Source organism: Dromaius novaehollandiae, chromosome 2 (assembly GCF_036370855.1).
Source record: "Dromaius novaehollandiae isolate bDroNov1 chromosome 2, bDroNov1.hap1, whole genome shotgun sequence".
Classification (NCBI taxonomy): Eukaryota; Metazoa; Chordata; class Aves; order Casuariiformes; family Dromaiidae; genus Dromaius; species Dromaius novaehollandiae.
In genome coordinates this window covers 70,635,819-70,707,907 of record NC_088099.1, presented here as the reverse complement: position 1 = coordinate 70,707,907, position 72,089 = coordinate 70,635,819, and the positions used below count along the sequence as shown (strand labels likewise).

Genomic DNA, 72,089 nt, shown 5'->3' with positions numbered 1-72,089 from the left:
TGTGGTCTATGCTTTCATAGGGCTAAGATTACTGTTTTCTACACCATTTAACTGCTTAAGAGTCAGGATCCAAACAGAATTTGAACACCCAAATGAGATTTAGAAGTCTAAACTCCTTAAATTTGAAATCTTAATGCTGAAACAATTTCCTCATCCATCACCTAGCCCTGGAGTCATACAAACTCTACAGATAACCTGTCTTACTTTAAAGTTCCCCATGCACCTAGGTCTGTGCCTCAACTGTAACCTGAACACAGTTGCCTTCCACAAAACTGGTCATTCCCAGCAGCTTTCTCAGGGCATGCTGCTTATGAGACTGGGCTCTGCAAAAAACATGGCAGCAGTGGCCAATTTTTCTTTTCCCGTGCTTTAAGGGGCTCTCACCCTGCTCCAAGACAAACAGAAGAGTCATCGGGGCCCCTTGTGAACGACCACTGATCTGACCAAGTTGGAGACTTGCCGGCTCCAACCCCCCTAAGGTTTTCACAGTGTTTTGGGGGCTCCTTGAGCCAGTATTTTCTGCTGGAATGTTGGCTGCTATTTGGTTTCCAGTTATTCCAGCTAGGCCTCCTTAGAGCTGGCAACAGCCAACTAAAATATATCTCAAAAATACTGATGTGCTTGTGCATCTGCTCTCTCCTCATGTGAAAGAATCTTTAAAGGAAGTACGGACACTTATTAGAAATACTCGGTAATAGTTCTATGACAGTAAATTGCAGCTTTAGTATTAGTAGTAAACAAAGGTAAAGTCAATATCTTAGATCAAAAGCCCTCTGCTTCCTCTAATTGCAAAGTTGCAGATCGCACATACTAAGGTTATTGTTGAAGGCTTGATCATTTTCTTTACTATCAGGGAATTTAATCTGAAACAGGGCTGATTCATGGTCAGCCCAAAACAGACAGGATGTTCCTTTCTCACTGGAAAATTTCATCTCAAATTATCACAATTTGCCAAATTTACAAGCAACTAGCAATAGGGTTCTGTGAACAGCATCACTTGATCACTTTAACAATGTGTCACCCAGGTTGATCATAAGTAAAACTATAGATTTGCTCTATGCAGAAAGGGAATACTTAGTTTAATCCCTCTAATAGTGTCTAGTAATCACTTAAAGAGATTGCCTACAGAAAAACCATAGCGCAGGAATATCGCCAATGACTAGCAGTAAAACTATGAAATTCATGTCAGCGAGAACAACCCTGGGAGCCTGTTCTCTGCATTTGCCTATGATGATGCATCAAATCTTCCATCTGAAATCCAGCAAATGTTATCACAACACCAATCTGTGGCTCCTGGAGTGAGACGAGGGGAATGAAGCATAAAGACAACACAAAATCCTTCCATGGAGATCAGAGAAGTCTGTTGGGTGTGTCTCCTCGGTTCTGTGGGAGAACTGTGCTGAGATTCCCAACTTAGCTGCAAAGCAACTGTCTCCAGAGCAAGAATCAGACTGGCAGTATCAGCATGGCACTTCACCTGAGCTCATTAGCCTCGTTGCATATATTCAGAGGCACAAAAGCAGAGTGGAGAATAACATGGGAACAAATGATAGCACTATTCTATAAATCAGTATGTCCTCATCTGGAAACTTACGTAAAGCACAATTTAACTCATCTAAACACTTCTGGTAGAGTTGCAGGAGGAAGGGGCGAGTGAAGGGCAATGAGAATGATTAGGGCATGAAAAAGTCCTTCAATGAAGCGGGATTGAAATGACTGGAATCATTAACCTTAGTAAAGAGATGAATAAGAAGGGACATAATAAAGGCACATCAAATTATTTACAAGGGATTATATTAGGAGGGTGTTACTGAAAAGTGAAGTACTTAAAAAGCAGTTCCACCATTGCTTACACAACCAGCTTTCAGCTCCTTGCTGTTTCTACCCTGGACTCTAAATGAGGCAAAATTAATTGGGGGGGGGGGCGGCGGCGGCAAAGAACATGAACATGCAGTTAAAAATCAGAAAGCTCATGCTGAAAAGAGCCAAAGGAAGCACCTGAGCACACAGAGATGACTGTGAGTTCTGTCCTAAATTTTGAATGCTGAAAATTACAACTACAGTATTATTCTTCTAACGTAATTCTTTAAAAAAAAAGAAAAGAAAAAAAGAAAGAGAGAGAGAGAGAGAGAGAGAGAGAGAGTGTGTTTTTTTAGGATTTTTTGTTTAATTGAACCAACAGCATTCTGCACAACTGTAGTAATGGAAGCCACCACCTCCAAACTGTGCTACAGCAACACTTCAGCATTTCCAGTCCAGGGGCAGCCACTGTGACTGCAGTTCTGGCTGTTGCAGCAGCAGCATCTGTTATTGCCTCAACAGTAGCACAGCCAGGAATCTTCGGTTGTTCATCAGTTTTTGACAGACTGTTTGGATATCCCTGAGAAAGATAAATGAAAAGCAATTTCAAAAGAAAGGCAATTTTACCACCATTTAACTTGGCAGTATATGAATGAAATTTCCTGGGACAATTAAAAAGGCACTTCTATAGCCTAAGGCATTTCCACTTGGAAAATATCAAAAGCTACTACTCACAATAGCGGTGTGAAATTTATTCAAAGAAACAGTCAAAAGCATCCTTTAAAAGGTCAAGAAATAGATATCCTAGAATATAGGACATTTATCTAGTCACTTTTTAATTGTGAAGGACTGTGGAAGATATATCCGGAGCTTCCGTTCTCTCTCTCACAACAAGGCAGTCAAGAATTTTAAAAAGGGACATTGTAAACCCCTGAAACAATCTTTAACCAAAAAATACATGACTGGAGTGTGGAACTCGCTGCTACAAGACTCTGAAGACTTTAAAATCTTGGCAATATTCCAGAAACCTTATAGAAATAAGAAGATCTAGAAGTACAACACTTAACCAAAAAAAAAGAAAAAAAAAGAAAAAAGAAAAAAAGAACAAGTATATTCAATGGAAAATAAAAATCTCATGCCGTGGTTTTAACATGGATTTGAGACATTATTTAAGACAAAATTGGGGGGAAGGGGGTGCTGATTATCCCTATACAGCACTTACCCATTTTCATGTCAGAGGCTTAGAGCCTTTGGTAGCTTTGAGGTGCTTTCTACCCGGGACTGAGAAGCAGAGATTAGCCTTTTTGTGTGCCATATCTGTGTTTGTAGGGGGAGGGAAAACAGCAAGAGAACAAGGCATTTAGCAAAAAAGTGCAAAATAGTTCCAAAATTAATGGAAAGTAGTGCGTTGGTAGAAGAGCCTTCTGGGCCTGCCTTCAAAGCAACTACTGAGCTGCCTGCCAAGGAATGAACGTGCACATCATCCTTTTACCTGGAAATAAGAGAATAACCCTCCCCCACTTTCACATTCTGCATGGCTACAGTGCCCCCAAACAGCACTTCCATTCACTCATTGCAGTTTTCCTGCTCCCATAGTCTGTTCAGAAGATACCTCCTTGGACGTGCATGCCTATAAGGGGCTATAGAAATGCATATTGTTTCCTTTCACCAAAACCAGGTAAATTTACATGGGGAAAAATAGCATATGAGCTTAGAACAAATACTGCTTTCAAAACAAGCTGAGACCAAAAAAGCATCAGAGAACATCTGCTCAGGCGTAGGTGTAAACTATTTCTTGTAAACACAGCTACATTGCATAAAGTAAGAGTTTTTAGTACAGATACAGCAATTATAAGAAATCTTCAGTGAACAGTCTGGCCCATCAAAGGAGTTATACAAGAAGCAGTGTTAACAGCACGTAATGAAAGGTGAATATGAAGCAACAGCATAAGCACATCAAGAGAGTATCAGAAGGGCAACACGTAAAGCTTTTCTTTTTTGTGAAGAATTAAGCAAAGATAAATTGTGACCACATATTTAATGAGATCAGTTTCAATAAGGAGGCAGATGCAAGCTAGAATATGGGAAGAACAGGTTATATGTTCTTTGGAAAGGAAATAGATACGGTCAAGTCACCATGGCCTGAGGAAATTAATCCTAGAGCACTTAAGGAACTGGCCAAAGGAATCTCCTAACTGTTATCAGTAATCCTGGGAATCCACAAAGGACCAGAGAGGACAAACAGAGAGTCTCTCTGCATTTTTTTTTCTCCTTATTTTTTTAAAAAAAGACAATGTAGGGAATAATATATGAACCATCCCTACTTTGATCCCTGAAAAGGTGATGAAAAAGTTATTAAATAACATGCTTGCAAGCACCTAGAATGAGGTAATTAAAAAAAAATCCACACTGTTTTGCCAAGACCTAATTATACTAACTTCATCCCTTAACAGTCTAATTTGCCTAGTAGATTAGGGGGAAGAGATAGGATATATACCACTGTTAATAAGGCCCTTGGCATTGTTACAGACGATATTCTCCAAAGCAAGCTATGGAAAGCAGCCATGAGATGGTAACAGACCTCCAGACAGTCACCATCTTTTTTGTCCCACTTAACACACTAGCAACCGAGTGATGGAGCTGACGTTTCTCAAATCTGATTCGGACTGCAAGAGCACTGTTCAGTTGTGTCCCTCCCCCTTAAGTCACAAAACATTGTCAAACGATACCACACAAGGCAGGTTAAGCTCTGCAGAATATAAGCTACAGTCAACTAATTTCCAAGCACTTAACCTATTTGGACCAGAAATAAGGACTTTTTTTTTCAACCCAAACAGAGGTTACATTTGTAATCTATTTCACCTCTAGTGCTCTCTCTGAACAAACGTGGGAGATTTTAACATGCTGCCTTGGCTGGGAAAAACGCAAGGCCTACAAGGCTGTCTTGCACCGTAAAGTCCACAAGTAATACTACTAGTGAGCAGACGTGCAACCAAAGCTTCTCACCAAGACCAGTGCACGTCCTTGTAGGCCAAAGGTATGTTAAGCCATTAACACATCTCCCAGCCCACAGGGTTTACAAATTAGCCAAATCTGAACGCATTTTTTGCACAAGTCACAAAAGCTCTCTCTCTTTCTGACAGCATAATTTTTAAAAAGCAAGGCATTTGTTAACAGTGGCAGAATTATTTTTTGGCAAGTCCACGGCCAGACTCTTTTTGTTCAAGCTTTCATTATTGATTTATTTATATCCTTGAAATAGATGATAAAATGCCAAGAAGGTGTGAACTCTCAAGAGGAACAGCTTCAAAGCAAATTCATAGAGAGGGTTTGGGGGGTTTTTTTATGTAATCAAGTTGCTTCATTGTGGTACAGTCTGAGGATGTTTTGCGTCTTAGAGAAGTGTGCAAGAGGAGAACACTAGTCTAACAGTCAAGCTCAGGATCAGATTTGAGTAATGCACAGTACCCCCTGCTCTGCCTCTAGCAGCTGCCTGCTGTTTTTCCCAGTCCCTTCTCTTAATAGGCAGACCACAAAATGCTAATAAATAGGTTTCATTTTCCTTGGCTAATAAAAAAACCCTGAAGCCAGAAAAGAGTTACTTAGCACATATTTGCGATTTGTCACCTTATAAGTGTTTTGCCTGGATTCACTTCCTTTTGTACAAAACTTCTGTAATGAATTTTGCTCCAAATATTGTTATATCAGTCTTACAGAGAGGGACTAAAAACTTTGATTTTCCCCAATTACAGAGTCCAAGACACCACAAGCACCCTTGAACTTGTTCCTTTCTCTGTATTTGCACATAACTGCAATTTACGCAAGAAGGGACTTTTTCTGGGCCACTTCTATTTACATAAAATGTTCATTTTGACTGTTCACATATCTTTCTTGGGAATAGAGTTTAAAAGATGTATGAAGAATGAATACAATTATCCTTCTAGGCACTTCTGAGGCGTTTTATTTTTAAACAGAGTCCCTAAGTTCTTCTATTTGTATCTGGTGTTGAATATTTCCCAAATCCTCCATGTAACATGTACAGATATTTTCTATACTATGAAAAAATTTGGGCAGACACTAATTCACTTGGTCTGAATATCAGATAGCCATAGCATATTTGACATGACGACACATCAGTATTAGCCCATGCTTACTGGCAATACTGAAATTCCATTGAACACTGCAAGCGCACAGTTTACAGTTACTGAAGAGCAAAAACTTAGTAGCGAATATTAGCATATACCACATTTTCATATGTGCCCACAAGCTACCTGGGAAAAAAAACAAAAAACAAAAAACCCCACAAACCTGATTTAGCCACTGATTGCATTATATTTTTTGACCAATATAAGACATTTTTTCCAAAGTATATTCTTTCCAAAAATTCCCAGCCTCTGAATCCCTTTCTTTTCCCGAAATATTCTCTTTTCTCTACTTTTTTCTCTATCCCAGTAAGGCCCATTGCCTCTAATTCTCCTTCACTTGTGCTTTCATGTCACCATTTGCTTATGTGAAGATTTATTTTTAAATACTAGAACTTTTAAGGCAGAACAGATTATAATGAGGTACAGATTATATGAATTAAAACAGTTTTTCTTTGTAACCGTTGTAAAGGGCCACAGATTGTTCCCAGAAGATGTATATTTCTGTAAGTTTTGTATATGCTCAAAGACATGTGCACACATTTTTTTTCTTGGCATTTTTTATTCAAAAGTAATAAAGCTGGACAGAAAATATTTCACAGGTGACCTACTACCAAGAAGAATTTGAATTATTTTTGGTCATTTTGAGTTATGAGGTCTCAAGATAAAAGAAAAAAACATTAAGAATAAGCCATTAAGTCACTTAACCAAACAATCCTAAAGGAGCTTACTGCTAAAGTGAACCACATTTCAGCATTTCTCTACCTGCTGTAATGAATGATACATGAAACGCTTCAGACAGTACCACAGGGCTGGGAGTGATGAGCTGACAATGTGCCTTTCCTTGACTTCACTGTCAAGCCACACAAAAAAAGTATTAAATCATTTTTATTCAGCTTTTTCCACCCCCCTTAATACATACGCATGCATACTTTTACTTGCATGAGATAAGGGTTTTTCACCCTTCCTTCACAATGAACAAACTACTGCACCACATTCACTTTGCAACTAAGTTAAGATTTACCAACCTGGAATAATATACATGTATCTGTAAAAAAATATTTTACAAATCTCCATATACAGAAACCCTCATTTTGTGAATAAGAGTAAATGAAGATAGTGCAGAAGTAAGAAGTAGAGATAAATAAAAACTGATCTAAGAACACAATTAGCTTATACTCACCTAATGACCAGTTAACATAGTTTTGTTTCATGCACTCCAGTGCCACCGTTTAATTGGTATCAAGTACTCAAAATGGAAAGTAAAAAGGGAAGATTACACTTTTCTTGACATAAGACCTTACTTAGAAAATTAGGGCAGGATCCAAAGGGACTTTATAATGCTCAACACTATAACATAAAAATTACATGCCCTATTCCAAGACCTGAAATCACAGTGCTAATCTGGGCATCTGTATTTCCTACACAGGAGACACACGCACATGCATGCACAAAAGATTTTATATTGAGAGTCCAAAAATCATCATCTATGCTTCTGCCTCAATCAAAACATTATCCAACTGGAATAACAGCCCAGTTATTAGCATACATGCCAGAGAACCAAAGGCCTGGCTCTGGGGCTCGTTACGTCATGACCGAGCTTGCACGACAGAGCAAAGTAATTGCACAGCCCTGTCCATCCTCCTGCCAACATTTTGCCATGATCCAGCAAACAGAGCAGAAACTCATGTACCCAGCAGGAAAACACCTACACACAAAGTAGCTTGACTCTTTTTGAAGATACTTTGACATTCATCTAGACATGAAATGATCTAGGACCCCAATTCAAGCTTCCTTAATTTTGTTTGTTTGTTTTTTAAAACAGCAGATGATCCCTAGACCAGGAAAATAAAAAAAAACAGAAATAGTCCAAGAGAACATAGCAATCTCTGGATGAGAGAGTAAAAGGAAATTAAATAGGCATTTCCTACAACCCTTCCCCCTCCGCCCCAAGACAATTCACAGAAAAGGTGATTTCTAGCAGGGTAGAGGTACAGAACCTTACCTAGTCTATCAAGGCCAAAAAAACAAGAAAGCTTCAGACTAATATATTCTTATACAGCATGTATTCCCACATCATTTGCACTTGACAGTGAACATCGGTTCCTCCTTCACTTAGTTTTACTCTGCTTACGGAGCTCCCAGACCCTTGCAAAGCCCTGGGGCATGCCAAATAAACTCTAGAGGGGAAAGAGAAACCATTACTTACTGCATGCGTACACACATACAGGTAACTGTATGAAGTGCCCCAAATGAAGGTAAGCAAGAAGACAGAAGCTGCAAAATACTATTTACCGAAATATAGGAAGTATTCAGATCATACATTTCACTAGATGTATATCAGCTTCCTTTCAGGTTCCAAACATATTGATTTGATCCAGTTACATGCAGAAGAAGAGAGGATGGTAGGCAAAATGAATGGATGAATGAAATGGAAATTCCCTAAAATCACTGATATGCTACCTACCAAGAAACTGTCATACGTTAGTAAGACAAACCATTTTAGAGACCCGGGAATTTGAGCACTAGGTATGAAGGTTAGTGTCCTTTTTGAAAGCAGAAGAAAACATTTCTTAGGTTACAACCAGATACATCATCGGAAGTCAGGTAATTCAAAATACTGACCTTGGATGACGCACAGGCCATTTCAAGACAGGAAGTTTCACGTGCTTCTTCCTCTTTGACTTGAGTGGGCCCAGCACAGCAGACCTGGTCTCTTGATTCTCACATATTATTTCCAAATATTTGTTTCTGTTCCAATAGCGATACTGCAGGTTGCAGAGTTCACAACAACGACTTCAAACGTGGAAGTGACTAAATTCACCAAATAAAGTTAACAACTTCAGCAGTCTTGAGAAGCCGACCATTGTTTTGTTGTTAAATAATAAGCAGAAATGCTACTAGAACCATTGGAAAAATCCTCTTAAAATATTGGGTAGGGACTGAAAAAAAAAATTCTTCTTAGTGAGATCTCCTCCCTGCCCCCCAATACTTCTGTGTCACAATTTATTTTTTGAGAATTCAGATGAAACTTGAGAACTGAAAAACTCTATCCCCCAAGTGGGAAAATGTGGATTTTCACCTGCATAAAGTTAAAAAAAAAAATTAATCCTTTTTGGGGGATTCTTCCACACACACAACAGTATTTTAAAAGAAAACAAAGGGAAAAAGGAACAACTATTTTTTCTTCTGAACTTTTCAGCACTTTTCAGACAGCTAAGAACTTTGGATAAAAGACTACTTTTTAAAGGAATAGCATATAAGAGTGATAAATGACTATGTAATATACTCAAAGTATACGATAAAACAATTGGAATAAAAGATCCAACATACAGCAGAAAACAGAGCATGAATAAAATAGTCAAATTTTAGTCAATAGTCAAATAGGACAAATTGGTCAAAACTATTAAAGAACGGAGAACACAAGGAGAAAACCAGAGGTTAAAAAAATAAGGCAGTGAGCAGAAATGTACTGGGGACATCAGGAAAAAGTTCACATCACTGCTGTATCTCTATCACCAGATGAAGTCAGAAATAGCTAGGTGGCAGATTTGAAAAAGTTGTTACACTGAGGAAAAATTCCTGTCAGCCGAGGATGTTTCTCATTAGTCAAGGGCTGACACCAATCAAAATTGTTATCCACAGTTCGGAAACAAATATAAAACCATGTCTGATTATAAAAGTATTTGCAGAATAGTGAAAAAGACGGAGATAGCACTGCTTAGGAAGTGACTGGAACCACTCAGCTGAACCCATCTAAGCTCAGTGTAATTTCATATAATCAGATGCAGGGTTGTACATTCAGGGAAAGAACTAGTATAGAGAAGAAATCTATAGGGCAGGAACTGCATGCTAAAAAGCAACGACTGAAGATTCAGGGGGCACAACAGACACCCAGGTGATGGGCCTTGCGGGCTCCCAGCGCTGTGCTATCTGAGAAGGTGAGTGTGATCCTTGTACATACAGGAGATTCTCTCTCTGCTATTTCATTTTTGCATGCAGTAGCAATGAGGCCACTGCTAAGTTATTATATTCAGTGTAGGTAATCATTTTAAGATGTTGAAAAATGGCTGAGAGTGTAAAGTACAAGAAAATAAAAATTCATTCTGTATATCTTACCAAAAGAAAACCAAGAGGTTATAGGATACAGTATATTAAAAGCTTCATTGAGGCAAAATTCCAGATGCTAATCATTCTTTCTTCTAACAGAGTAAGACACAATAAGAACCAGCAGCAAGATGCATTCAACAGCCATTCCATTTACCATCTTTAAATCTTAGCATATCAGCTCTCTTCCAGCTTTTCTGAAAACTTGCCTGTGTCCCAAGAGGTTAGGTTTGCCAATACCACTGACACTGAAAGCTCTTCAGCCAATTGTTTTCAAACTGTTTAGTACATGTTACGTAGTACCATAAGTTAAAACACCTAATTTATCTTGAGAAGATGTTTAATATCCTTTCCATTTATTTATGGAATAGAACATATTTCACCATAACATATTATAAATATATCATACGGACGCTTTCCAATCACAGGACATTAAGTATTTTACCTTTTTTGAATATTACTAGCATTTCTCTCTCTTTAATGTAGGCCACTCAACTACCAAGGATTTTTTGTTCCAAATATACTTTAAAAATCCTTATAATTACCCTTAGCATTTAGAATGATAGATTTTTTTCACTGACATGCACAGGTTCACCTAATAATATTTTAGGCTCCCCCAAAATGTCTCAATTTCAGGACTTCTAATTTATAGCAATTGGCATAAATGTCAGATTAAACAGTAAACAGTTTATTCTGTGACTGTTCATGAGGATGCTTTTATCCAACACATGCTTAGATGTTCTATGCTAGTTGCTCCGCCACAAAAAACAGGGAAAACTCGAGTTTTCACTGTAATGTAGAGTGGCATTTTAAAAGGGCAAGGAAAGCTCAGAAAACTGCAAACCTTTTCATTCCAGACTCAGATATAATATCAGGACCACTACCAGAGACATACTGACAAAATAAAATTACAGTAGAATTTGGAAGGTGGGACAAAAATCTGAATGCAAGCACATTTGATTTTCTTCCCCAAAAGTAACGAGGGTTCACAGATCTGTCATCTTAACTGAAAAAGTGAGATTAGATACCAAATTCTCTGTCTGTATCCCAAAGCTGAAATTTTTATTTTAGTTTCTATAGCTTTGTTAAGCACTGACCAGACAATGACAATTCCACACCATGATAAACATCAGGATTTGAGATTTGGTCTTTTACCACATTGCTACAAAGCCAGATTTTGTGAAACCACAGTGGAAGCCTCCATCCCTCAGACAACTGGAGTATTTGTGTGGGAAGAAGTTCGAGCCCTTTCTGTGCCTCCTTCAGAACAAGGGCTGGAACACGTTTCTAACATCACCGCTGTTCACTAGAACCAGCGTCTCTTTGGCCTGATACATATTTACTATAGATTGAGAAAGGACCACTGCAATGAACTAATTACCTTTATAACATAGCCCATAATCATCTCTAGGTTACATCCTTCTTTCAATTAAATCATGGTTTGGAAAATTATACCAGCCTTAAAAATAGAGTCAGCAACGCTGCAGAATCTACTGCAGTCCTTGATACATGACACTCACTGCAAAGCCTCCTTTTTCCTGGCCTAAATTTGCTGATTGTAGCTCCCAGCCACAAGATGTTATCATTTTTAGCTAAACGACAGAGCCCATTACCAAAGTTTTCTTCCCAGATTTGTACTGGTAGACCCTGATCAAGTCATCCCTTAACCTCATCTATGAGGGAGTGCAGAGATGAAGCTTGTTAAATTTTTGATTACACAACACATTTTCTAGTCTTCTAATTAGTGTCGTGGCTTTCTCTGAACCTTCTCTAATTTATCCACGTTAACTAATTAACTGTAGACCTCAAACTGGACACAGTGTTCAAGTGATAAACATGCTAACACCGAATTCAGAAGCATATGCCTCCTCAGGACATCTCTATTTATTCCTGCAAAGTTCACAAAATTTATTTAAGACAAAGAATTGACCTGAAAAATTATAGGTATCTGGTTATCTGTGAAAACCCCCTGTACAATGTAACAGTAAATGTTTCATGTTACCTGAAGCCATTAAGGTTACAGCTCACAAGTTAAAAAAGTAACTCAGGTTGTTACAGTCTTCCCTGCACAGAATATATCTTTTTCTACAAATACAGATTGCATTTTATTTGTTCTCTGCATTCCATTGTACCGAAACCTTCAGCTTTGTGCCAGCTTTGGGTAAGTGGCAGTCAGCAGCATCACTGCTTAATCCTCTTTCTTGAGGAAGAGGATTGACGCCTTGGTAAATACCAATCCTTCACCCTTTCAAATCCTCAGCAAATCAGCAGTAACTATCACGGGTTTCTTCTGGATGCTGCTAAGTTAAGTGCCATCAGGTTGAGAAAGCAAGCCACCAAGAGTGCAACAGAAATGTATCCTTTCAGTGAGAATTCTCATTTTACGCTGACATTTTGACGCCTAAGAATTAGCTACCCTTTAATACATGTAATACATGTAAATCATAGCTGCTTGATTTCACAAGACTTCTGCTTCTGAATCAAAATCTCAGGGAGTACTAGAGTCTATTCTTCACAGAAATCCAAGTATATTACATTAAAACTTTTAGCTTTATCAACTACTACTACTAATTTCATCAAAAACACACCAAGCCAGCTTGGCATGGTCTGGTTTTCCTGTAACTCATGTTGATTGGCACTAATTATACAACACTTCTTTAATTCATTATTAATTGGGTCCCTTATTATTTTGCCCAGAAGTGACATCAAGCTGACAGACACATAATTATCCAGGTCATGCCTTTTACCCTTTTTGAACGTTGGCACATTAGCCGGTTTTTGTCTTCTTTCTCCAGTATTTCAGAGCTTATCAAAAAATCAACATAAATGATCCAGGAAGCTCATTGGACAGCTCTGTTGAAACTAATTATCTGGACATGCCAATTTAAAAATGTCTAAATTTAGCAGCTACTAAAGAGCAACCCCTTGAGTGTCTAGTATTGGAAATTATTTTGTTGACTTCCTATGATACAATTACATAATATAACAGATACATCTTTCAATTCTTCTGTCTTTTTAGATCACTACTGACAATATTACCACATCCCTCCCGCAATAAACTAATTCTTCTGTTGGCATTCTTTCCAATCCTAAAATATTTCAATTGTTCTTATTTGCCTTATTGATGCTCATTATAGGTCTCCTGTTTCCCTTTTTATTTTCTTGATTTTCCTTCAGCCTTTCACAATATATGTACTGCTCATTTATAGCTCTTTTAGCTATCCTCTGAACAGGGGCATAAGTTTTTACTCAGCGTGTCCTCGATCAGTCCTGCCTCTAGAGCAATCAAGTAAAATTTCCTTACCAAAATTTTTTTTTTAATCTGACTAAATTCTCCCAAAAGAATCAGATTTAGGCAAGGATTTAGAGTTTGGCCTTTAAAATTAATCCTGATCCCACTTTTCCATACCGTTCAAGATTTTGTATATCTCTATCATAACTCCAGGAGACTAAAGAGTCCCATTCTACTCAGTCCTTTCCTGTACAAAAGCTGCCAATACCCTTATCTTTTTTCCCCCTTTTCTAAGCCTTTTCCCATTCTAATTCATCTTTTTTGAAATAGGAGGACCAGAACTGTACAGAAAATACAAGGTGGGGACAAACAATTAGTTTAAGCAAACTGTTTTCTGTTTCACTCTCAAATCCTTTCCTAATAATTCCTAATATAGATTTGCTTTTTTGACTGCTGAGCTTTGAGCTGATGTTTTTTATGGAAATACTAATAATATGGAAATACTGAGATATACATAATAATGTTGAGATATACCTAATAATAATATGGAAACACTGAGTCCTAAGGTCTCACTTTGGTGTGATTCAGCTCAAAGATGAATTTTATGTGTGAAGCTAAGACTGTGTTTACTTACATGCATCACAATGTTTATTTATGTCACATTTCCTTTGCTGTTTTTTTGTTTGTTTTCTGTTTTGTTTCGGTTTTTGCCCAGTTTTATGGTAATTCTTTATGGTAACTCCTTTGGTAATTCATCGCAGTCTAACTTCCTCTTTACCATCACAAATAAATTGATTAGGAAACTTTGCCACCTCACTATCCACCCTTTCCCCCGGTCACATAAAAATAAGCTGAACAGTATTTCATTGGCACAGCTTTATTACATGCAGACAAATCACTGCCATTTCTGCCTATGTTGCCATTAGCAATTGCTTTGATCTAGGAACCAGTCCTGTACGGATACATCTCAGCCATGTTGCTTGGGAACTTTCCCAAACTCCAAAGTCAGGTTGTGTGTCAAAGCCTTGCCTGGACCCCGTATCATTGCAAGACCCAGTTGTACCTTAGTCCCATTCTTTCTCCTGATTCTACACTTCTTTTCTTTGGTTACCAGAAGGTGATCTAGGAGCACACGCCAAGCAAAATAAATCCAAGAACATGTTCTGGCTTGACCTCTAGTCTTAATAACTGGAGAGCCACAAGTCTGGACATCACAACGCACCCTATCTGTACAGATAACGTCAGCAGTCTTTCTGCCAAGGGCTGCTGGGAGTAAAAACATCCAGCACAAATACTGTTCCTTCCTAAAAACTCAAGCGCCCTGCCTGCCTTTCTTCCCTAAAATATAAATAGGGCCAACTTCAACTCCCACCCAGGAATTTAGGAAAATTGTTACCTAATTTGAAAGTATCAGAGTTCATCAGATCTGACTCATAGGCACTTGAGTCCAAGAAACACCCCCTCACACACACACAAGTCCCTAGAAATTTATCTGTGCAGAAGAAACAAGGATCAAAATAAACTTAAAGTTTAGAAATCAATTAACACATCAATGATATTTGGCAAGAATCTTCTCCTAGGGGTATACAGGCAGTAGGTTCATTTCCGATCCTCATAGCTGTGAATGCCTAATATGACAGTATACACAAGCATTAGCCCCTGCATCCCTCCTCTGCACATCACTCGGCTTGTTTTTCAGGATTGGCACAAACAAGGCAACCTCAGAGCAGGTCCAGGTCTCACTCCAGATGTGCTGCTCCACAGGGGGCTTTTGCAGGAGGCTGCAGCCAATGAGATTACAGCTCTGGAGCCAATCAAGAGGACAACTGCTAGAAACTGTCTGCCACCCATGGCAACTTCAGCCCTTACAATGCCTCCTTGTAAATCTGTCCATGCCACCTTTCTTCCCCAAGGGGCTGTGGTGCACTGGACAGCAGTGGGATCACTGTCAAACACAATATGCTTTTTGAAGAAAACCTTTTTCTCTGTGATATACTTTCATTTTTGGTGTCCAGCTTCCCCAGCCCAAGTACTCCAGATTACAGTTATGTCAGATGGATCCCACTCCTCAATCACACTGCTGTACTGCCCTTGTGCCTTCATTACACAACAGGGATAACTTAAAGGCAAACTTATATTAACCAAAATATCCATCCTTGATACATACCTGATGTGCATCCCATATTTACTCATAGGTCGCCAAACACACACTTTTTTCAGTCTCACTGCCCGCTCAAAGCACTTATGAAACTCTTATAGTTGTTTACCAAAAAGCACCAAAAATGAGTTCCCTTTCCCTAATGTTTCAGGTCACAGAATTCAGGACAATGTTACTTAATAGAGTAAGATTTAGAACTACTATCATAATGTTGCCTCAAAGTTTCTTAATATAACCTAACCTTCTCCGCTAAAGATAAGAAAGAGGTGTTTAAAGGCTAGTAATCTCATTCTGTATCACAGTTTAGGGATCCACAACAGTCACTGGTACCCCAACTCATTTACAGATCCATTTTTAGTATTTCAATCACATTTCAGATTTCCTTTCACAGCTACCACCTGAGAAATAGGGGGTTTTTTTATTTGTAAAGTGGGAAAGCTTCCAGAAAGCACTCCACAGTCTAAAGATTAAAGTACTTGCCTAATTCTAATCAACTACTTAATCAGTTTTTTCTTCCTTCCCTTCATCAACAATTACTTCCTGGATATGAAGGACCACCCTACTCAACATTTTCTTGCAACTGACATTTTCTATAGAAGGCCAAGTTTTGAAGAACTTATATGGCCAGAAAAAAAAATCTTAAATGGCTTTAAGTTTAGGCTACATACTCAGAGAACACCACAGAAAGATTTAATTACTCTCAATCAACATAGGCTGATGGTGGAGAACACACCAAAGAATGCTGGCAGTGTAGACATCAGAGAACCAAACATTGCTATTGTTATTAGAGTATGTTGTATTTTATTCAATACTTGTGATAATACTATAGAAAAGGTTAAAGCATTAGTGGCAGGTCAGAGTGTACAAAAGAGAGACACTGTCTCCTGATTTTGAAGACCCTGCCACAAAAGCAACTATCAGAGCACATTTAGATGCCATATGATTGAAACAGGCTTTAAGAAGGTGCACTTGCATATTACGCCATAGGTAGACATGCTCATGCTTTGTGCTCTTGTGAGTAAAAAGATTTGGCTTGCAGATTCATTTTATTTTTATTAGTTAATAGAGAACTACTAAATGATATGGGGAAAAGGATAGATAATATATATATATGTTTTGGAAGTTTAAATACATTATGGTTTTCACCAAGCAAAGCCTTAACAAAGCAGTTATTAAAATCAGATAGCCTTTTTTTTTTTTTTTTTGGTGAAGACAGAGGACAAGACACAGTTGTTAAGACTAACTACACACGCACGTAGAATACTTCGTATTTCCACCATGACTGAGTATAACCTACAGGTTTTACTTCAGTAACTGGAGTAAGACTATGGTCCCAGCCTGGCACAAATGATTGTGAAAAACGGAGTAACTGATAGTATCTAAGCCTGAAAATTTTATTCCATATCACTTTCCAGTCTGAATTTGTTGACTGTAATGCTGCTTTGATACTTATGAGTTCTAGGAATGGATGTGTTCATACACCTATTTTCACATATCTTTGCTTGTGACAACCACAATAAGAGCTTCTGCTTTCCTCACTTCTTTTTCCTACAGATCAGCATCGGCTTTTCCACAGGTATGTGGATGGTGTGGCTCAAAGTCCTTTCAGGCAAAGCTTCAGATACACAGCCACCACAGTTAAGCATATGAGCTTAGCACACAGGAAACAGTAAGTAGCCATGTCTAGAGTTTTCCTATGAAGATCACCAAACAATGAAGTAGAGAAACCATCTTTGCTTCACCAGTGTCAACAGCTCTACATATCACAAGTACTTCAGAGAGAATATCCAAGAACAGCATTCCACAGCTGAGACGAGTGGGGTGGGATTTGACAGGGTCTTCAACAGATGCAGCACTAATTTAAATATTGTTAATTTATTATGAGCAGCAGTGATCCAAGCAGATGTATTATTTATAAGAAAATTAAAGGACCAAAGAAGATGACAACATGTGACTACTTACATGTTTCTGGCCTCTTTGCAGAGATAGTAACACTGTGAGAGAACAGTGTCAGCTAAGATGCTATGCAAACTGGTAGAAAGTCAAGACTCCTGAGTGAACAACTTTATGTTTAAAGATAGAAACTGCAAGTTCAAGTAATTATTTTGTACTATGATCATAACAGTCATCTAGCATGAATCAGATGCCGGTTCACAGAAACGTCAGTGCTCAGTAACCTAAACTGAATTTACAATGCATAACTCATACTACTTCTTAATCCTAGATCATTTCAAAGAATGAATTGAAGGCCAGCAGAAATGGAAAGGAGAAACCAGATGGAAGGAAGAAATAGGAGAACAGATAGAGAGGTTAGTCTCTCACAGAGAGTGGAATGAATGAAAAAAAGGAGGAGGAGTGTACATGCACATGAGCAATTGCAGCAACAGCCTCAAAACACACAGCTTCTACAGATAGTTCAGACCTTGCTTTAAGCCTGATTATTTTAGTTCAACTTCACCTATAAATTTACACAAGAAAATTAAGTAGCTATAAGCACACCTAATTTGGTTCAGTTTGATACAGTTAAATCAATTTAACTAAAGCAATATATACAGCAAGTTTAGAATCTTGCCCTGTTAAACTTCAGCCAAGCAGTAATTATTGCCTTAGACAAGGTACCATCATTACTGCTTAAAAAAGCACTTACTGACAACAGATTAAAGCTCCCTCTGGAGCAAAGACCAAAGCCGAGAACCTCCTCTTCCATACCCATGTCCTGATTGAGAGCCATGCTTATATTGTGATTACATAAGTGAAATTAAGCAAGAAGGTAGATGATGTCCTTCAACCAGCTTTATACAGGCTAGGTGGTGTTACACACAGGTGGATGCTCTAGTTGTCAGACTATCTGTATTAGAAGAGCAAAAGAGGTTACCTATAATGAATGATCCTTACTTTCCCGAGTCTTACAAGACTAATTCCAAAAGAGGTTTCAAGGCCATGAATCTCAAGATGAATCAGACATCTACACTTTAATTCTTTCTGCTGGAGAACAAATGCCTCTGTCCTCACTCTTCATGTGCATCAGCTTTGGTAGCTCCCCTGCTCACTGAGTCCCATTCTGAGTCACTGTATTTTTTTTGTATGGTATAGGAAGTGTAGCTAATTAATTCAGGGATGACAGTTTTGCTTCTGGGAAACACAACCGTAAGTACTGCAATGCTGACTATCACATCATCTTTCTTTCCGTTTTTGAATCTAGATATAGATACCAAGCAATGAACAAATTAACACTGTAGAACAATGTCAAAAGGCAAGCATCTAGTATAATCAATCCCCAGCAAACATTCACATCTAACTCAGCATTGAAAAGAATACAAATCCACCCTATTACAAACCAAAGTGATGCTGCAGACAAATGTCACTCCAAGCCCACAAGAAGTCTGCCAAAAAAACAGAGTAGCAGCATGAGACATTTGTTCCATGAAAACCATATTAAGTACAAAGCAGACATTTTGATACCATTCAGCCCATAAATACTTTACAAGCTAGGCTTTAGAAATGTATAGACTGGACTTTCCATAGTTAAGTTAAACACAATGGCTAACCTTGGGCTTTTAAATATATTGTTTATTTATAGTTAAATGTTAACATCTCAACAGAAATCAAGAAGCGTGCAGGGATGATCTTTCAGTGATGTTTCTGTTTAAACTGAAGTCCACAGTAGCCACATGTTCCGGTTTTTGTATCTTTGTCCTGCAAAAAAATAAGAGTACAAGAATGGCCGGTTTCATTTTATACTGAAGACAGCTTTTAAAAATTACAAAGTTTCCTTTATTTACGTGTGCCATCTTAAAAAGGCTCAATATAGCTGAAGCACAGAGCAGAATCTTACTTGAAACACTGGAAGCAAAGACAGTATGAGGTTCATGCTTGACTTGTCTATCATATGCAGTTTCCCTTTTTGCTTCTACCATCCTTTAACATAATTTCAAAATTGAACTAAATGATTTCTTTCCAGCTGTAAAGGACCCTCTTACCAAGCTAGACATCTTAAGTCAGTTCAGGTACATCTGTTTCAATGTTCTGAAAGGATCATTTCATAATTATTTTAATACAAAACAGGACTTGGCATTTTCAAGTTATATCCAGGCAGGATTTTCAGCCAGTAACATAAACTGACAGTTAGCTCCAGAAAGGAGGAAAATTCAGGAGGGTTCTGAGAGAAAATCCCAAAGAAAAGGTTTGGAGAATACTACTGTAGCAGATACTACAGTATAAAATTTTCTTCTTCTCTCCAAAGGGTAATTTTTCTTTTTTTTAAATTTAGAAGTGTGACTGACTGCAAGCCGTTGTCGTAGTCCATCTTAATATGACAAAAAGACAAGAAAGCTAGGTATGAGATCTATGAGATCTTCTATGATTTAGCAACATGACTATTCACAGTCATTAAATTAAGTGAACTTATGCTTTCCCTTCCTTAATACAGGATTAGAATTGAAAAAAATCAAGACTACCCCTTATCCAAGTCTGGACTTAAATCATTAGGACTAGCACAAAAAAGTAGATATAGTATTATTCTCTGTGTTTACAGACATTAGAATTCAAGAACCTTACCACAGACATCTTATAACTTGATCTTTAACACAAAAAGATCTTAAAAGTCACAAAAACTACAGCATTCCTCATGAAGTGCACAGCACAAGCCAAAGGAAACAACGTCAATTCAACAGATCAGCAGCGAGCCTTAAAAGTTAACTTCCAAGGACTAACGGATACAAGCTTCCTGAGTTTTACAAAGTAAACCCAGACTGTTTGACTTTGAAGAATATAAATTAAATCATTACAAAGTATTTACTTCTTTCAAAACAGAAGTGTTCGTGATGATAGTTTGGAGTTGCAACAACAGTGACACTAAAGGACACCACTTCTCCCCCACAATTCCTTTGCATATTAAGCAAATATCAAAGCTGAGGTGAGCAAGCAAAGATTTTAACTGTCATATGCACTCAGGGTCTACCTGAGAACAGAGAACAGAGCAGGCCACTGTTGATTCTATCAAAATCATCAGTAGCTACAATATTCTTACTCTCCATAAATGCACTGAAAACTGTATCATTACTGTCAGGATAAATCGGAAAATACTGAGACATTTATTCAACAATTCTCTGACCATGATGGAAGCTTTCAATCTTCAGAACTACCAAAGATTCCCAAAGACTGAAAGAGTTCCCTACACAAATGCACTTTAAAAAAAGAAAAAAAAAAAAGCAGAATTCAAAACCAAAACACATATTCCTAAGAAAATTTCAAATGTATCCTCAGTTTACATAGTGGCATTTAGATATTCAGAGTAAGCATCTCAAAACACAGCAAGCATATTATTTTTACTTACAAGGCACAGCTTTTTCTAACATATTATTTCCTAGTTCATTTCCTTTTCCCTAAAATCTGATTGACCTGTCAAACAAATCCAAATCAAGTGCAAAAAAAATCCTGGTAACTTCAGTGGAAGCCATCTAACTCTTCTGGGTAGAAATCTTCATACTGTATTATGCATCAAAAAGTATCTCAGGTGGTTAAACCTTTTTACTTCATTAAACTAACATGTCAAAAAGTAGATGATCTTGCAAATGAAAATTAGAAGGCAAAACTTTCTATATGAGGAACAAAGGTATTACCAAGTTTATGTATACTTTAGGATGTCCCAAAGCTCCACCACCACCATCACATGATATCACTCTGCTTTCAACTTCACTCACAGGCTGCTCTGCTATTAAATCAATTGCAAAATTCCTGTTCACCTGTAAGAGAAAAAGAAAGCTCTTGAGATATCTTCCCTGCTCAAACAGAAAGCAATTGCTGTTTACTGTCTCCCCAAGCAGTTCCAGTACAGCTGTATTAAGAAATTCCTGCGTATGTTTCTTCCCCTCCCCTCTGCAGTTGTAATCGCTCTTAGGGCTGTGCTATAAAGCAGATCAGTGAACCCATTGTGTTAAACTCTGCAAAAATATTCCCCCTGGCCTGAAAGACAGGCCACATTAGTGGTCAGGTTTACAACGTAACCTAAGCAGTTTCAGCAAAGAGGTGAGCAGGAACAAGCAACCTAGAAGAGAAGATATTTAATGAACACTGCCTCTGTATTGTACCTTAATGACTAGGTGATAAAATTGCAAAAGAATCCCTGCTGATAAACTCAAAATAATAGTGGGACAAGTAAGGTCAGGTAATTTAGAGCCTCTCAGCATGCACCTAATTCCATCACAGCACATAAATCTCAAAAAAACATAAATTTGGTGCATAACAACAGATAAAAAGGTAAATTGTTCAAAGACAGAAAAAAAGAAAACGAACCCATAAACATCATTATGCCAATCTATAAATCCATACTACACACACTTCCTGAACACCATGTCATTGACACTGGGACTTTTTACTAATGCTTGTCTATGTGGACTGACAAACATAACCCCTTCTGGACAGTACTAGGCCTGTTGTAGCGTAACTTGCATGTAAGCAGAACCCACTGACTCAGCCACAGTGTTTTCCTCACTCATTTATGTCATCTTCTTCCAGCTAGCTCAGAGCTAGCACCAAGCAATCATTTCTACACCACCACTCCCCACCATGTAAACATTCTCCAGGAAGGGCCAGCTAATTTCAAAGGCAGTTTTATATATACAAGAATATAAAATATTATACAAATCCAAAGAAGGCACTATCTGCTGCTCTATGCATACGGCTCATAAAGATGCCAGTACTCGACTGAAGACTAGACTCTTAGAAAAAAGTATAAGATAACTAAGTGTCCATTAAATGAATCCCTAAGGACTACAGTGGTTATTTTACATAGTTCTAATACACAATAACTTCAGATTCTTTCTCCAAGCCTCCGATGAAGTCTACCCAAATTTGCAATTTTGGTACAGCACTGGAAAAATTAATTTTGTTAACACAAGGATTTTCTTTACCTAAAGTTGACAACTAAAAATAGTAGTGAACATTTTGTTAACTTTCAGTTTTGAAACAAACAGACTTAGGGCCTATGTGCACAAGGCATATGCAATCTCAGTCAATGTGCAAGGATTTTTACCGCTATTTTTCTTAACAGTGAAAATTTTGCTTCCTTCCTTTTATGCTAAAGAAAAGAGATAACACCTCGATGCATTGCTGCTTCAAGATCAGCAAGAGCTCCACTCTTCCAAATCCAGTCCTACTTCTTAATCACAAAAATGTGTGTGGGAAGAGGGGCAAGCAAGTACCTCTCATCTGATGTTCAACTGCAACTTGTTTATGGGTCAGCCTACAAAACAAGACTCCAGGAATTTGCAGAGAAAATGTGCTAGAGAAAGACTAAATCATCATGAGAAAAAAACTGTGAGAAAAAAGTGGGGAAGAGGTTCACTTCCATACATCACATCCCTTCAAGTAAAGTACAGTAGGAGTTCATGTGGAAGGAGCTTTTTTTCCTAAGCACATCCAAACAGAACACTCCTTCCCCAATGCATAATTCAATGAGCAATTTTTTTTCTGGCAGCAGTGCCAGCTTGACAATCCCACTGCTGCTTGTTTCTACCTACTTGCCTGTGCCACTACATCATCTGTGAGACTGAGCAATACAAATCAAACCTGGAAATGACCCAACTCCAAAAATCCAGAGAGAAAGAAAAAAGTTATATTTAAACTAGATCAGCTCTGATGTCAGGTTCATTTCATGGCTCCAATTGCTGTATTGGCACAACAGGAAGGGTAGAGCTGAAGCGGAAACTGCCGTGTAGTACTAGTTTCTGTGGTATTTTAAGGATTATACAAGGACAAGATTACACTATTCTGGCTGCAGCAGATATAGTTTAATAGCTACCATTCTTGGTTTTCTCATAGCTCCTTGTCTTAGGCTGTTGCCAGAGATCATTAATCTCCCAGTTCTGGATTTTGAGCATTCAAATGTGCAGTGTAGAGAACAATGATTTCAGTTAGAACACACGGATTCCATTATCCAAACAATTAGACTGGCAAAACTGGGGCAACAATATCCCCATAATCAGGATCTCTGCCTACTGGGCACAGCAATTGCTCAGGGAGGCTCTGTGCAGAACCAAGGTGAAGACCTAGGCTTTGCTACCAGCGACACTGCGTCCAAAGACTGTATTCCCGAAAGGAGTAAGTAATGAAGGCTGTATTTGTTAGCTAAGTAGTTAAGTTTGGCTAAGAAGGGCACACTGAAGAAAAAGGGAAGAAGTAACCAAGAAAGGACAGTCACCAACTTCATAGGCTAGCTTTAACACCAAGGCAACTTTCAGACTACAGATACCGTTATAAAATCTAATACTAGCAGCTGAGATACATTTGGGGAACTCCTACATAAAGGCAAAGACTAGAAATTTATTCCATTGCTAAGCACAGTTTAGGACTGTTTTAGTATTTAACATGTAGGTGTTCCAATTTCATAACTAAAAACCTGGCATTAAACCTTGCTTAACAGACTTAAAGCTTATTTTGTGCTGGGGAAATAAAAATTGAGCTGAACTCAAAACTTAGGGGCAATCAAAAAAAAATCCAAAAATAGTTGTTAATGAAGGCACAGTAGAGTGACATATACCCTAAGAAAAACTAGGGCCAAAGAGCTTTTCCTGCAAAGTTACAGAAGTGACACAGAAACAAGTGTTGCATTTGGGAAAGACTTACTTTCTCAGGTGTAAATTAGCACTATCCTCCCTGAAGTAAACTACTGAGGCATACCACAGGGCTCTGAAACAGTGTAAGTGTCATTTTCATTTAATTATTTCCCATTTAGAATTCCTATCTTTGCCATATAGCACGGGTTACATACCTTATGAAAGCCACAATGCTACGTTGTAAAGTAAGCAATATTAAAACTCAAAATGAATATAATTAGTTCAGTGTAATTTAGAAAGGGAATATTTATATGCAACTGCATTAAAACCTATCACATCTTATGCTTAATGCTTCTATTACATACACACACACACAAATACACATGCTTCTAGCATAACACTAAGAGGCTAACCAGATACTCAAGATGGTGGGAAACGCAATTTAGTTAAAATAATAACCTTCATTTCTCTCCCACAAGCCAGCAGATCCCTAATGGATCCACACTGTTTGATTATTAGAACTGAATGCTGAAGGACTTCCAATTTCACATACCCACTCCACTGCTATCTGGTAGCAACAGGCTCACTAGCCAACTTTACAGTAGTATATTTGGTTGAAATTGACGTTGTTAAACTCTGCTTTTGAGGTTGCATTATATCAGAATACGCTAAATCTTATTCTGTATTTGTTAAATCATATCACTGTTTCAGCAAATGTTTCCCAGCCTCTGAAAAATGAAGTGCCCTCATAGAAATCTCTGAGGCAGTTTGTGTAAAGATCAAGTGTTTAAATATGCAGAGGCAAATTAAGCTTCAAAATGCACATTTAAACAGATATGTAGATCCATGATTCAGCAAAACATTTAATTATGTACTTTTTCTGAACACAGATGGCACTAAATACATGCCTAAAATGTTTTGTTAAACCAGAACACAGAGTAGCTCAAATTTAAGATGCTCATATGTCTGCAACTTCCACAGCCTACGCGTAAGCACCTAACGGGTGTCAAGTAAGCCCAGAGTTTTCAGAGCAATCTGTGAAGGAATTTCCCTTGCAGAGAGCTGGGGCGGCGGGGGCGAGGGGGTTAGCAACTTTAAATGGATAGCAAATCTTGATAACTTTGCTACTCTTTTAGAGGCTAGTGTACCATCACACCCAAATCTACAACAAATTCATTTAAGAAGAATCCTAATATCTTATCACTTTAAGTAACTGAGACATGTTTAAAATCATTCTACTAACTTTTTAAAAGGGTAGCTAATGATTTTACAGCTTAAGTTAAATGACATAATACTTTCAAATAATTATGTGTTTGTAAAATTAAGTTGCTTCTTCACATAAATGACCTGAATACATGAATCTGTGCATTTATCTAATTACTCTCCATCCATGCTGTGTGCTTTCCACTACCCCAAGACTACCCCCTAGACTATCGTTGCTTAATTACTGGAAGAGGGACACAAAGGTCAAGATACTAACTAGGTCAGAGGGACTCATCTCTGGAGAGGTCTGTCTAGCTTATCTCAGTTTTAACCACTAACTCACTTAGCTCCCAGGTTGGAAAACCAAAAAATATTTATCTAAAATTAGAAGAAAAAGTTTGAAATATTCAACTTTAGACAACAATCAAGCAATACAGCATTTCATTTAAATGAAATACAAATATAAAACAGAATTAAGTTTTTGATGAATTTTTATTGGTTCACAACTATTAAGGCATGCTCTTTGAAATTAAATACAATCTTCATAATAAACGTCTTCAAAAAAGCACACAGTTTAACACAGTTCATATTTGTATATCTGAAAAGGGAAAATGATGCACCTTTATTTATTTTATCCTATTAAAAACATTTGGATGAATTTGAAATTCAGTTTAAAAATGCTGCATTTTCAAGTACACAGTGTTTAAACATTAACAGTGGGGGTTAAATGTTTACCAAAATACTTTTTTAAAAAATAACAAAGAGAATATTTATACTAACATTCTACACTATTTTTTCCTTTCTACCATGCTCAAGACTTTTAGATCTAGCAGACAAATCGTGAAAGTGATTTTTAGTCATTCTTTGCTGTAAACCAGATTTTTTTTCTCTAAATCCTAATTACTGCAACTTTGAGAAGAAAAAAATAAAACCCTTTAAACTAAACTGAAATAATCATCAAATGGACATGAACGTATTCTCTCCATAACTGTAGAGAAGCATTGTCAGACCTTTACATTAAGCAATAATACAGCACTATTATAGCTTTAATTTTTGAATTAAGTCATCTTTAAATGACATCTTTCTTAACCAGAGGGAAGACTGGGGGTCTTTTGGGTTTCTTCCCCTCCCTGCCCCCCAAAACTCTTGTACTCAACAGAACTAGTGTTACTGGATAGTTATGCAAGTAAGCACAGCCATAACAGCACTATGGTTTAACTTGAATCTTAGTTTCTAGCACAAGTCACAGACAGTACGTGACCATTATTCAAGAAGTATTATAATATGTATGTAAAAAACAAATTAAAAAAAAAATAAAAATGTTACTGGCATCCTCAGCACTTTACTTAGCAATAAGATATGCTAAGTATGCTAAAATCATACATGAGTTCTACTGTCTGCATTTCATTTTCTGGGTAGCTACTATTAAATACTTAAAATGATATTCAAAATTTTCCTTTCCCCTTCTCTATTTATGGATGTCCTTCCAGCTGAAAGTTACAGTAAGTCACTGTATGCGAGGTTTACTGAAATGAAAAAATGCTACCAATTTGAGCAGCAGGCGTGTACTTACATAATCAAGGTTACTAGATTTCTTATCTCAAACACTTACGTCTGTAAGACAAAGTCTTGACCTTAATTTTCACACCACTCTTTTTAACAGAGTACATCTAGACAGCCTTCTTACCTTTGTAGCTCAAAGGAGAGAAACAATGAAAATATACCGCAATTTGAGGTTTTAGACGTAGCATTAGCTCTTCCAGGCCCAACTCCACAACACTTTAAAAACCTATAAACCTCTGCATGCCTCAATCATCATTTTCCAGTTTTACTCTTAAAGTCTACCAAACTACTTTAACCTTTGTTTTCTGTCAGAAGAAGCTGCCTTATAACCAAGATCATCAAAGAGCAAACAGAAGTAGGAGAGTACACAGAAGTTATTATATGCGGTCGTGAAAGAATTTTCACTTTATGAAAAAACTAAAAACAAACTAAAAACAAATAAACAGCAAAACCTCTAATCCGGCTTTTTTTTTTATTTTGATGACAATATCAAAAGACATCAATATCAAGCATAAAAATGAAAACCATTCCTCTTTCCCCAAGGGAAAGCAGAACGAGTTACCTCCTTTTGTCGTCCAACAAATCTAATTCTTCTATAATCCTCTTCATCATATACCTGAAATACAAAATAAGTTTCATTTTATTTAAAAAGCAATGACTAAAAAAAGAACAAAAGGGCTTAGAGTGCTATCAAGACCAGATGATAGGAAAAAAATAGATCTAAATCATTTCCTTAGTTTCAAATATCATCATCATCTTGTAAATAGGTACTCCATAGGAAAACTTTCATTTCTCTTGCACATGATGATGATATCTATGAGGTAAGAAAGCAGGAAGCAAAGGGGTGGGGAGGGGTGTTAAACTAGTAAACAGAAGCCTTAGCTGTCACCACAGAAGAAAACAGATTTACTGGTTTTAAGTTCCCTGATCCCACGCTGCCATCTGGAAGGTGAACTAAACTAGAAAGTTTAAGTTTCATTTGTTTATGTTTGAGTCAAGTAACCACAAAAGTAGCACTCCAACATTAGCTCCAGTCAGTTGTGACTCGTTCACGTCTCCACAAAATATTACCCAACTGTCCCTAGTTCCAATGCTCAGTTTTTACATTAAAGAACAGGTAAAATGAAGTTAGAAGGCACTTACATAAGATGTAAGACAGAAAAAAGACATATCAGGACCGCACACATTGTGCTTTCAATGTTTAGGCTATAATTAAGCTTCTATAAGACATTAAGAGAGAATATGAAGATAATTTAGACCTCTGGGAAGGAAGATACTATTAATAGCTTATGCTCCATTTTCTGGTTTGAATGTAGCTTCCACCCACAGATTTCACTGAAGAATCATCACTGTTTAAAATTTTCCCCCTTGAAGGCTGAAGCATCAAACTGCATCTCAAACTTCTTTCAGAAAAGCAAAGTAGATCAAGACTTTCAGGTCCCTCGCTGCACAGCATTTTGCCCTACACTTCTTAAAAGGAAAAGGAAAAAAAAAAAAAAAGAAACTACACACACACACTTCACAACCTATTTTATGCTTCAAGCCTTAAGTGGGAATAACAAAACTGCTGGCTATGCTTTAAAATCAATGATGAATACATAAATCAAAGTTGCCTTCTAGCCTTTAATCCTTGGTTTCTACCTTAAATGCAATGTTTCTCTATGCCACAGTGTCACCCTGGAAGCATTAAGCTGTACTAAGTCGTTTGCCCACTATGTCAGCATAAGCATTTTCAAAAATCATTGTTTTCTTGGACAGTCTCCCATCTCCTCAAGTTAACTTTAAATCCTGGCTTCTAAGCACAACAAAATTGCAAAGGTATATTTTAAAAGTGTATGAGGACAGACCATTACTAAAATACAAAATCTTAAAAAAGAAAAAAAAAGCCTTATGAAGACAATGTTAGAAACTTAGAGGATTTATGCCCAAATGTGCCTATTACCTGTGGGATATTAGCAGTCATATTCATGCAATTCTGTTTTCCCAAGGTACAATAGAAAGCTTATTCTTTATAAAACACTGTGCTCTAAGAATGAAGAATTTAGCCTGCTAAAAACACAGCAGTATCAACGAAGGAGATGAAGAGATCTCTGTGACAAGATCTCTAGATGAAAAGAAGCTCCTGATGCACACACGGCTACAACCAACAGAAAATTTTTCTCCTGTTTAGGGAATTAATACAGCTATAACAGCAGGAAAAAAACATTCTCTGCTGGCATATACTGCACCTTACAGTAGACAGCTCAGCTGATCCAACATCAGCAAATAGAAACTGCCACACAGACAAAATACAAACATGAGAACTGTCATACAATCTAACAGATCCAGGATATGGAAAGTAGAGAATCATCCTTTTCAAAAGGTACTCTCCTATCTGTCAACTTTTCAGCTCTGTCAAATGTTGCATTCAGATATTTGGCAACTACTAAAGATGCCATTCTTAATAAACAGTCTCTTTTTGAAACCGTACATACCTTTTATCTCCACATTATTCAACAGCATTAAATTCCACAGTATAAGTGTGTTAGCTAAAGAAACACTTCATTTTGTTATAAACTTGCTTTCTGGAAAAAATAAGAAATCCTGTCTAGATACTCAGTTCAGAAAACTGTAAATACTTACCTTCTAAAAGTTTTCTCCATCTTTCATGAATTTACACCCATTTGTCTCAAGACTTAACCATCACTTAAACTTAGTAGCTTTCCTGGAAATATTCTCATAATAATTCAATTGTAATCAAAACCAATATACTATAAAGTCATGAAAATTTAGAATTTATATTTAAAGTAAAGCAAACACAGAGCTGGACGACATACATATGGAAAGTAGTAGTTTGCTGCAGTCATGAAGAACACAGACAGGATAACGCCTACAAAGCAGGTAGCTTTTTATAACACAGATCACCTTAGCTGGGAAACACACATAAGATTTCAGGCAAAAACGCCCGTCCAAAGAGCGTCGTGAATGAGAACGAAAAGCTGCAAACACTAAACACTACAGCTGAACGAAAGCCGAAATTCAAAACAGGAAAGGAGTGTCCTTGTCAGCCTCTAACTTGGGAGCAACGAAACACCTTAACCGGGGCCTGATGAAAGCAGCTTTGTGTCGTTTCCGCGTCTCCCGGAGCAGGAGCTTCCGCCTCTCGACCAGCGGGGAGGACAAGGAACGGGACAAGCCCCCCTCCACAACGCGCCCCGGCACCCACCGCCAGCGGAGGTAGCTCGACGACCGCCCTGAGGTCCCAACCGCTTCCGAGGCACGGCGGCCACCTCCTTCTCCTGCCGCAGCCCTCACCTGCCCTGTGTGCGTCACCAACTCGCCCGTACCGGACGCCCGCACACCGTAAAGCCGAGAGGAGCCGGCGGCAGCAGCTACCAGGCGCGGCAACTCCGCGCGGCTCAACAGCAGCAAACAGCGGAAGGTCGCCCAGGGCGCCGCCATCTCGAGGCAACCACGTGACGCCGCGCGGACGGGAGCGCGCATGCGCACCCGCTAACCCGCCCTTCCAACAGGCCTCGCCCCCTGCTTCGGAGCGAGCCGCGCGCCTGCGCGGGGTGACGGACCTGGGTATAGGGGTCATGCGCTGCGGCCGTTAACGGACGGAGGAGCGTGAGGTGTTGGTTAGTGGTCCGGGGTCTGGTTCGGTGCCGTGCGGCGCGCGCCGCTCGGGGGGAGGGGGCGGCGGCGGCACGGCACGGCACGGCACGGCACGGCACAGCACGGCACCCTCAGTCCTCTCGTGTCCCCTTACAGGCGTGGAACATGCTGTCTCTCCTGGCGCGAGTCGCTGCTGCTGCCGCCACCCGGCCGCTCCGCTCGCCCCTCTGCTCGCCGGTGTGGAGCTGGGCGGCCGCTGCCGCCGCGGCGCGGGCCCTGCTCGCCGGCCCGCCGCTGCCCGCCGTGCTGCCCCTGGCGGGGCTGAAGACGAAAACGTCGCTGAAGAGGCGCTGCAAGGACTGCTTCATTGTGCGCCGGCGGGGCCGGCTTTACGTGTGCTGCAAGACCAACCCTCGGCACAAGCAGCGGAAGATGTAGCCGCGCGTTTGACCTGCTGGTCGATTTACCTCGGGTGCCTGGAGGTGGGCCGAACCGGAAACCTCCTGCGAGGCCCTCGAAAGGAAAAGCAATAAACTCAGTCTTTGTGTGTATGTGTAAGCCTGTGACTCTCGGTTCCTACGTCTGTGAAGCTATGCTAATTCCTTTTTCAGGAAGGCCTGAAGGCAGCTAGCTGACTTCTTGCACCTGACCACTGGGGACCCAAACCAGAAAATGGTGTAGGTGACAATTATGGCACCTAACTCTCAAATAGTGTAAGTTAAGCTCCTCTCTTGAGAGTGATTGCTGTAACTTCACTTCAAACCATAGATGTCAGCACTGAAATGGAAGGCCTCAACTTCAGGGACCTTACTTACACAGTCAGCTCATTGCTGAGTTAGTAAGAGTGAAGTTAAATCTTCAGACTCGGAGATGCATTTGTACTTGATTAAGGGAAATTGGAAAATTAATACAGATGATAGTGTATTATTACAGTGTAGCATAAATCTTTCTTTAAAAAACTGATGTTGAAAGCTCTGCAATACAGAACCAGTAGTGTCAAACTCGGGTGGGGATTTAAGTGGGAGATACTCAAATGTTACATTACACTGAAATACAATGTTCTAGCTTTTGGCTTGGTTTGTGGATGAGGTAAAAATTTAATGAGTTACAGCAGGCATAACCTCATGTAGCTTTGGTAATGTCAGTCTAAATAAATCTCGCTGCTTATTTTTGTGGGTTTTGAGGAGTGGTGGTATTTTAATTAGTGTAAAGCAATGTGAGGCCTTAATCTACAATTCTTTAAGTTTTAGTATGTAAAGCTATCATTTAATGATTTATTGCCTGCTCAAGTATATTCTGAGGTGTTCTCAGCCTCCTGGTTTTTCTGAGAAGCCAGCCTTGATGGTTCTGATGTACTTGCTATTCCACCTAATCGTAACACCAATAGAAATGCAGTAACTAGAAATGGTTGCCTTTAATGGAGTTTTTAAACTGTTTTTGTAGTCGTGTCAGGCACGCGTCTGTTAAACCTAGCCTAATCCCACTGCACAACAGGGAGTGAAATTTAGGGATAGGATTACTGGACAGAACAGAGGGGCACACTCTACTTACTATGTTTTCATTTCGCCCTTTAGCTCAAGACTGAAGTTCAATCTTTTATACTATGCTGAAGCTCAGGATTTAAATGAGGCTGATTTAGCAGCCTGTTTCAACATCTTATAATTAGGAAATAATTGTTTTATGATTCAAGCCATTGAATTTAGCATTGCCATTCACAAACTTGATTTTAAGTCATTTGAATTCAGATGTTTGATGTGGCTGTAAATTTTTCATCGGTCATCTGAATGGTCAGTTTGATACCTGGGGTGGAGTTTTCAAATAATGTAGTGTTCACAGCCATTATGGAAAATGGATATTTGGTAGTGTTAACAGAATTTTGAAAGAGGATCATAGGATTAGAAACTAGAAGGCTCTGAATGGTAGAAATGTAATTGTACTCTGCCATTGACTTGAAAAATCAATAATACAAGTATAATCTTGAAAAAGTAATTTTGCCTTTGTCTCTATTTCTCCTTCTGTTAAGTGAGAGTACTGAATCTCACTCTTCTTTCCAAGTAATTTTTTATAATTAATGTCTGCAGCTTGTTATGAAAATGTTTTGAAAAAATCAGATTCTATAGCTTTCTCTAATTTAGGTGAAATCATGAATGTGACTACAGATGGTGGAGCTGCATGTTTATTTTAGGCTTACTTACAGTGCCTATAAAATGAGGAGGTGAAATAATGTGGGGCAGTAGCCTAGTTGTTGGTAGTTCAGGGTTTACATCCTTTGTTACAGATTTTCTGAATGTTGTGTTACTTAAACAGCTTTTTTCAAAGGATAGGGTACATAACTGCTGCTTAAGGTACCCAGGCTAAAAATTTAGTCTTAGAATACTAAAAATACCAATCTGTATTAATTCTGTAATTGTTGTTTGTGTGGAGTTTTTGTGTGTTACTTCTCTCTCCTCCACAGCATGTGTGGGCAGACGCTGGAGGGAAATGACGAGGAAAGCACAGCAAAAATGGAGATGGCTTAGGGAGAAAATAAAACCAAATAGCATAAGAATAGCATAGAAATAAGAATCGTTGCGCTAAAAACTGAAGTAAGACTCATGTTTCAATTACATTTTCAGCCTCTAGTTTCCTGCTGGTTTTAAGTCTGGGTTACCCTTTCCAGCAATTCCTCATTCCTTCTCAAATCCCTGTGATGGGGTAGGAGTGTGGCCACATTATACAGTTATGAAAATAACTTGCAGTTATGATTGACTGAACTTGCTTAATTCCTCAAAACTGTTCTAGGAAATGAGATTGTCTTTCAGGTTCCTGATATGCAACAGGTGGATATGTATTTAGGTCAATTGGAGGATGAATCTTAGAGCTCATGTATATTAATGAATGTCAGACTTTGTCTGGGGCTGTGTGTATGGGAATTACTGCACTGGTTGCTGAATTGAGGACAACAGCTCTTTAATAATGACAGGTAAGGGAGAAATCTTTCTGAACTGCACTACTTGGGGAACTCTGTCAGCTTGGATGAAGGAGGTGTACTGAGCTTAGCTGACTGACAGGTGACTTTTCCAGATTCTGACACCACCAGAGCCAGTTTCCCAGACCCAGTTAAAATAATAGGTATTTTTTCGTCCTGGAAAAAACTCGTGGCTTTTCCTATTACTTTATCATGCCGCATACCAAAGCAGAAAGATAAAAATAAGCACATAGGAGAGCAAACCATAGAGCAATTGCTAATAATCTTTGAAAAATTAACAATTGGAAACTTCTCTTCATTTGTAGAGAGATGAAATAGATTAATTTTCCATCCTTAATATCAGTAAGTCTATGACTGCTCATAGGAAAATTAAAAGTTGGAAGAATTGTTTAACAAAGAAGGTAAAATAAACTAAAAAGTAAAACAGTGAGCCCTGTCAAATACTGTTAAACATGGGAGGAAAAAAGGGGTGAAAAGCAAACTGCTTTCTGGTGTTTGTTTAACAATACAAATGAGCTCAACAGTGCCATTGCAGGCCCCATTCAGAATGTCTTCTGTGCAATTCCAAGGTCATTCTGTGGTTTTCAGTGAGCTCCATGCATTTGATCTGAGACAGGTTTCAGAACCAAAGGTAGTTTAGATATAGTCTCACTGTCACCATATCCTAATGTTCTGAATCAGCAAGGGCAGATACACCTTTGTATATGCTGATGAAAACTATCAATTGACTTTTAAGGTACAAATTAAGGATAAAGTAGTTCCATTCACTTTAATAAGACTAGCTATCCATTTAAATACTTATATTCATTCCATCAGAGCTCATCAGGTTGTTAAATTAGATCTTAGAATCTGTACTAGTAACTTAAGCCAGAGTGGGCTGAGTGTGATGGTCCCTGAGCTTGAGAAAAGGCTGGGTTTTCTTATGAGCTGGGATGGCTTACCTCACCAAACTTGTGCTGGATCATGCCCTTGTCTGTCCACTCTCTTCTGCTCTCCAGGTCAGGGCTTTTTTTGCCTGTAGGAGTAGAATTTTAAAAAATATGGACACAGGAACTATATTGCAGTATCAACCTTAATAATGCTGAAAACTGAGGTTAATGCTCCCGAGTTTTACGCTCACCAGTTGTCCACTTCTTCACTTGATCACATTATTGCTACAGCTTTGCATTAACAGTTCATGTGTGTTGTCAGTTTTCTACAACCAGTAAATGCTTTACACATGCATCCCAAGCAACCCACTCTTCTGCAGGTATAGCTGCAATTTCTGATTGCTGAGATGTACAACTTTGTGCTTGAATGTAACAAAATAGTGTTTTTTTGTTTTTTTGTTTTTGAGCAGGACCAGTGTGTTGAGCAGCATAAACACTCTCTGTGACTTTCCTATCATTATGAACCCTTTGTTCATTTTTGTATTACCTGTGTTTGATGTATATTACTCCTAGTTCACTAATAAAAACAGAGTATCACTAGTCCTAATACCTCTGGAACCACAATGCAAAACATTCAAATTTTACGTTGGTTCTCCATTAGCAGTTACATTAGGACACCTGTCATTTAGGCAGTTCTTAATTCATGCACGTATATCAGTGGGGAGTTTTTTAGAGTTTTGGAAGGTAAGACATCTCATAAATCAGTTTGAATCACTGGTTTTGTTCTTGCATCTTGTTCCCTTGGTCATCCACACTGAACACAAGATGGACAGCTTCTGGGATCCTTTTGTTCACCAGACAAAACCCAGAAACAGGTGAGTGGCTAGACTACTCCAGCCTGTTCTGATATGTAGTTTGGTTGGAACCATGCTAGATCTTGCTCCTCCAGCCCGTTCCAGTTCTCCAGTACTATTCCAACAGGTCTTGCAGTCTCACGTAACCTTATAATGTGCCCTTCTGCACTCGGCATGCACCCTCAGCATCATGCAATTCAAGCACAAACTTGGGGAGCTGCAAATCACTTTTCTCATTTTCTTGGGCACATTGTGAAGCCATGTTAGTTTTTAAGGAACTTAACAAGATTTATAACGCTTACGGTCAAAGAGGGGTCAGGAGAGAAAATAGGCCTACTTGGCAGTATGCTTAGCTATACCAGATGTGGAAGACAAGGAAGTTGAGATGGATGAGTCTTTCTTGCCTCTGGGGGCATGGTGGGGCAGCTCCACGCTGAATTTTGGATGCGTCCCTTAATACTGCTTGAAAAAGTAAAGAGCAGAAAAGCTAAAAATAGCCCATATCAAGACTCATGGTGAGAGATGGCACCGTCAGGTGCTAAGCATGGATTAGGCAAAGATTGGGTATGGCATGAGCACCAGGAGAGCTGTTAAAGAGCTGTGGTGTTAGGGCTATTGGTAGGGGCCAAGAAAGAAGCTATCAGTGTTAGGGCCTTTGCAAAGCACTGAATTTGGAATATCCTCAAATGTTATGTGGTTGCTGTGTCTCCTGACACTTTAAAAGATGCTACCTATGAGTAGTATGGACACAAGCTGCTTCAGACCAATTGGCCAGGAGATTGGGAATCACTGTCATAAAGACAATACATACGTAAACTCCAACTCGCTGCTATTCTGGCAATGACAATATGATTCTTTTATTAAGTTCTGCATTGAAAATTAAAGCTCCTGCTGCTACTACCACTCTTGGAAAGATACTCTAGAATTTCACTCCTCTCCCTAATCTTCTCCTTACTCCCCACTAATTTTTTTCAGGACTTGTTTATACTTATGCCTACATTATCTTTCATTTTAAATAGCACTTCTCTTCCTGTGGTGTTTGCCCTTTTGATGTATATTTCTAGGCAGCAATCATGTTTTTTCTCAATCGTTGTTTTCCTAGGCTAAATAAGTCATGCTAGTCTTTTCTCATAAAACAGACTTTCTGCTCCTCTCATCAGCCTGATAGGCTTTTTAGGTAACTTTTGAATTTGTGAGATAAGGCTTGTAAGGAGAGGTAATATATTTTATTAGATCACTGATATAGTTAGAAAAGATAGAAAAACTTTGGGTATACAAGTCATTCTCATGTATGCCCAAAGCCTACCAGCTTTTTTCAACTGTCTTAATTGGTCTAATTAAAGACCCCAAAACATTGCCCTTCATACTTTCTTAGATGTTACTGACTACAACATACATCTTTTGAGTTAATCTTTCCTGAAATATTTTATGTAATTCTGGCCTCCCAAATATTTCAGGTTTTGCCAGTGTGACAGATGAGTATCTCCCTTTGTGTTTTTTGGAAATACACCTCACCCTACATATTTTAGGACTGCCTTTGACCAACCAATGGGCAGCTTACACTGGGGGCTCTGCATCTTTCCTTGAGGTACTAGTACACCCAGGTTTTTGTCCTGCAAGGAGCCAGCTTTGGTTCTTGGGTGATTTTATTCTTCTTGTACAATATTTCAATTCCCTGCATATTAGTTTCCTAATTGTACATTGCCTATTCACTTTATTAAAACAGTCCCACTCTTTGTGCTAGGTGAGAAGGGACACACCACAAGCTTCTCTTCCCATTGAAAGCTCTCCCTTTGACATAACCCTCCAACATCTTGCTCTTAGTCACTTCCTTATCAGCTTAAAAGTCTTGTGCTAATCCTCATTTTCTCCAGTTCTAATAACTTCATAGATGAAGTGCCACATGTTTTACTGAAGTCCAGATAGAATAGATCTACTGTATTTTCCTCTTTTAGAAATTCCAAAGAAAGATATTTTAGTTTGACATAATGCACATACATCATGCCATGTTTCATTTTATCATTTTATTTTCATGTCATTACTTATCCTTTTTCTCCATGTCAAAAACCTCCTGTTGAATTTAGCTTACAAGCTTGTAGTACTTAGTTTCAATAGCTGCTGTTTCAATACTTTTAAAAATATATATATAAAATCAGTAGACCAAAAATATCCTGAGCCAGCTCTTTTAGGATATATGGTCATAAATTATCTGGAGCAGCTGTTGTAACAGTTATCCCAACTTACTAGTTGTTGTCTGTCATCAGGCAGTATGCATAAATAAGGCTACTGAAAGGCTGATCAAAAACTTTTTTTTTCTTAGAAACAGTAAATAAGAGTGAAGGCTATTTTGCTGGGGGTTTTTTAAATCTTCTAAATTTAGAAATATATAAGGGGGCATGTTTTCACAAGGAAAAACAATGTGTCTTTGAAATGTTAGCCAATACGTGTCCAATGCCTGGTAAAGAAAAGAGTAGTGTAGTTCCAACACATGCTAGCTGGGTTGGCAAAAACTCCAGGCTTTTCTTAGCCACCCAGCTTATACAATCATATAAATCACCCCACTTAAGCAGGCATTTTTGTATCCTTCAAGTAATATTTATGACCTAGTAAAAAAAAAACTTTATTGCCTATCAGAAAGGTGCATGACTTTGGTTACTGCAATATTTAATAGTAGAAAAGAAATATTGCATAGTGTATTTTATTAAGATTTTAGAATTTCAGTGATGTAGCGAAGGCCCAATCTAAACCCCGTTGATATGAGTGGGATGAGTCTGAACGGCTTCAACAGGCAGCTGTGAAAGTGTAAGGTGCAATGCGTATGTCTTCTGCAGAGCAGGGTGCTGCTAGAGCTCCTGCCCCACGACAGGGGACAAGGCAGATGGGAACTGTGAAATCTGCCCAGTGATTCATGCCTGCACAAAACAGCTGATCTAAGAGAGGGGGAGACCCTTAAGGACACCCAAACTACATTTGTAATACAAATTTGAAGGAAGAGAGTTTCCTTTCCTAAAGTCTTCCAATTCTCATCTCCACATAGTAGATGATCCTGCCAAAATTATATAAAAAGTCGGTGTCTTATAAAGATAAATTTTTGCTTTGTAGGAAATTCAATGCATTCCTCTGAAACAGTCTATTTTTAGTGATATCTTAAGAATATTTTCTGCGTGTTTGTGTATATGAAAGATTTGACCGGAATCACCAATCTTCTTTCTTTTTAATAAAACAGCATAAAGTAGAATTTATTTACATAATGCAATGATCCAGGAAGGTTACCATAACATCAAGGGACCATATTAACCGCTTGAATGGAATTCATTAGAAATTAACTACCACTTAAATTAATTTTCCCACATTCGCAAGGCTGTAATGGTGGAAAAAAGAACCGTCCATCAGCATGTACTGACAGGAGAGCTGTCACCGCTTTTATTTATAGGTGAATACATTAACCCATGCAGCAGCCTTTCCAGACCAAATCTTCAGCTTCTGTACAAATAAGCTCCTTCAAAAGACTTTTCTTTTAATAAGTAATCCAGTCTCATTTAAACAGCAATGCATACTGTGTAACACTTTTTCCACTGGCTGCATAATGTAACCTTGATCATTTCTTTTTTTCATCAGAACAGTAGAAAAAATTGCCCCTAAAAAATCCAAACTTCGCACTATATGTAGTTTATTTTCAAGGGTTAATATTGTTGATTAGATCTAGTTATAGTGATATTGATTGCTTTATTTATATTGGCTTAACTATACAAATACAAGATTTTCTACTGACTTTTCTACTCTTTTATTTTGTTAGATTGTTTGATTTTTTTAACTGTTTTACGAATGAATATATGTGCAAGTGCCTGAATGGTAGGGTGAAAGCCTATTGGACTTGACCCCCTGTGAGGTCTAGGAACTTCTGGCAAATTTACTGCAGTACATTGCAGTAATTAATATGAATTTAAGCTAAAAAGGGAAGGAACTTTGTAGCACCTATTGGATGTCCAGAGTTGTCACAAACCAACACACCGTTAGAAGATGGTGTCTTTATCTGTGTAACCCTTGTAGCTGAAACAGATTTAAGACTATTTCCTGTACAGTTTACTCAAACAGCTTTTTTCATGAGTAATTATAGCTCAGACCTAAGTGCTGGCACTTACCAACTAATAGTATTTTTTATTTTCTTTTTAAAGGAGAAAGTTCAGTAAGAAAATGATAGAATTGTTAGCTTTTAAAAAACACCTCCTATCTATCCCCATTAATATTGCAATAACTAAATATAATCAATTTTATAAGTTTTTTCAGTCGGATGCTAGCATATCTGATAAACGGTAGTGACACAATACCAAATGTGGCTGTATGCCAGCAACATTGCTCACTGAAGTGTTGAATTGCTGTCAAGAAACAGCAAATGTGAGAGTCATCATGAATCTAACAGTGCTTTGAACGCTTTCTCTTATGCTCCTCAATGGTTTCCATACCAGTGTTAAAAGAAGCTTCACAACACAGTTTCTTATATGAGGAATTAGGACGGTGGGTGGCCTTCCCGTTACAGTGGGCGTTTCTGTGAGTTTGTTACTCCAGTGATAAAATTGCATGTTGTTATCTTTTATGTTGTCCCCTCTAAACACAGTCTTTACAACAGCTTCTCAGAAATATAGAGATGTTACATGCTCAGAGCTAAAAATATAAAAATAAACTCAGGAGGTGAAAAGAAAATATTTTACAAACTCTCCCCCCAATAACATATGTAGTTTTCCATTTCAATTCTTATTGGAATATGGCTCAGCTTTGCTGCTCAACTGAATTAAAAACTTGCTCTGAATATTACCTAAAAAGATTATAGTTGCGGTTATAGTCAGTCTCAGCCTGATGTCACACATCATAACAAAGAGTTTGTTCATGTTCATTTTTCTTATTTTCTGTAGTTACATTTCTATTAGTTAAATGACAATCCATAAATACTTCTACCAATGGCTTATGATGCTATTTGATTGTGATACGTGCAAACAGTGTTTCTAATGTTCTTATGGCACTGCCTAAGGAAAGCTCATTGCTGGAAGCAGACTAGCCACTCTCCTGCAAAAGTAGCAACTGTTACCAGTATAACACGAGATGAATTTAATATTTAACGATTTTAGAACATTTCAAAACCTTACAACCACTGTTTTGTCTAATTTTTCCACATTATATATGGCACTGCCTTTTAGTTTGTCTGATTTGTATACACTAATGTACACACATAATGTATAATGTGACTGAGTCAGACAAACTAGAAATTATGCCATTCTACTTAGTTCTCTGCAGGGACTACAGTTAATTTGGTTAATTGATACAATATTGACTAAGCAATGACTCTCACTTCTGTCAACATTTTTACGTTTGTTAAATTCCCCTGCCTGATTCTGCTTTTCTGCTTTATTTCCTTTTAAAATTTAAAAATCCTTTAAAAAAAATCTCTTCTCAATTAATGCATTTCATGATTGAGGAACACTGAAATTAACTTTTAGCCAATTAAATTTTTACGAGTATTTGCTATTGTCGACAGTAGTAAAAACTTCTGTTTCAGCCACATCAATAATTAAATTATAAGCCCATGCCTGAAATACTTCCCCACATGCAAAGGAGCGGTTATTATCTCACAGCTTCCCTCACAGTCATCCCAGTGACTCCCTTGGCACTGGTACGCCATTATTTTGTTGGCAGCATTTTGATTTCTGCATGGTTATGATTAACCTGTACAATGTGTTCCTCTTAATGCAAAGCTATTTTCTTATCCCTTCAATTCTACAAACTGGAAAAAGCATTTAGCCGGAGGCCACACAGAATAATACCAGTGTCAAGCTTTAAAAAACATATTTGTTTTGTGTCCTCTAAGGACAAATAATAGACATGTAAAAATGTTTTCTCTGTTTCTCTTTCAGGGAATAGTTACTTTAGAATTAACTTCTGTCACAGAAAACATAATTTGAAGCATCTACTATATATTATTTCTGAGCGTTTCTGCTTTAAAGAGGGAAAATAGTACATTGTGTATGACATGTGTGATTACAAGGTTATAGAGTCTCTTTATGTTTCTCTTGTTGTTATGGTTTCCTCTTAAGAAAAGCTTGTCACTGGAAACAAAAGACCATCCTTCCTTCAAAAGTTGCAAGTATGTGATGCTATCAAACAATACAGTGTAATGAATGTAATTTGTAATTGCTATATAATAATTTAAATTCATACATCTCTAAAGCACTCAGTAATCTTCATGCATTCCAGTCATGTATCACTTTTAAAATATGTCAGAGGACAGAGAGATTTTTTTTTGATACATCTTTGTGTTCTGATGATTATACGTGCTGTAACCTGTTTCTTCACAAATGCATTCTATCTTTAATTTTGTCCTCTTCAAGATACAATCATCCTAGTGTCTTTCTATTCATAAAGATCATTCTTTAACATACTTTCTCTGTCTTACCTATTTGTTAATTCTGTTTCTTTGTGATACAAAGCATACTTCATTTCATGCTTCATTGTCCAGGTTTTAGTTTCAGCTCCAGTATATTAAATGTTCCCACTCTTTTGCTCCATATTTTATAGTCGACGATACACAAGCATTAAAAGCCTTTCTCGTGCAAAAAGGAAGACTAGTGTTCTTAATGTGGAATTCTCTTCCTTCATAAACTTGATTGACTTAAAATCTTATGACTGTAGAAGAAAAATAAAACTCATTTGAGGCAAAAAGTATCTGGACAACACTTGCCTGAAGTTGAAATATGAGAAATTATCTTTCTTCACTCCCAAATTCCCACTCCTTCCCCTTGAAATAAACAAAAAAATCTATACATTAAAATGGAAAAAAAGATAAAATGAATAGCTGTATAATTTTTGTTTAAGTCTACATATTATTAGGGATTTTACAGGCCCTTGTTTTTGATACCAAAATGTTCTACTTCATCACATTGAATTACTGTTGTTTGAAACCCTCAATTTCCTGCCTGAGTTGTTCATAATGGACCTGGACACAGAAAAAGAATTCCAAAAACTGCCTGATAGAAGGCAGTTGACCCCGGAAAGGTCTCTTAGAAACCCCAAGGTTTAAAAGGTTTAAAAAGGTCTAAAAGAGCAGCTAGTGTCAGAGTCCTTGCAGACTGAAGAGATGCTCATATAAGTAGCCATGATTCACTCTGTGAGCAGCTTTCTTTTGATCAAAGCATAGAAGGTCGAATGACGAATGATTCTGATATGTCAATTAAAGAAGACCCTGGAGGGAGCACCGGTCATCAAAATACTTGTGGTCCATGTAAGTACAGGTCTGAATGGATCACATTCCCCAATCTGGATCTGTGCTGTAGTGAAATGGCTTCATGTAGTGAGCATACTACTGGCATGTAGTGAAATGGGTATCAGAAGTGAAGCTAAAAATATCATCATTAAAACCTAAACAAAATAATTTTAGTGCAGTAACATGAAAAAGCAAGACGACCAGCTACATAGATCTTAGTTGTCAGTTGAAATGCTTTAAATCAGACTGTAGAAAATGTAGATGTTATCTTTATTTGCCTTGTAGACTGATGCTTCAGAATTAAAGGAAGACATCTTACTGATGGTTCCAAGATAGAGCATAAAGAAGCACACATGTTCTCCCTAATCAGGATCCCACAATAGTAATCAAAAAAAGCAAAGAGGAAAGCAGAGATTTTTCTGTCTATAATAGTTGGCCTCATTAACATACCAGCTACTCCTTGTTTGATTTAATGGAATATCAAACAGGTTGTGCTCCCACTTACAGTCATTAGGGTTGAAGTGCCAATTGCTGGGTATTCCGAGCTGCCAGCTTTTCTTTTGCACTGTCATGAGGAATACTCTCAAGTGTCTTTCTTATATTTCAGCAATCTCTTTTGAATGTTCATGAAAATCTGATATATTTGTCAATGAACAAAGCTGATTTCTGGGCAGGTTCAAAAAATTTATAAATTTATACATATATATTTATATATACTTTTAAAAATTCCTAGATCAAATCTCCGGTATACAATATATTGATATTTTAAAGCCACAATTCTGTTTTTTAGCACACTTTCCTTTCCTTCACACATGGTTGGAAATTCTTGAGCACAACAGAGAGAATGAAGATTATTTAAGTTGACAAAGGTTCTCCATTATTTTGGGACAGCAGCTAAGAAACTGAAGGAACTTGTTATTTATAATTAGACTGCACTTACAAAAATAGAATTTATCAATAGAATTTCTTCACACATCAATTGTTTTGTATGGGATACCTCACTGCCTGCTCTGCAGATATCTTAGTTCACTTTGACAGGGACTATATCACCCATTTTGATGACAAAATAAGAGTTGCTTCCCCTGAATATAAAGGCTGAGCCTTGTTATAACAGAGGGACCTCGACAGGCTGGAGAGATGGACAGAGGGCAACCTCATGAAGTTCAACAAAGGCAAGTGCAGAGTCCTGCACCTAGGCAGGAATAACCCCAGGCTCCAGTACAGGCTGCGGGCTGACCTGCTGGACAGCAGCTCTGCTGAGAAGGACCTGCGGGTCCTGGTGGACAACAAGTGGACCATGAGCCAGCAGTGTGCCCTTGTGGCCAAGAAGGCCAATGGTATCCCGGGCTGCATTAGGCAGAACATTGCCAGCAGGTTGAGGGAGGTGATCCTCCCCCTCTACTCAGCCCTGGTGAGGCCACGTCTGGAGTGCTGTGTCCAGTGCTGGGCTCCCTGGTACCAGAGAGACATGAAGCTATTGGAATGAGTCCAGTGGAGGGCTACTAAGATGCTGAAGGGACTGGAGCACGTCTCCTATGAGGGAAGGCTGAGAAAGTGGGGCCTATTCAGCCTGGAGAAGAGAAGACTGAGGGGGATCTTATCACTGTGTATAAGTATCTGAAGGGAGGGTGTAAAGAGGACGGGGCCAGACTCTTTCCAGTGGTGCCCAGTGACAGGACGAGAGGCGACAGGCACAAACACAGGAAGTTCCATCTGAACATGAGGAAAACCTGTTTTACTGTGAGGGTGACTGAGCACTGGAACAGGTTGCCCAGAGAGGCCGTGGAGTCTCCACCCTTGGAGACAGATGTCCAGAACCTGACTGGACACAACCCTGGGCAGCCTGCTATAGATGACTCTGCTTGAGCAGGGGGGTTGGAGAACTCATTGTCCAGAGGTCCCTTCCTACTCCAACTCTTCTGTGACTCTGTGAGTTTATAGAAAGCAAATTGTAGATGACCAAACTTTCAAACTCTAAAATATCTTGAGCCCTAATTCAGGTATCTGTTGAATACATTAGCAGAATAATTTGTGGAAGTGCTTGGGTAGTGTTTTGGTTTTGCTTTCATGTGATTGCAGTACGGCAATTAGTAATTTTAGAGAATAAACAAGATGACAACTGCTTAACAGGAGAAGGCAGAAAGAAAGAATTCATCAGTATACTGGCATACTCCCACAGTCCCATTCACATTATCTCAGCCATACGCCATAATTGGAAGTTAAGGCAGCAGCTATTTTTTACATAGCATAAAGGTATACAAATAACAAGCATTAAATAAGAAACATTGAGCCACATCAAGATTAACAAAAGTAATAATGCTGACCATGCTAGCACTCAAATCTTTTTAACCGCAAATAATCTTCCATCCTGACAAGGAAGAGAAAGACACCTAATCCTCCAGCATGTTCTTGATAGAAGAATTGCCACTCCTTCCCAATGAATCATTATCTGAGACAGTTCCTTTATACTCGAAAATATTATTCCATAGCCCTCTTTCAACTAAGGTTTCCCTCGTACAGAGAATAGCTAGAGGGCTATTAACTTTATTCCAAGTGATAACCCTTGCATTTCAGATCCAGCATCTTGTAGTTGTCCAAGCACAATCACTCCTTTAATGGCTGTCAGGTGTCCTTGTCCCATTATCTTAAAGGAAAAGTATATCTACATATTTGTGAGGTTTTCTACAATTTAGAAAACACATTAAAATTAATGTGTATTTGCAGTTTTTGTAAACATGCTCTGGGCAGAGCTTGCTGTTTTACTATAGGATGAAGATCAATGACCCTTAAGAGAAGTCCTGCAGATTTAATTTGTATTTTCTGTGCTACATTTTTGCACTTTCAGAGAGAAGTGCTGAATTTCTGAACCACTTTGTCAACCTTGTTAATTTGACAGTGATTTACATCTCTTTCAATTCATACTGGAATATCTTCAGACTTCACTCTTCCACTTAAAAGGCGAAACACTGGAGTCATTGCTGTGAGTAGTGTTTCACCCCAAGGGTGAAATATTCCCCTGAAACACTCTCTGAGGATGCTTTGGAGCACAAGCTCTCAGCATACCTGGCTGTGTAAATGACCTTTACTAGAAGCACCCATTTTTTCAGCCCACGTTCATATGTGAGTTTGTGTATATCAGAAGTCATGGGCATGGTGTATTGTTTCCATTTCTCACTCAGGACCTAGATCTCTAAAACCTTTCTCTTCCTTCCTGAAAGGAGAAGAAGCAGGTTTCCCTTTCCTAGCGAATTAGACATGTACAGCAGATGAGACAGTCTACTGTGTTTACATCTCTATTCATGTGATTTTCATATAACGACTAGGAGAAAAGTTGGAGATCGAATTTATCCCTACTGAAATTCTTGGATAGGCTGATGCAATCACACCTGCAGTTAGAATTATTCGGTGTACTCATATAGTGTGCACAAGCAACTTTCAGTACCTCAGATGTGCAGCTATAAAGTTTTCCTTGTCCTTACTTGAAGACGCTGCCAGTGATTGTGGAAGGGCTGCCTTCTGAGCCAATCCACTGCAGAAATAGCTGCGACTGCAGCAAACACTGGGCTTTGATGAACTGTCTTTGACATTAGAGAAAGGCAGGGTCTGACCTATCTTTTAGGGCACACTGATTTTACAGAATGGATGTTTGAGGAAACTTCAGTTGTTAGACTTAGCAGTATACTTTTTTTGAACCATGGAGTTACTGTTTTGATAATGCAGAACTCAGTGTTTTGGGGTGTACGTGCCCTTAACTGGAGGATGGTCTCAATATTGCAGCCTCCTTAAATTCAGTGAGTAAATTTATATGTAAATTTCATTTATATATAAAAAGAAGTAGATCTCTCTGTTCAAGATCAGAGTAACTGTCTCTTCAGTATGGTTGCATTCTGTGTTTCAGGCAAAAATGAGTAAGCTCTGCCCCTTTTGACAGCTAGTGGGAGAATACCTACAGAGGTACAAGCTGTGAAGGATTAGGATTTAGGCATTTCATTTCCCATCTGCAGGAATATCTGGCACCTGGAGGCCTGCAATTTTCCATGACTGAAAATGTTAAAGTTTGGAGATTAGTATGTCCTACTGAACACTTACAAGGACAAGAACTGAGGATGCATTTGGCTCATTCTTATGGACTTCATTGTTATATGCATATCCAAGGCAAAGTACATATATACCTCAGGTGATTAAGTTGTTGATCTACCAGCAAGACTGGTGAAGAAAGGTAGTATGTCTTAATATACCAGCTGACACGGTTGGGGACAACTGGCACCTTCTAACCGAGAACCCTCCAGCCAGGTCTGATGAGAAGCAACAAAATCCAAGCAAATTCCAGGTGAGACAGAATCACTCTTCTGCTGTGATTCCACAGTGGGGAGTGTTTGGTGGCAGTACTGGGTTTGGGCTCTTCCCTCCCTTCCTTGCCCTATGTTGTCCTCTCCTCTCAGCTCTGCTAGCCCAAGTGATTTTGTCTATGGTAGGTCAGTTCCTTTTGACATGAATTTCAAGAGGAAGTCTGTAACAAGCAATAATAGTCTATATTTCTAAGTCCATATTTTAAGACTGAGAATGATAAATTTTGGTTGGTTTAAAGCCTCCTGGGCCAGAGAGGGAACTGAACCCACCTTCCCATACTGGATCAAAGCCCTACTTACCAGATAAAAAGAGATCAGAATCTAGTTGATAATTTTTCTTAAATGTGGCTTCTTTTTGTCTGTCTGTGCTTTAAATGTATGCAACTATGCTTTTTGCTACCAAATCCAGTCTGTAGGGAGGCCCTGAAACCACACCTGACAACTCTCATGTGAGCTGGGCAGAGAGGCAGGTAGTTCTACCGTCCTGCTCAAGCATGAACATGAAAAAGCAGAGCTGAAGCAAAAAAGTCCTTCCAGCTTGGGGAATGGGCAGAAGTAAAACTCTTGGCTCCTGGAAATCTTTAAAATCAAAGACAGAGGCATCTCTGAAGCATAACTACTTTGAGAAGGACAGACAGCTGGAGAGAAGACTACAGGATTGCAGCGTGGCTTGTACTCTAACACCATTTCGAATCGTTTCATCTTGTTCATGTACATCGCCATAAATGGCCAAGTTAAGGTCATTTGACTAACCTCATTATACTGACTACTTCTGCTCTGGGTTTTATAGCACAAACCTTCTTCCTCCCCTCTCCCTTCCATTCACTTTTGATCTAATTTTCTCTGCAGCCAGGAAAGACAGTAGATTGGGGGACAGAGTAGTGCCCAGAGCGGTTCTGCTGCCCTCTTTCTGGGGCTCCTCTGATGCGCTTGCTAAGACTTTTTAACAGATTTGTCTTTATAAATGGAACACATGGTTGATACGAGTTACTATTTATTTTAAAAATAAGTTTCTGCAGCTATTTCTGAAAGTGTTTCAAATATGATTTTGATAGAAGCTTCTAGTTTGCAATATGACTGCTGTAGCGAAAAAAGCAATGCCCAATCTCTAAAATGGGAATAAAGACTCTCTGTTCCCGTCTAAATGTTTTGAAGTATACAGAGGAAAGTGTTATACAGAACCTAAGTTCCTATTTTAAAACATCCCTGCAATATTGTTTGCTTGCAAAGAAACAAAGGTTACATGTTTTGAAAGTTTGCACAGTAAGTACTTACAAGCTGCACATTGTTTTTCATTACCAATGATTTGTTTTCTTGCAGAACAACTTCTTGTAAAATATTAAACATAGTCAAAGTGACTAATGCACTTTTTTAATCTAAGAATTACTCAATTAAACATTTATGAGGCACGCAATTTTGATTTCTGCCGACAATAGTCAAAACTTGTGTATAAAGATTAATTACTTATAAAGTAAAACACATCTTTGTAAAACTGACATTAAATTTGCATCTGCACTGTATATTGGATTTTATTCTACTCTCTTTATGTAAAGGACTTTTGGTGGACATATGGTAGGGTTTTAAATGGCTGATGCGAATGCACTATATGGGTTGACTTTTGTTTGAACCAGGAAAAACCCACAAGCAAACAATATTTGTGCTTTTGATTCTTATACATTATATCCTATATATATCCAACTTAACAATATGAAAACATATATTGAATTTTGAAATTATATTATATTATTGGGAATTATTATCTCATACATCACATGGTATTCATACTTGAAATAAATTTTAAAAACTTTGTTCAAGTCTTCTTTAAAAATAGTTGCTTTTTAACAACATTATAACATTTTGTATTGGCTACATTTAGTTGAGGTTTCTACTGACAGAAAATATTTATTTCCTTTACTATACCAAGACTGCCCTCTAGAGTTTTATTGGGCCAAATTAATCTCTGGTGTAACTCCTCTCTCTCCAGATTAGCGTTAAAATTTACAGGTTTTTATAGGCCTCATTATGTAGATCCCCAATCTGAACGGTACACTGCTCACTTGAAAAAGTGGATAATACAGTTTCAAGACAAAGATGGAAATTTCCTTCACTTACCATGAGCTCTGATAACTCATCACAAAAAAATATTTGCAGCCTCTTTACTACACATATTTACCATTCCAACTAAATCTTAAAAGATGAGGAAAAGATGGGAAAAAGAATAGTTTCTGTTTCTTACTAAAACCACATGAGAGATGTACATATCTATAAAGGATGACAGGGGAATGCAAGCAGGATAACTGAATTAGGTTGGAAGTTGTTCTTTCTTTCTTTCCAAGTGTTAAAAAGCAGCACTTCTCCCTTCTGAGGGTTGGATTAAGCTTCGAGAGAAGTCAATGGCAAACCTTAAGTAATCAGGGAAACAGAATTATTGCGCTCATTGCCAGGAGCGTTTGTCTTCAGTTGTTAAATTAATAATAGGTATCTGGTTCAATAAACATTTGTGTTTCCCATTAAATTGCAGCTGCAGTGCTGCTTCTTATTACTTAAGAATATATTATGCAAAAAAAAGGTAGGGGAAAGAGGACAAATGTGAAGTAAACAGACTCACTTGATGCCATTTTAAAGTGCGCCATGCAATGAAACGGAAGAGCACACACTTCAAACCATACACCACCTTACATCATTTGAAATGGCATGATATTCAGTTTGAAAGAATATAATTTCCCAATCACAAAATAAGGTTTTCTTTTTCTTCCCTCAAAGAACTGAATTCTCACTTTTTTTTCATGTTTCACAGCTCCCAGTAGGAATGGCTGATTCAAATCGGGTTATGCTTTGCATTTATTAAATATTCTGATGTAAATCGGAGATAAATAGCCCAAACAACTTAACTTCATTTGGCTTCACTTAGATAAAGCCAAAAGAATTTGGCCCTATATTGATATTTACAGCAGATGCACATGCACCTGAAACATGGCTTTTATTGAATTATTTCCTAGAATCTGCATTTGTTCAATAAGGTTTTTCTTTATTCTGATTTTTCTGTAGGAAGTAACAAAAAATCAATTTGGATCACAATGAATGCCCCAGAACTAGTAATTGATTTTCTTCACTATAATTTTGTTGAGAATAAACACCAATTACTCTATCAGTTTCTGTTGTATGGTCCTAAGTTCTAGTAATGTAATTTAGCAGAGACATCTGAGCCCATTCTCTTGTGAGCACTAGTGCACAGCTATTCTGAGTAGCTCTGCCTGTACATGAAGAGTCACAGGCAATCATTCTGGATGTCTAATCCTGATTTCACCCTTTGAGAGCAGGGCACACAGGGGACACAGAATATACAAAGGCCATTACTTTATTTGGGTAGGTTACACACTACCTGGGAAATATTTCATTAGTATAACAAAATGCAACAAATGATAAACATTACATTACACAGTATAGACCTAAATTTACAAAGTGACCTACCAAATAAATGACATTTTTTGCATCTATAAACAATGTTTGGAGTTTAACCCAAAGGCCATCGCAGTCAGTGGAAGTCTTTCCATTTATGTGAGTTGGCTTCTTACCTCTTTCCTCTTACCTTCTGTATACTAGAGATGGCAGAAATCAGTCTAGACCTTCTTCTATATCTACACAATTTAATAATTACAGGACACTGAAGAAAGGATCTGAAAGCGTCGTACATCTTCCTGCTGCTGCTGCTGGGAACCAGCTGGATATCACTTTTTTCAGTATCCTCCCTGGCAATAATGGGATGTTCTTCTACTTTTTTCACCATCTTTTCTAAAGAGAACTAGGTTCCCTATTGCTCTTTTTAGTTTGGATACTCGTTTTCTTACTATTCCTTGGAAGTATTTGCAGTGGTTCTCAACATAAAGATAGGCTTTTATCTTTTAAGGAGTATTGATTTTTTTAATCTTCTAATTTTGTTGCCTTCAGGATGGTTAGCTTTGACTATTAGGCCATTAAAGCAGGAGCACAGAGGAAAGGAGAGGCAATTTAAGAAAAAAGTCTCACCATTAATTTTGTTGCAAGTTACAATAAACATTTTTTCCCCTCTGACCCCTATCACAACCATGATTTCACAAATAACGTATTGTTTGTTGGATTCAGGTGCTAAACCAAGCAGTTGTTACATTTGCACTGTTTAGAAAGATGAGAGGCTTTTTATATAACCACCTGCTCTAATATGTGCATGGGGGATTTGAGCTAGAGATTTCTACTTCAGTGAAGAGCATCCTAGTCATTAGCTTGTGTTACATGTAGAGGCACTGCTTTCCTGGTTTCTCCAGTTCCCAGTCAGTAGTTTCACTTTGTCTGAAGTCACTACAAAAAGGAGTAAGCAAGTGACAATGACTCAGTTCCTCAGAGGGTGCTTACCTGGAGACTGGAACTATTGGGTTTTTATAAATATTTGACCTTTAAAAATATATGTATATATATAAAATATTTGATTATTTAGACAAGGAAATACTGTAAAGAGGAGAGATTAAGATTTTTTCCACTCCCCTTTCTCCAAACATGCCATGTCTTAGTGATTAGGGCATTGTTGAAGAGTAAGACCTGTCTGTACTCCACTTGAAAGGGTATTGTATGTACACGACTGGTTACCCAAGTGAACGATTGAACCACTGCAGATGGGTCCAATGGGAGTTTCAGCTGCTCTAATTTGGGCTCAATGCAGAACTGATGGTACATTCCTCCTCTCTGTCCTTGCACTGGCACTAATGCACTCAGATGACTAGCCCATTCAGGGAGCTGATTCAGCTGAAACCCTAAAAAAAACAGTGGTTGAGTTTTGGGCAGATCAGCTTGCAGAAAAGGATCACCTCTGCATGTGCAAAGAAGAGGAAGGGGATGCATGGCCTAAGGCTGAAGTGGAGAGAAGTGAAAAAGCCTTAAGAGACCTCAGCTTAGTAGAACAACACCCTCAAATATCATGAGCAAAATCATCAGCCAGTGGTTGCTAAAAGAGGAGACCTTGTCTCTGCTCTTCTTTGCCTTCAAAATATTTGCCTATAGAGAGTTTCATATTCCTGTATTTAAATACTGAAATAAGTAACTTGCCTTTAAAAGTACCTATCATTCAGATGTTCTCAAAGACATGCTTGGACTATGCTAACAATTTAACCAAGTTCAGCTACAAATTAAACTATAAATGTGATATATAGGGAGAAATATCACCAAAATGCTTTTCAAATGGGAAAATCACACATTATATCTGCCTCCCCATTTTTTCTAGTACTAGCATTGTTAGATTAATTACCATTTCTTCAAGAAGAAGATATATGAAAAGGAAAATAACTTGAATACAAGCAATAAAATCAAAGTTAATAATTCTAACCAAACTTTTTCTTTTGTCTACTCTCATTCTCCTCCCACAATACCTTTTGTTTAACCAAATACAGGGGTTTTTTTACATCTTGGCATTGTCAAGATCATTATCTTTCCCTAATATTCATTACACATACAAGAACTGTGTTGTCTCTTTTGGAAAAAAAAACCTTCTTCCCCTCAGTTTTTTGTGATTGCCTCTGTCAAATTCCACTCCATCTCTGACTGACCATTGTTTTGATTTTTTTTTTTAAATCTCATTTCCAATTCTACGTTCCAACAGCGTGAGAGAGGAAGTATCCTTTCTCTCAATATGAGAAGTCTGAGCATGTTATAAAGCATTATAAAGGCATCACAGTATTAAAGTCAGTACACAAGGACACCAGGCTTGTGTGTGCATGAGTGTGTGTGTCCACGTGTGGATGTATTAACAGACACCCATGCAGCTAAATTAGAAGAGGAAAGAGTTGGTAATTTTTTCCCTATACTTTCTTGCTATTGTTACATAATTTTGATGTCAGGTAAGGAGTAAAGATATGATGTTTCTTCTAGAATGCAAAACAACAGTGCCCTAGTTAATAAAAAGTCTGTTCTGAAATTAGGATAACCCTGTTTTTCACCCATGACACCTGAAGGGCACAGAAACACAGAATGGTTGAGGTTGGAAGGGACTTTTAGAGATTATCTAGTCCAACTGCTCTGGTCAAGCAAGGCCACCAGGAACCAGGTCCAGATGTCCAGATGGCTTTCGAGCATCTCCAAGGATGGAGACTCCACGGCCTCTCTGGGCAACCTGTTCCAGTGCTCAGTCACCCTCACAGTAAAACAGGTTTTCCTCATGTTCAGATGGAACTTCCTGTGTTTGTGCCTGTCGCCTCTCGTCCTGTCACTGGGCACCACTGGAAAGAGTCTGGCCCCGTCCTCTTTACACCCTCCCTTCAGATACTTATACACAGTGATAAGATCCCCCTCAGTCTTCTCTTCTCCAGGCTGAATAGGCCCCACTTTCTCAGCCTTCCCTCATAGGAGACGTGCTCCAGTCCCTTCAGCATCTTAGTAGCCCTCCACTGGACTCATTCCAATAGCTTCATGTCTCTCTGGTACCAGGGAGCCCAGCACTGGACACAGCACTCCAGACGTGGCCTCACCAGGGCTGAGTAGAGGGGGAGGATCACCTCCCTCAACCTGCTGGCAATGTTCTGCCTAATGCAGCCCGGGATACCATTGGCCTTCTTGGCCACAAGGGCACACTGCTGGCTCATGGTCCACTTGTTGTCCACCAGGACCCGCAGGTCCTTCTCAGCAGAGCTGCTGTCCAGCAGGTCAGCCCGCAGCCTGTACTGGAGCCTGGGGTTATTCCTGCCTAGGTGCAGGACTCTGCACTTGCCTTTGTTGAACTTCATGAGGTTGCCCTCTGTCCATCTCTCCAGCCTCTCCAGATCTCTCTGAATGGCAGCACAGCCCTCTGGTGTTTCAGTCACTCCTCCCAGTTTGGAATCATCAGCAAACTGGCAGAGGGTGCACTCCGTCCCTTCATCCAGGTCACTAATGTATAAGCTGAACAGGATTGGACCCAGTATTGACCTCTAGGGGACACTGCTAGCTATGGGTCTCCAACTAGACTACACCACTGATCACAACCCTCCAGCCAGTTCTCAATCCACCTCACTGTCCATTCATCTAACCTGCACTTCCTGAGCTTGCCTACGAGGATGTTATGGAAGACAGTGCCAGAAGCCTTACTGAAGTCAAGGTAGACACTGCTCTCCCCTCACCTACCCAGCCAGCTATTCCATCATAGAAGGCTATCAGGTTGGTTAAGCATGATTTCCCCTTTGTGAATCCATGCTGAACATCATGGCACAACACCATCCCAACTGCTGTTTCAAAGGGGAAACCAAAACACAAACTGAAAATTAGGACCTGCATGGTGGATGAGCCCTACTGGTTCCCCCAGCACAGAAGGTATGTTTAGGAGCTGTGTATGTCTCCAGAAACAATGACGTAAGCTGTATTCCTCAGACTTCACTCTGCACTGGTGGCATTATAATTAAACCAGATCTTTGAATGATTGAAGCTTGTATATTTGAAATTAATTTTGCCAAAAGAGTTTAACATGGCTAGAAGCTCTCTAAGTTCTAAAATGCTCCATGGAATTGGCACATTCTCTGTAGCTTTGATTCCACATACAATAATTATGTTCTTCTGAATTTATACAATCTGCCCAGTAAATTCTGAAATCTCTTCAGAACCTCCTTCAGGTTTTCTCTAAAGATCTTTCTGACTTCCTCCCAGTTATCAGGGTCATCAAGACAACAGATGTCATTTACTCCCTGCATTTCTTGATCCATTATTCTTTCAGTCCCAGAGGATGCACTAGTTACCCTCCTAGGCAGTCTTTCACAGCTGATACTGAATTTATGGTCCCTGCAAGTTCTCAAAATACCTTCACCGCATTAAGGGCAAACACACTGAATATCACAAATAATCTTGAGTTTGTAGTTCATCCTGGTGTTTTCCCACAGACTGTCATGATACATGTGTGATGGGTCTAGCTACACAAGATACAGGAACTGAACTGTCAACCACGATGGCCCTGAAGTTATTAACTTTTACAAAATTCATGTCTGAGTTAACTCAATTTTTTGTATTTTTCCTTCCATTTTTTTATATGTCAGACATTACAATTGTGCTTCCAATTGTAGCCAGTTTTTTCATAGTGATGAGGTGTGTGGAACAACAACCAAAAGAAGTCCTCTGGTACAAATAACTCTAAAAGTAAACAAGTAAATCAATAAGCTGCAGTGGCAGAAACCATGGCAGAAAGTGCATGCCTTTGGTAAAAAAATGCTTATTTTTTAGCCTTATTCCCACTGCGAAAAACAATCTGTTTTGTCCTTTAGTAATCACAGATGCTTATATCCCTAGATACAAAGAGGAAGGTGCTTATAAATATTGCCCTGTAGCCATAATTCTGCTCCTGTAGCTAAAGAAAGCATCTTAAATATGATTCACTCGAACACAGGACTAGCACCTTCTTTGAGTCCAAACCATTGATATCACAAACAACCATATCTTAAAAACTGATTTAATAAGTGTATTGGGTTTAATTTTAAAAAGAGTTAGGGCTTTTTTATGTGCAACACTTTGATTGACAGTTTTCTCTGAAAGAACTAGAATAATGTTTAGGAACCTTCTTCCAGTTTCAGGTCTAAATTTATTTATGGTCTTTTTATATCCATTTCTTCTTGTGCCAACATTGCCCTTTAATGTAAATAGTTATTTCCCCTCAGTCATGTTTACACCCTTGATATATTTATATATAGCATTCATAACCTCTTTCAGACTACAACCTACCTGGATAAACAACTCAACCTTCTACAGTGTCCTTTCCATAAAGACAGGTTTTCTAATTTTCTAGTCATCTTAGTAGCCTCTGTGCCTCTGATCTAGTTTGAATTCATTTCTTCTGGGCCTGGGTGAGAAGAATTACCTATAGTATTCCAGATAAGGCCTTATCATGCCAAATACAATGGTATTGTATCCCTTCTCCATCTTTACTCTTCATCTCTGTAATATCCCAGAAATCTTTAGTGCTGATGGAGCTTTCCATTGTTGTGGCGAGTTGTGCCAGTTTCATTAGAATAATTCCCATACAAGTGTTAAATTCACTTATTAAATATTAACCAAGCTTGACCCCAAGGTTCATGAGCCTGTCTAGTAACATTCAGCCTGATAGTTCAGCCTGCTCCTTTTGGCATGAGCCATTCTTGTCTTTCCTCACCCCTGCTCCTTGCTTCTTACCCACCTTAGACTTTCTCCACTAACCCCTATTTTGTCCTTTTTACTTGAAGTTTCCCACATGGCACTCCTTCAGTCCTCTAATGTAAATCAAACAGACAAAATCGACTCCTTTTTTTTTTTTTTTTTTTTTTTTTTTTTTTTTTTTGTCTGTGTATCAGTCTCAACAGGACAGTCACACAGTATTTTGTTTTGGTAAGTTCTCATTGCAGTTTGTATCATTTTCTATTTTTTCATTCATTCCTTCAAAAATTCTCATACGAGATATGTTGAGATATGTTTCCAGGCCTGCAATTGTTTTAGATCACATTTTTTTCATTCTTAAAAACAGGAATTACTTTCATTATTTTTCAGTCATATTCTCAGTCATCCCAACACCAGTTCTCATATCCTTCTCATCTGATAGCAAGATTGTTGAAAAATCTTTCCTGTGAGGCTTTAACTAGAGATTCCTTTGCCAGTCCTTGGAGAACTCTGAGATTATTTGATCACCCCCAATCTGAATGCAATAAAGTTTCTTGAGTGTTGCTCCTCTCTTGGTTGGAGATATTCATGCTTCCATAACCTTGTTAACATTTTCCATCCTCCCTGTAGGGAACGGCGAACGGGAGAGTGTCGCATCAGAAGGCGACACTCCCTTTGCTCCCACTAAAACATCACATTATTTGAAACTGAGTTGAAGCATTCATTTATTTTTGAGGCTAAACTGAAAAATCTAGAGATTAAATGCTGACTGTATAGCAGCTTTACTTCTCCTTTAGTCTTTAGTTATTTGTTTTGCTATTCTTTGCAAGGTCTGCTTCGTCTTTGAATGATCATATTTGGAAATTCTGATGTTATTGTTACATTTCCAGACCACTGAAACATAGCTTTCCTGTCTAGTCCTTTCTTTTATTCTTTTTTGATAGGGTCTCCACCTGTTCTTAGCATCATTCTTAAGATGACTATTCTGAAGATGCATCCAATTAGCTCTGGAGTCCTTTCCCATGATTTTTTTCCCATTTGCTTAAGACAAATTTTGATAGTGTAGGCACCTTGGATTTGATGTTGAAGACCCTGAGGCCTCATTCCACTTAGATTCACTATCCAGTTCCCTTTGCTTATTCAAGTTTACCTTTTAACTTACTTACAAATCTATTCATATCCTTAAATTTAGTTAAAATTGAATTGACTTGTTATCACTAAACTAAGTTTTCTTTCCATTGGCAGTTTTTCTTAAAGTCTTTATCACTAATCAAAAAAGATTGCTTGCTTATATGTATGAGAATATCTTTATCATAGCATCATTGTTAGTGTTTATTTAGCGCTTTTTACATTTTTGTTGTTTATCCTCTGCAGAACTATCTTCAAAAATCTGTTCCATGTCATGTCTATATCGTATGTTCTTGTTCCTCACAGAAGTCACCACTGTCACGTTGCCCTAGGATTTATACTGTAATGGATGCCTGTAGATACTGTCTTTTCAGTAAGAAAATATTATTAAAATGTAAACACTGTTTTTTGAAAGATTCCCACTTCAGCTGCTTGGAAACAACTGAGCTTCTCTTCAACTTTCTCAGCACTATCAACCTCAGAGATTTGAAGACTAGAAGGGGTTTTACAGTGATCATGTTCCTTCTCCACCTGTTACACAAGGTGCTAAAATTTGATCCACTTAGCCCTCCTTCCAGACATATCACTTGTGTGACATAATCTTTCAGAAATACATAAGGTTTTGATGGATAATCCATTTTTTCCTGAGATAATCTCAATTTGTTTTTACCTGCCATTTTTTATTAGATACTTCTATACTGGATTTTTAAAAGTCCTTTATTATCTGATATTTTCTGCCTGTAGTGATACTCCATTCATATCACTTCTCAGTCTTCATTTCGATAACCTAGTTGATATCTTCAGGTTTCCTGTTTTACAGTTTTTTCTCCACTTTCTTCACATCCTTTCAAAAATATTGAACTTGCTCTTCTCCTGTTTATATACTGAGCAGTCTTATTAGCTGTTTTTTCCTAGAAGAGCAGGTAAATTGGGAGGGTTGTGTCTCTCTCTCTTGTGTAATCTGGAAGAGATTCAAGTTAGGAACCAGACTTAGGAATTAGCACTGTAGCACTCTGCTGCTTGGCTGCACTACTGACTGTCATATCTTTGGAAGAGAAACATTAATGTGGCCCCTGATAGGTGACTCACCTGAATGAAGGAAAAATACTGTGACAGTAACAGCTAGTGAGTGTGAGTGAAAATTAATATTGCAGGATGAGGTGTCTACTTCCTTGAATTTGTAATTGCTTAGCAATGAAAATATAAGATTATGGTTGGCAGATACTCTGCTTTTCCTGACTGAGTCTTGATATAATTTTCAGAGCTCACAATTTTTTTGAAATTGAAATGCAAGAATTCTACAACTCAAATGACAACAGTTTTAAACTGTCTTATTACAAAAACTGATACAATATGCTAATATGCTTTAAAAAAAAACCTCAATAAAGAGCATTTAACAGAATAATCCTGGAGTTTGTCTCATTGTCTAAAAGAATTTTACTTCTGGATATGACAGTTTACAAGGCAGAAGCTCCTAAAGAGAGACCTACTGTTTTATAAGATAGCACTCTGGAGCTCTCTAACAGGTTGACACAAATTATATGAGTTGGACAGGGTAATGTTATCGCTATATGCAATACTATTTAAACTTTCCATAAGAGAGCTTAAGTTTATTCGCCACCTGGATTGTTTATTGTCCTCAACTGTGGTTTTTGTTTCAAAGAAAACAAAGTCTGTACACTTTTTAGTACTTTAAACATTATGTTTGGTGTTCTAGACACTGCAGAAAACAGCTTCCACTCCAAATGCATAATCACAAACAAAAACTTAAACCTTCATAACCTCCGCTAGGGAAAATGCAGCCTTACAGAGAAGATCAGTGCTAGAGGTGTGTGTTATTTCAATCCTGTAACAATATCCAAAATAGAGCACAAATGTAACCAGTGTTATGATTTTTACTGGCCTTCTCTAAGGACTTCATTTTACTGTGAAAATACATGTACACAACCATGACTCTTTCAGGGTGAAGGAAGAAAAGTTATGTGAAGAGTCTCTTGAAGTTTGGGGAGAATATCAGTTTTAACAGTGAAGTAACATACAAGCACCTTCTTCATTCTGCAGCTGTTGAAAAATCTCAGAAACAATAATGTTTTTGTCTGCTGCACTTTTCTATGTCTTCAAAGAAGCAACATGACTTACCTTATGTTTAACTTCAAAGTATAAGTGCACTCTGTAACAAATAAATGTAAGCAGTGTAGGCTGGAGCTCTGGGACACATATTACTTATACATATCTTGTTGGTAACAGAACATAAATACTGCACTAAAGTCTCCATTTGTAATTTGTGCTGAACATTTCCGAACATATGAAATATGAATTACATTTTGTAATGGCCCTTTGTGTTGAGGTCTAGTGGGAAAATATTGTTCTCCATGAGACAAAGTAAATTGCAATGGTTCCTGAAGGGACTTGACTTTTGTACAAGAAAATACATTTAATCTGACGTAGTTACTCTAATGATCTCTCATGTTATCTTTTATTGAACACAAAATGAGGTACAGCCATCAAAGTTTAGCATGCTACTGAGTGCACTATCATTAGATTACCAATATGGGGCTAAAGGGAATTACTCCAACAGAATTTACTTAGTTCTACACACTTTTAGGGACTCATAAGTTTAGCAGAATGGTCCATGCCACTTGCTATTTAAAGGAGGGAGAGCATAGCTCGCAAAATAAAATCTTAGAAATATTTACACCCAAAAGAAGTTAAAAGCAATCATTCTGCCTTTACATGTATGAGGCATCAAGGGATCTCTTAAACTTTTCTTAACAAGAGAAGGCTAAGCTTGTCTTCAGCTACCTACTGGAAGGTTATAGCAAAGGCAGAGCTGGACTGTTCTTGGAGATGTACACCAAAAGGACAGAGGGCAACAGACATAACTTGCAACAAGGAGAATTCCAATTTTATATTAGGAAAAAATATTTCACAGTGAGGTGATCAGACATCAGGACAGCATGTGGGATTTCTGTCTTTGGGGATACTCAAAACTCAATGGGAAGGACATTATGTAACCCGGTTACACTTGCAAGTTAAATCTCCCTTCAGAGTCAGTCCTGCTCTGAGCAGGGCTTCTGACCACCAGAGGTCTTTTCCACCCTAAATTACTCTAAGATTCTGTGATCTTATTCTAGGTTTTTTCATAATTGTAATATATCTATTATGTGAAACCACATCTCATCTGTAAACTGGAGTATATTTGTCTGTGGCAGATGTTCTGAAGATAAGTTGCACGCATATATAGTTCCATATGAAGCATACAAAAATTAATATTGTCTTGTATTATAAATATTATTAGTAATACTTCTTTATGGTTAAAATCAGCTTTCAGCTAGTTACATAAGAATGAATCAGCTTCAGTGGAGGGTTTTATTAGCCTATATTAGAATAACTGAAGGGACAATCAGGCTTTTTATTATTTTGACATTCTTAATATACAAATGATTGTTATACATGAGCACCGTAACTATTTTACTACGTCCATGATATCCCTTTCTTCATCTGATTGCTGTTCCTAATCTCAGCACTGAATGAGACAGCACTGTGGAGAAATGCAAGGGGGAAGAATTATAACACATGTAAATGAATCCTGCTGAAGCCACACTTTAGACTCTTTTGTTTATTTTGTTCAGTTTGGTTTGGTTATTTTTCTCTTTAACGGAGGATCAGATATTTTTCCTCTTTAATATTCTAGTTTGCAAAGCTTTTGCAAACAGCTTCTTTTTTTCACTCAGAAATATCAGTTCCAGCATCAAAGCAAGCTCAGAGGAAGCAGTTGTGCACTGTACATTGATTTCAGTTAAACTAGCACAGAGAAAAAATGTTCCTGGTATTTGCAAAGGCCTTTTGCAAAAAACAGCATCACAAGTTTAACAGTAGAGCACTTCCTTCTAGGCTTTTGATGCTTTGAAAAAGAGTTTGTGAAACTATATAGCCTGTAGTGATGTTCACCAAAACATTAAAGAGTAATCCAAGTTCTATCATAATACTGTAATACACAGCCTAGCAAAGGTTTGTCAGTTTGGTATACATTTCCATGCCTTCATGTACCCAGATTTATTTCATGTATGATAGTGCCAATGAATTATTTTAAGTTTCTGATGCTTGCTTTCATGATTATGTCCTTTTAATGTGTTATATATACTCTCAGCTCTAACATTTCATAAGCATGATTTTGGGGTGGAATTGGCTTTGAGTCTGTTTTCATCTTAGAAGATAAGGAAATGAGGGATGGTAGCTAGAAAGTTTTCAAGCATAGAAAAGCTGTTCCTCGTGCAAGGCTGCATCCTCCTCCGCCACGACTCTTTGAGAAGTGGAGAGTAGTTGAAAATATGTCCTTGGTAGCCTGATTTAGCTTTTTGCAATAGTTGGTTTTTCTCAGTTACTTTTCATGATGCTAAAGAGTTTCAAAGGTCAGGAAGAACACTGAAGGAAACTGGAGAGGGAGAGGAAGCAGGTATGCTGGTTACAGAGAGACAGTCAATTTAGGAGATGCACAGCTGTTACTTTATTCTGTTGTTACGTATAGATATAATACTCTTGAGAAGATTAAGAAAAGACAGAAACCTTTCTATGTACACTACAGTCAGTTTCATTATAAAGCTGCATTTATACTTCTTTGTAATACTGCCATTGACTCCTTATTTTATTTTAATATTGTTATTTCCTAATCTGAAGGCAAAAGTGGGAGATTTAGGATATTTAAAAAGGAAATTATTACATGGTATCCAGGTAATTTTTAAATGAACTTCAGTTAAAACTTGACTTATCTAGATGTTTCTTGGAAGACTTTTACTCATAAAACTGCTCATTAATAATTCTCTGAACTTTTAATATAAATTACAATATCCATTTTCATTCATATTTCCTCCAAATCGCATGTGCCAAGGACATGCAAAAGAGGTTCTAGTCAAGTAAAACTTTTGACATTATTTAGTTATAGATCATTTCAAGCCCCACTATGCTGCTCTTCAAATCGCATTTGGAATTTAGTGTATATATTCAAGAAAGATGAACCTGAACTGGAGAAGATATGTGCTTGACTGTTCCATGGAGCACAAAAGCTACATTGTGCCCTATAAGCATACACCATACCACATGATCCCTGCCCCTAGGCCAGGTAGCCTGCACCTACCATGCTAGCTCCCTTGGAAAGCAGACTGTTCCCCTCATATGCTGTTATAGCACTTAGAGCCCTATCTTCCTTGGATCCTTCCTGCTAACTCACTGGCACACCTGAACACATCATTTTCAAGGCTCACATGCTTGCGTGTCACACACAACCATACTATCAGACTACCACATCTGCTGATGCTGCATTTGTTGCTTGTGATCATATTTTTTATCTTTTCACAGCATCTCTATCCTACCAGTGGCCAGTTTCATTCTCGAACGTGACGCATCTCTCAATGAAGGTGCATGTCTGCCAGATAGAACAGTTGTCCAAAGACCTCTGGGACACAACGAGGACTCCTGCCAGAAACACAAGAAGCCAGAGCCTGCAGTCCTCTGGTCTCTCTATTCCTAGCCTGACACCATTGTCACGAGTGGATCAGGAACACCCGATATCAAACAAATGCATGTGGCCAGCGAGCACCCAAAGAGCATCAGAGCTGAATTTCAGCAGTCTTATTCTTACAAAAGTCAGTGAAGATCTTCACATCTCCTTTGTTCCCCTGTCCCTACACTCACTTCATACAGATAATGACAGTCTCGTTTCCTTTCCCCGCACACACTCCAGGCAGGCAGTATCTCTCCACAAAAACACCATTAGTCACAGAAGATCTATGTAGGCTGCCCCTAATCATCAAGTGGCTCATCCTACTCGCAGATCAGGTCTGTGGGTATCAACCACACATCTCCAAGAGTCAGCACTCCTTTTTCCTCATCAGTACCTTTCTCCCACCAAAAATCCTGGAACTGGCCCATCCATGCTCTTTTTGTTTTTGGAACAAATTCTTTTGACAACTTACCCATGTCTTGTCAGGAGTACCACTACCTCACACCAAAAGTGTGACTCAGCCTAAAGGAGCATCTACATGGATGTGCATGGTGTTCATTCCGAGTCCTCAAACTGTGGAGTCACATTACCATGGCATCTGCTTAACAGCTTCATACCTAATTTAGTGATACTTCCCCTGAATATTTCTCTGGTCTCTTACAGTTTGCAGCTCAGAAGCTTCCAAGCTGGAGGTGATATTTTTTGTACTTGGTAGCTCTTGCAGGATTTTTCTTCCATGAGTTTGTCTAACAACTTCTTGAACCTCTGCAAACCCTTGGTATTTACAACATCTTGTGGCAGTAATTCCACAGTACAGCAAAAGTTTTCACAGATCTTGAAGCACCACTTTGCCGCAAGATGCTAATTATTCGCTATAGCATTCACCAGACTGATTGATGTTTCTCAACCTGGCCCAATTCAGCAGTCCCCTCTTCTGGTCTGCAGAGCACATATACACTCATCTTTAGTTACATATCATATTATGTAACTCAGATTAAGCAGATGTCTAAATCATTTGGGGCTTTAATTAGGCAACTAGTACAAAAGAGCCAGCATCTTAACACTAGAAGTAATTTTGAACAAAAAAGCTTGGAAGTAAGAATTTCAGCAAGAAAATATGAATGAAAATTGAGATCATTAAATAAAAAATAATAATTCAGCAGTAATAAAATAATTCTACTATATGATGACAAAATCAGCAATACAATATAAAGAATAAATAAACAAGTAGTTAAAAATCTGTTTAATTAATAACATAGATTTGGTATTAAGAAACTTAAAAAACTGCCAAGGAACACTAAGCAAGTATCAATGAAAGTTCTACAATCTGTCTTAAGGACAAAGACATATACTTTTAACTATCCAGCAGCAGCAAAAGAAATCCCAATAGCTGTTACAAATATATTTCTATCAGAAGGTGATAGAGTTTGCAAATGTTGATGAATAGTCAGAAGTATAACACTTGGGAACTTCATTTCAAATGCAAAAGAGAAATATTATCAATGTTTTGAGTTCATGTCCTTATTTTTAACAGTAGCTGCAGAGGACATCAATAGTATCAACTGAATTTAAACATTAAATCAGCAGTTCTGTACAATTTTCATGTAGCTTTTCAAGGCATTGTCTGGAGAGAAATAGCTGGTGCTAGTTTTAATAGCTACTGGAACTGTAGGGAAAATGCTGGGGACAGGACAAAAATCACTGTGGTATGGATATTTTCCATGGGCAGGTGGAATGATCTGAATAAATACAGGCTGATAAGTCTGATGTTGATATCAAGCACAATAATACAGTTATTGATGTATGAGTCTTGGATTAAAGAGCAGAAATATAGTGGAAGCAGGTCACTGATGCAAGTCCCTGACAAGTCTGCATCACTTCACTCAGCAGCACTATGGCATGGTCATGCCAGCACAAACCCAACTTTCCTCATTTTGGAAAGCTTTTCCAGCATAGAATGGCAGTCAAAAAACCTCCAAGTGATCAAACAAAATAGCCCTAGAACAAAGCAACCTAGAAAGAGCCAGTAGCTTTACTACAGTTTTGGAAAAGAAATCTAATCGGTCTTGGCTGGTGCTTGGTGACCTTTTCCAATGCTTCCCATGTGCTGTGTGTTGCTGAAATAATGCATAGCAAGGACAATGCACTACTTGGACTATGTGACTGTTGGTTGATCCATGGAAGAGTGGTGACAATATAAAACAAATTCAATATCAGAATGAGCAAAGAGATTGCATTTACACATTAATAAAACCTCCATCTTTTAACCTACATTAAGTTCACAGAAACCAAAGCTTCTGATCTAAAATACCACAGATACAGGGAACTTTGCTATATATAGAACATAGTTGGGGCCACTGGCTATTTGATAATATCTAACATTTCTACAGAGGTTCTACATTTCTTCCCCTCTGAATGCTAAGAAGTGGACTCATCATAGCTGTACTAACAATTGGAAAGATTTTACCTGTAAACACCTCAGATATGTTCTTTGTTCAAATATACAAAATGCAATGCAAAGTGATGCACTGTTGTCCTATATGTAAGTCTTACCAGTTTCTGTAGCTGTGATGCTTACTCATAAAATGTTCTTTCAAAAATAATGAGATTAATACCTTCCTGCAACACTTCCTCTTGTAATACTTTTAACTAGAAGAAATGGCTGACTTAAAATTGCAATCAAATTATTTGGTAGCAGAAAATGCTTTTTTGGTGGTAGAAAACTTATTATTTTACAGAATGATTTGATTACAGAAATAAAAAAAGGAAGAAAAACAATTGTATGAACTTCATCCTAGTGCAGCCAATGATAACAGAGTTATTTCAAGCAGGCATCTTCTGTGTACTTTGCCTGACAAGTTATGATTTTGAATTCCAAAGTTTTAGCTATCACTTTTCTTTAGTATTAACACTGATTTTAAAACAATATTACAAAGATTTTCAGAAGTAGAATTTGGCTCAAGAAACCAGTCTGAGTTGTCCAGCAAGATATTCGTAATGTCTACCTGTCCTGCAATCAGATCAGGCATATGGGTCAGGAGGTTCAGTTCAATGACAGGAGTGCTCAACAGAGTAAGAATTTCCTTATCCTGAGTGATAAATATGTATTCTGACCCTCTGTTGTCTAGCAAAACACACAGAGGATGGATAACATTGCATGTAAATGCCTAATGACAAGTGCCAGAATTAATGTGACTAAGCTTTGCAGTGAGATAGACCTACTTGCCGCATATTCTGCTAATGCATCAAAGAAGAATTGTACTTGTACAAAGAGTTACAGCAGAGGTTAATACATCTGATAGAGAAACTGTAGATTCCAATCTTCTAACAACAGCTCGTAGGTAAAACTCCCTCTCTGACCATTTCTAGGACAATTATATCTAAAATCTATTCGTTGGTGTTCAAAATATAACATAACTGGCTACATTTGGTGCAAACAGCTTACTGTTCAGCAGAAATATGACTTGTTTTATTAAGCGTATCTCATAAAATTCAATGCTAACTATACCTGTGCACGCCAAGATAGGACAAAGTTTTTTTTTAAGATTTGACTTGTTTATAAGAAACCTTCAAATTTCCTTGTAGGAAAGAGAAGTTTTTTTCATTTGTTTTTCCCCAAAGACTCATTCCTCAAACTATTACTGTAAATGAATATGCAGAGATGTATATTCAGTTCGTTTCAGCCTAATTTTTATTCAAGTGATGATCCATCTCAATGTGAGAGAACATTTGTTACATTTAAAATTTATTGCCATATTCTTTGTGGGAAACACAACCCTATGAAGAACAAACCATTCTGAGTACCATGCCAGATATTTTTGCTTTTTTTCCCCTTCTCTATATAAAGCTATGATGTGAAAGTATGATGTTCTACCATGGCCATGCACTGCAGTCTCAGGATGGGTGAACAGTCCTTGCCACCCTTCTGTAAGGAGAGAGAGGTTCTGGTCACCTGCGGGACAAGGAACCCCCTCCCTGCCAAGGAACCCCAAGGCTCTGCTCCCAAGTCTGCTTCTGGGAGGACTCCAGGGAGCAAGCCTGGATATGCTGTGTTTCCAAAGATGAGATTGTCCAGCCTACACAGTACTGTGGCCTCATGAACTAGCTAACAGAGCAACACCTTAGAAGCCATGCCTCTGAGAACTCTACATGACTTAAACCCTTTTGGTTGGGACCATTCAACTACCTCTCTTTGTCCCTTTGAGCATGATGTCTTTCTGGCCTGATACTTCCAGGTTTCTCAAATTCTGATTTCTCAGCACTGACTTTAGCTACTGTTTATTTGATCATGTCTTCTAGTCTGTTCTCTTCAGCTTCAAGACCACCTCCGGTTCATGATTCTCTATCCAGACTCCTCTGTCTTGGTATTTAGCAGCTATCTGTGTTCACTGCTGGTATCTGATGGCACAAATGTACTTCTGCATTACCCCATGACAAATACTACTGTTGCAGAGCCTCATGGGAGCTCATATGACTAAAGAAAGTGGTTTGATAATGCTTACGCATTGCTGGGGCTGTCTAACATGCAGCATCTGCCTTCTCCACAGCAGACTAAGGGTAGCTCTGCTCTCCAAAGAGGAGTATCATCCATTACTTTCAGTTTCTTCAGCCTCTTTCAGACTACACATACCTGAAACCCAGCCAGCAGAGGAGGCATGGCATAGAGTCACATATTAGGTAACTGAGGTCACTAGTCACAGTGTAATTTAAATAGCCCTGCAAGCCCCAGTGCTAGCAGATTAGTCTACTGCTTCCCTATGTGGAGCAGGACTCATGGACAAATGGCTGTTCTTAGTCAGGCAGCATTATAAAAATTAATACTGGAAGCAGGCCCAATGTCATTGCTCACACTGGTGGCAACAGCTGCAAAACAAATACTAAACATCTGCAGAAAGATTCTTCAGTTATTACCATGAAGGTAATAACTTTCATAGCATCCACAATATGATCTGATCTTTTACGTTACACGAACACATGTATTTCTCCCCGTACCTGAGGAAGGTTGTGCAAGGATTCTTTCTAGTGAAGAAGGTCTGAAGTGTTCTAGACCAAAGGCCCGTTTTACTCAGCATCTTGCCTCTTACTGTGGCCATTAATAGATGCTTAGAGAGAAAGCATCAAAGATAAGCATGGAGTAGTATCTCCCTGCAGTATCTCACCCCAGCTTCTGACAATTCGCAGAACAAGGCTATTTAATCTTTTCTTGTATAGAAATTATTCAGTACTTCAGATCTCATTCCTATTACTCTTCTCTGTACATTTTCTGGCTTTGTTATGTTCTTGCTTTGTGATGGAGAGGACGCACTGTACACAATGACACACCAGTGTTTTATACAACGACATGCTAATGCTTTCTGTTTTGTTCTCTATCTGTCCCAATAACTCCTACTTTTCTACTTCTCTTTTTGATAATAGCTAAGTACTGAGCAGATATTTCCAGAAATCTGTCCACAAAATCCTTTTCTCAATAATACATGTTTAAAAAATAAGCAACAAACCCAGAAAAACAATAACACTGGAAGCATTAATTGAGTCTTATCATACACGTGTAGATCTTCTCTTAGTCCAAAGAATAAGAAAAGGAAAGCTTTGCACAATACAGTTCATGAAACACAAGAGAGTTAGAATTCTTTCTGGAATATTTTTCTGGGCGTTCACTAAGGTTGGATGAAATCATTATATCCATCTACCAATCTCTAAATCTGGAATATTTAAACTGTCATTCTAGATGTTTCACATGCACTGTCCTCTGTGTGCTTCCTGCTCACACTGTGAACTCACTGAAGTAAAACAGTCCAATTAAGCACAAAAGCCTCTTTTGTTCCCTGCATATGTATTATTATGGGTGTTGGTATTAATTTCATACTTACAACTTTCCATTATAGAAATATTTGCAAACTTTTCTTGAGAAATCCAACATTTCCACTATTTGCAATAGACCTCCTTTGTAGAATGGATAATTGGACTGGGGAACATGCTTTTGAAATAAGTTAATGTAATTAGATTCAGATTTCATTGGCCGTGAAGTATTGAAAAGTGACCAGTAACTGGCTTTGAACAGCTTGATAATGTCAACAAGGTAAAAAAAAAACCCAAAAAGTAAATTATGTTTTTAATATTATCTCATTCCTTGAAGCAGCAGCACTGGGAAAACAAATAGCAGAGGTTCAGTCTTGTAACTGCTGGCGACTTTAGGACATCCCCTGTTCCCTTCCTCTGCATTTTGGGTCATGGGAAGTGGGGTGATGAGCAAGCCTGAACCTCAGATGAAGATGACAGCTTTCATCAGGGTCCCCAGGCTCAGCCTGACCAAAGAGTTTGCAAAATCATGCAGCATCTGGAGGAACCCTGTGAAGCAAAGGACAGACACCTACAGCTGTGATGTTCTTTATCATATGCATTTTTCTGGTCAATGAGGAGGAGAAGTAACTGATCAACTCCGTAAACTACATGTATAAGGCCACACATTCAATCTAAGTTAGTAAGTTTAATATGGTCAGGGATATGAGAAGTCTTGCTGGGGTATACCACCTCCACCACGATGGACTTCAAACACAGAAAGATTGCTTTGATCATGGTCTTCTACTCCATGTTGAAGAACAAGCCAGGGGACCAACTCCTAATGTACTAACAGTCTATAATTCCTTGGCAATTGGATGTCCAAAACTCAGCTACATGAAAATGGTGAGCCTCTGTGCCTCTTGGATTCGGCTTAGACTAGCTCAGCAGCATGGACAGTTTAGATGAGCCCTGGACCAAAAATTTCTAGCACAATGCAATTTATTGGTCATTCCAGCAACAACCTGAGATTTATCAAGTATCATGAAGCTTCACAAGAGCTCAGCCAGAGAAGGTGGTGACCATACATTCTGTGGCCTCATGTTCATTTTAGGAGACCTTGAGACATTACTGTTCTGAATACTGGTTCTGGATACAAGAGATCTCACTCTTTCCTTCATCAACTTCAGAGGCATAAGAGAATCTCCATGTTCCTTCAGGAAGGAGGCATAGAAAAATGGGTATCAAGATATGTTGCTGAATGGGAATGATCCATGCCCTGACTTGCCCAGGACTTGGAGCTTACCTGCGTCTCCCAACACTCTCTGAAGCCAGTGGGAGCCTCGAGGTGGGCAGCCACATTCCTCTCCACACCTAAAACTCCTTGCTCCAGCTTACTATTCACCTAATGCTCCTTCTTAATCTCTTTCCCATATCCAATGTTCAGTAACAGCAGGAGAACCAGCCTTGTACCTTCACACTGAGTCAAGGAACCTGTGGAGTATGGTGAAAGCATAACTCCTTGGAGGTCACAGCCCACTGACTGCTTTTGAAATGCTTTTCACATTATCACCTTAGTGTCCAGGCTAGATCTGGACACCGAGGTGTTAATGCAAATATGAATGTGGCTATGGCTTGCATAAGAAATGGCTCCAGAAGATGTTGACACATGTATACGCATGCAGTCCATAAAGCAATAGGACAGCTGAGCCTTTGTACCCCAAGCACTGGTAGATGAGGCTGTACAACATGGTGGTAATTACAGCAGACAACTAACAGGGAAGGAAAGACCAGCAAGTGATAGTCTAAGATAACCTGACAATATGCATGGTAGCCCAGCACCACTCCCTTCTGACAAAATCACTTACATCTCAGGACCAAGCATGAATAGGAGCCCCAGCTGCTTCTGCCCTTGTGTACCCACTTCGGTCCCAATATCAGAGCATGGTAGATCTGGTTAGGAAGCAGCTCTTTGACCTACAGCTGTAGCAGGTGACTACAAAGTACAAGCTGTCCACTGACTCAAGCTGCCAAATGGACTTTGTTTCTAGGAAGGTGTGAGTGTATTGCAGGAAACTGTACAATACCCTTGCAGCTGAAATTATAGAGCATCTATATATATCTGCTGAGATTCACTCATAGGCTTTGATATTGAATAATGTGATACTTAAAGCTCTTTTCTTACAACTGAGCATCCTCACAGGCAGGAGCGCTGTCATGAAGGCCCGAATGGCAGCTTGCATTCAGCCCCAATAAAAGAAGGGAATTATCTAAGCTATGGGGTCTCCTCTATTTGCCAACAAGCTGTTTCTCAGTCCTTTCCCTTCTTCCGTCTGGCTGACACCGAACAGAAATCAAGCTCAGAGTCTTTGACAAACCATAGGATGTGCCAGTCCACAAGTCTCACTGAGGAAATGGCAGGATTCATTGCTGGGGATGGTGGGAATCCCGAGCTCCTGCCAAGCCAACAGCTCTCAGGGCTGCTATAGCAGCCCCTCATGGTTCTTGGGAAACATCTCTTCACGGTCATGGAGCACCTGCAATGCTCTGCCAGTGTCTCTTGGCCCTTCTCCTCATCAAGAGCAGGAGGAGGCCGGTGGTAGCCAGGATTGGAGCAGGGGATGAAGCAAAGCAGCTGCAGGGTCTGTCTTCACTGCATAGGAGGACGACTTTTCCTTCCCTCTGGCCCTTCTTGGCAGCCAGGGGCACAGGGAGTTGTTTTCCTTTAAGCAGCACCATCATCTATCCCTACCTTTGCCCAGCCATTGCATGAAGTTGGGATTAACAGTGCTGGGGGGACTCAGAGCATCGAAAATGGGAGAAAAGAGAAGCAACTATAGTTGGGATCACATTCTCCTAATCTTCTCCTTACCCTATTACCTCCACAAATAGGGCATTCTGGGCAGAAGACTCACACATTGCTTGTTGCCTGAACATTTACTGTTCAGATTTTGCTATTGATAAATTTCTGTGATCAGGTAAAATAGAGTTTTCAATGTTATTACTTAACTTTTTCGTTCCCAAAAAGCTGAGCAATTGAAGTTAGGGCAAACCAAATTTTATAATTGCCTTTTCAAATGAAATTTCAAACATTTCTTTGTATTACAGTATAACATTTTGTATGAGAACATTGAGGGATTCTTTCCTTGTAGGACTCAGCCCCATGCAATTCACAAGATGGGGCTCTGTTGAAGAAATGGCAAATGTATGTTCAAAGAAAGCTGGGGTGATGCACAAAGGAGGATTGTAAGGTTCAGAAAAACAGGCAGGATGGTAGAGGGCAAATACGTGACTTGTCCTTTTCTCCTTCTGTACCAGAAAAGAAATGAAATAATTTGGATATACTCCTAGTCCACTTTACTACTTAATGCACCCAGCTGTTAATTTAAATTTACTGTTCATCACTTGCAGAGTTTCCTAATACACATCTTTCATTATGCAGATAACTTAGCTGTGCATGCATGCCCAAGAAAGCTTCCTTTGTTAAAATGGTGACATTATTTTCTTCCTTTACAACTGTGTTATTATTTCATTATGAAGATATTCTCAGTTTTATAAAACATCAATCACTCTTGCTTGCTGCCTGGATGCTTTGTCAATTGAAAAAAATAAATAGAACAAAAAATGAATATACTTAGTTTCTCTCTTTTGTTAGAGAGCAGCTCATAATCAAATGCTATGTATGTCTCTCTTGATACCTCCATCCATCTCTTTCAAAGTCTAGCTAAAGGAAACCCAGTCTTTTGCTCAACAAATAAAACTGTTTTGGACTAGGAGAGCTTTTCAGAGCATGTTATTTCACTTAGAAAGTATCTCATTATGACTTCCCTCTATAGAATATAAAGGGGAAGCAAGCGACAATAACCCTGGCAAAGTATTTAGGAGAAAGAAAAAGCCACGAGTTAGCTGACTAGGGTTTGAGCTAA

The 72,089-nt window shown here is 38.5% G+C and overlaps 1 protein-coding gene across 3 annotated transcripts; it reads right to left on the bottom strand.

Moving 5' to 3' along the window:
* Window positions 1–18,988: 18,988 nt before the first annotated feature.
* On the bottom strand, window positions 18,989–30,424 carry NDUFS6 (NADH:ubiquinone oxidoreductase subunit S6). 3 transcript variants are annotated; one of them, XM_064506745.1, is made up of 4 exons: window positions 29,966–30,424; window positions 27,323–27,376; window positions 21,061–21,183; window positions 18,989–19,135 (listed from the first exon to the last, which is right to left on the bottom strand). In XM_064506745.1, exons 1-4 carry the CDS (start codon window positions 30,338–30,340, stop codon window positions 19,070–19,072), a joined length of 618 nt encoding a protein of 205 aa, XP_064362815.1. In that variant the 5' UTR covers window positions 30,341–30,424; the 3' UTR covers window positions 18,989–19,069. The 3 variants fall into 3 exon arrangements, with proteins under 3 accessions (XP_064362815.1, XP_025949668.2, XP_064362816.1); XM_026093883.2 differs by having other exon boundaries at window positions 30,055–30,262; XM_064506746.1 differs by lacking the exons at window positions 18,989–19,135; window positions 21,061–21,183 and adding an exon at window positions 25,671–25,795 and having other exon boundaries at window positions 29,966–30,290.
* Between the last annotated feature and the right edge of the window lie 41,665 nt (window positions 30,425–72,089).

Bases quoted from the DNA above. Each gene is read 5' to 3' on its own strand.
- NDUFS6 (XM_064506745.1), bottom strand. From the start codon at position 30,340: ATGACCCCTATACCCAGGTCCGTCACCCCGCGCAGGCGCGCGGCTCGC. The intron at 27,377-29,965 runs GTGGGTGCCGGG...TTTGTATTTCAG, and splicing joins TCGAGCTACCTCCGCTGGCG to GTATATGATGAAGAGGATTA. The intron at 19,136-21,060 runs GTAATACCTTTG...ATTTTTTTGCAG, and splicing joins CTAAAGTATACATAAACTTG to GACAAAGATACAAAAACCGG.